Consider the following 72,089-nt stretch of genomic DNA (forward strand, 5'->3'; position numbering starts at 1 on the left):
TAACTCCAACATTTGTGCTTTTGCTTGGGGTGAGGTTTGTGTTTTGTTTTTTATTGCTCTGTTTTTTCCAATTTTCCTTTTCCCACATTTCTTGGATTCCACTGGAAAAACTACAACAGTCAAACCATGACTCTGACCCAAGAATCTTTTCTTCCTTGCTTTCCCTCTCACCACCCACCTCGTGGTATTGGTGAAAACAGGGACTATAGGCCCCTATAAATTTCTCTTTGTCACACAAGTAAACCCTTGACTCTTATTTCACCTAAATTGCTGAGACCTAAACAAAATCAAATCCAATCAAAATATTCATGTTTATTTAACCTTGAATGAGAACTACCAAAAAAGGAAAACATTCTCATTATGAGCCATTTCGAACCATAGCCAAACCCATGATAGAACTCAGTTTCATGATCCCTAACTATCCAATTGCCACTCAAATTGGATTGGACAACCCTGAGAAAGATGGAAAACAAACATCAAGGGACACTGGAGCTTTTAGGGTGAAACCACAGGACAGGGTATCAAGGAAATGAAGGGGGAAGAAAGCATGAATTCTCAATGTACACGGATGCATGTGCACACACACATGTACACAGATACATCTTTCCTTCTTCATGTATGTTATAGCTACTGCACCTAAATAATGAATATTGATGCCTTTTTTAAAATTGCAAACAAGCTACCAAGAGAATGCACCAGCAGATCCCCGTTGGCCACATGGAGGTTTTCGGTTTGCCTTTGCTCCTCCTGTTCTGCAGACTCCAGCTGTTTCCTTTGAATTCGAAGCAGTTGTCCCCTCAGGTTGTCCCCTCAGAAAGGTCTTACCTCAGAAGTTGGGTCCATGTACCCACCAGAGCACCCATGTGACTCCCTTTTCTGTGGAGAAGGGTGTCAACTGAACATCCATCTTCAGCGATTATGCTCAAAGCCCTGGGTTCAACTCCCTGCCACTTACAGTTCATGCAGACTGTGATTTGAACAATGTTGGGCATTATAAAGAACAGGTTCAAATATATTTTGTAGTCATTGAACTGTCAGTTAGACTTGCCTTATTTTTACCTATTTATCAGCTTTTCTTTATCTCATTGTAACAGGATTGTTCTGCAATACAGTAATAATGAGCCCTTAAGAATTATAATTAGAGTCAGCCCTGTCAATATATTGCATAAATAAGGTGACTTTACAGAGACAACTTATTGTTATGTGATTCATTGTTTAAGTTAGGAAATATTCCAAGCACAAAGGAACTATAATGGACACCCATGTACTCATTTTATCCAGATTTCATAAATTTTTGAAAATTATCAAAATTTCATAAATTTTGTCCTAGTTGCTTCAGATTTTCTGTGGTTGAAGTCCCATTAATGCTGACTTACCCATCTGCATCTCTTTCCATGGTGTACCAGAATGGAGAAGGGGCTTTTCCTCTTCTTTTTTCTAGCTGGAACAATCTTCAACATAGAACGTTGATTTATTCCACCAAGCTCATCACTTAATATGTTCAGTGAATTTATAAAATCCTTTCTTTCTAGAAAATAGCTAGTACTAAGCCTATTGTCTGGGAGTAAACTTAAAATCAACAGCAGCAGCATCAACATCACCATCATCATTGTCACCACCATCATCACCAATATCTTCGTCATCACCACCACCACCATCATGGCATCTTCATCATCATCAGCTACAGTCTCAGCTGACCCATTGATTCTAGCTGGCCTCTGTCTTTCTCCAACACACTGAAATCCATTGCTCTGAAAGGTGGGAAGCTTCCGGGCAAAAATATTAGCAAGATAGGTCTGAAAATGGTTTTCTTAAACAGTATTTTTATTGCATGCCTATATCAGGCAACAGTTACTATCCCTAACCACCCTCTTTAGCAGCTACTGTAAGTATCTGAGACTCCAGAAGGGCTCCAAGGTATCTTCCTAAATGGAAAATCCAAGAGGAAACATCTAGAAAGCAATAGAGGTTGTCTTTTCCTTATTTAACCCTCAACAAGACAGCATCCCCATCAGGCAGTCTACTGAAGTGGGACATGTAGCTGGGGCATGGTGTCCCTCCATCTCAGTCTATTTGTTCAGCATTCAGTAATCCTTTCAAATATTGACTTTCCAGGGTTTCTTACAGGACTACAGTCCAAGATTCAAGTGGACTCCAAGACTTGACTGGAGCACCATTTTGAATTCCATAATATGGCATTTACATCATTGACCACCATGAGTAAGAGGCCTCTGGAGGGCTTCACAAAAGCTCTGCAGCTTGTGATTTCATTCAGAGGTGGTTGCCTCCCACAACCCACGCTAGCATCTTACTCACAGCTGGTGAATTCTTTCTCTACCTCACTTTTCATTCCAAGGGTGCTGCCAGATGTTGAGATCATAGCTGTCTAGAAAAACTCTAGATTTCATTTTCTGGACTCAGCCTTTAAGAGGCTTCTCTATCTGGAGATTGCCAGGAAATGCTCCATTAATCTCCACTTACTAGTGAGGACCTTCCTTGCTGGTCTCATTCTTGATTTTCTTCCCCAGCACCCCCTGGCTTTTTATCCCTTTCTTCTCCCACCAACTTCCCAAATCTTATTCAAATAAATCTGCAGTTTCCCTCTTCACTGGGAGAAGATGTTTGTAGGGACCAGAGGAGTTCTTTGGAGGCTGAAAATCCATTCAGAGGCATTCAGTAATCCATTCAAATCTTGACTTTCCAAGGTTTCTTATAATGACTATACTCCAAGATTCATGTGGACTCCAAGACTTGACCAGGATACCATTTTGAATTCCATCCCAACTCCAGTGGTGTCTGAAGCTGGTTCAAAAAAGACAATGAGAACTAATTTTTAATTTGTCAGGAATGTCACTTGCTGGTCAACGTTAAGGTGGTAGCTTGAAATCAACCATGGTGGGAGCAGTTATATCACAGAAATCATAGAAACCGGCATGTGTTACCAATCAAAGTTCACTCCTGTGGGAACATTAAACCTGTACCAGAACACCTCTGTCCTTCGGGGGAAAAAAAAAAGGTATGGGAAGAGAGGAAATGGCATACTAATAGCTAAATAAAGGTTTATAAAATAGATATAAAAATTCGGCCATTATCCTAAAGTATTTCCTCCAATTTTTGTCCTTAGGTAAACATATGTTTTCCTTTAACCATTATAGTAGATCTATAATTTTTATAGGAATTTTTCAAGCCACCACACACTTTTTGTAATTATCACTTTAACACCAATTCCTCTTTTTCATTTTTCATCTCCATGGACATATTAATAACTTATACCATTTTTCATTTTTATTATTCATGTTCTGAATATGCATCAGTATTTCCCCACAATTTATTTAGGCTCCTTCTTTACTGAAAACACTAAGAAATGAAATTGATATGCTCTAGGGCAGCACATTTTATAATAAGCTGCTAAAAAGTTTAGAAAAAACAAACAGAAAGTAGCTGCCTCTTTCCGCACATATTCTCAAACGCTTGAATATAACCAAATTTAAAAAAAAAAAGAAACTTTTTCTCACTGGAATGAGCAAATACTGAGTGTACCGTGGCTCTAATTTGCATTTCATGATCAGAAATGAAGTTGAGCAACTTTTCATGTGTTTGTCATTTACCAGTTTTTTCCGGCAAATATCCTTTTTTTTTTTTAATCCTTTGCCTGTTTTTCAAATGAATTGTTTTACCTTTTATTATTGATTTATAGGAACACTTTTTACCAATATTTCATCTATTAACTGTGTTGCAAATACCTTCTATCTCTCTATTATTTGTTTTTTAACTGTGTACAAGCAGGCTAAGTCACTTCAGTTGTGTCCAACTCTTTGCGAGCCTATGGACTGTAGCCCACCGGACTCTGTCCATGGGATTCTCCAGGCAAGAATACTGGAGGGGGTTGCCATACCCTCTTCCAGGGGGTCTTCCGAACCCAGGGATGGAACTTGTGTCTCCTGCGTCTCCTGCATTGCAGGCAGTAATTCACTAAGTCATCAGGAAAACCAGTCTTTTAACTTTGCTTGTCATCTGTTCTGCTGTATATAAGTTCTAAGCTTCTTGTGAGATAATCTGACAATCTTTTCATTGACGATTTCTGTATTAGTCCTGTCTGTAGGTTTATACTTAAACTCCAAAATCCCAAAGACTTTACACACACACAAACACACACACAAATAATTTTATTTTTAATAAGAGGTTCTTAGTCTAATAACCCTTTCTGTCCTCCAGACTCAGGAATCTGAGATCCTTTCACAGCATCCCTGCCCTCTGCAGAGTCCTCACTCCACCCTGTGAGTGGGAGAAGGAAAGGGCAGAAGCGCTGCTCAGAAGCCAGCAAGGGCCGAGCTGGCCAGCACACATCACTGACTCCCACATTCCCTCAGCGGGAACTCACTCACGTGTTCCTATTCTGATACAGGGAGGCCTGGGAAAGGTCATCGTCCTATTTGCCCAGGAGAATCAGGCGACAATTTGGTGAACACATGGCCTACCTCTGCTACAGCTCTGGCTTTGCTTTTTGCTTCAGAAATCCTTCTCCACCTTCAAAGGGCTACAATGTTCTACTATTTTTTCAGGTGGTCTTCCCATATTTAATCCATCTGGAATTTAGTTTTGAGACTGTCCTAGGGGTCTCAATGAATAATCACTTATCTCAAAACCTCTGACTAAATAGTCCTCTTTCTACTATTCTGATATACCTCGGTTTTTGTCCCGGTTTTACTGAGATATAACCAGCATATAGTATCATATTCCTTCAAGGTGCACAATATAATGTTTCAATATTTGTATATACTGCAAAATGACCTCTACCATAAGTTTAGCTATCCACCACCACACACAGTTACAAAAACTTTTTTTCTTTAAGGATCTATTCTCTTAGCAAGGTAGCCATTGTGCTACATATTATTTCCCCAGAACTTATTTATCTTATTTTTGAAAGTTTGTATGGACATACCACTTGACCAAACAGAATTTGCACATATAAATGGTTCTGTTTGTGGACTCTCTTCTGTTTCTTTTATGTATCTATCTTTCCTGACTCAATTCCACCTTGTTTTAATTCCTTTGGCTTTCTAGTATGTTTTCATATAACCAACCCCTCTCCTTTATCTTCTTCCTCAGAATTTTCTTAGCTGTTCATACTTACTTTCTTTTCCATACCAGCATCATCACTTTAAACATTTCATTACACAGATATATGATAATTTATTGACACTGGAATTTTCAAACTTTTTACTGCCATGATCCTCCACGTAGCTAAACCTTTGTTCATATTTACATTAATTTCCCCAGGGTAATTTTTGAAAATGAAACTGCTAGGTCAAAGGTTATAAAAATATTTAAGGGTTTTAGTATGTGCTACCAAATTGCCCTCCAAAATGGTTGTACCAAAGGTACTACCACCAGCAATGTATGACAGGGTTTTTTTTCTTCACATGGTTGTCAGCTCTGAGTATTATAATCTTTTAAAAATATTTAATCCAATGAATATTTTATTTTATTATGAATTCATTTGAATTCAAGTAATGTCGCACATTCCTAGATGTTTTCATTTCCGGCATGAATTGCTTACTTACGTCTTTTACTGCAAAGGATCATTAATTATAAATAATTTGCTGTGAGAAAACCAACCCAATGCTGCTGTAGAGGCTTACTGCCAGGAATATCAGCTTTGCCCTGTGGCTCCAAACTGGCCTGTTGTCTGTCAGTGATGCGGAAATTTGTGGCATGTCTCCTTTGATGCAGCACTCTCTTCTGGATAAATTAATTAGGGCAAGTTTTGCTACAGGAATCCTTGGGGTCACCCAGATGGCGCTCAGGCAGCGTTGAGTCTTTGGGCACGTTCTCTGGTTGGGGCCCCGTGACACCTGGGTGTGGACCGTTCCTAGCCCCGCGCAGTGCCCGCGGACCAGCCCCGTTCTGCCCCCACGCCAGGATCTCTCTTAGCCTCTGCCCCTGTCCCGCCCCGAACCCTCACAAGCGGCCAGGCTGGAGGTGTTGCCACACCGCAGCTGATGCAGAAAGCTGCTGGAAGCTTCCGCTGCCATTGTGCTTGAACTGCTAGCATGAGAGCCCCTAAACGTGAGGCGGCTGGTGTTTGGCGGAGAGTGGGGATTCCTGCAAGGATGGATGGGGCCTGGACCTCTTCATATATGAGAGAATGCCAAAACTGGGGAGGGCGTCAGACGTCAACACGGGAAGTCCCTCCAAGTGTGAGCTCTCTGGACCAAGCTGCCTGCCTGAGGAGAGGGCGATGCCTGCTGCTTTTGTCCATGTGAGTCACCCCTGGGAGTGGCCGGAGGAGGCGGGCAGGACGGACGGGGAACGCAAAGGCTGAATACTGAGATGTGATTTCTCACCCGGAAAGCTCTCCAGGCCAGCTGCTGACCCACTTGGGACTGTCCTTTGTGCATTCACAATGAACATTCTGAAAAGACCTCTTGTCAAATTCTTCTGCTATTTTGCAATGTCAACAGACGTGGTGCTCTGAAGTGGCAAATGAGGCCCGGCCTTGACAAAGCTTCTTTATCCCCCATGAGGCGGAGTGAGTCAGACGCCCTCGGAGAGGTGAAAGGGCCTGGAGCATAGGGGTGTCCGCCTGGTGCCTGGCAGGTGGGAAGCCCAGAGCTGGAATGTTGCCAGGTCCTCACGAATGGACTGAGCTTGTCTGAGGGGTTGGGGGGGAGTGGAAGGGGGGCTGGGAGTGGAGGTTAACCTTCAGAGCTTGTCTTGCTCTGCTAGGAAGCACTTAACAAAACCAGTAAGGATAGAATTCTTCTTTTCCTTAGCTGTCAATTTGCCAGGCTGAACAAAGAAACATGACACTCAACTCAATTTAAATTTCAACTAAGCAAAATCATTTTTTTAGTATATGTATATCCCATGCATACTCTTTTACTATAATGATTTTTTTTTGTGCTAAAAATCTCATGTTGCTAACAGCATACTTGAAGTGGTGGCAGAAGGGCTGGGGAAGGTAGATGCTTGATAATTTTTAGTTTTGATTAACACAGATTAAAATTTCCAGGAGACTCTCCTCCCTAATCAGAGCAAAGCTCATCAAGAGACAATTTGGTGTCTACCGCCATACCACCTTGAATGTACCTTATCTCCTCTGATCTCAAAAGCTAAGCAGGGTCAGGTCTGGTTAGTATTTGGACAGGAGAGACCATCTGATGTCAACTAATCTAGAAGGCTTTGACTCTCATTTAATATTGCTTGTCTTTGAAATAACCATTTTAGGACCCCTAATTCAGTCAGTTGTCGTAGCATCACAGTCACATGTGGATAATAAAAGAACAGATACACAGATCTCAAGCTTATATACATAAATTTGAAAAGAAACACTTGGAGGACTTCCCGGGCAGTTCAGTGTTTAAGACTCTGCACTTCCACTGCAGGAGGCACGGGTTCAGTCCCTGGTCAGGGAAGTAACATCCTGCACAACATGGTGTGGCCAAAAATAATGATTATTTTAAAAATACATTTAAGTAAGTAAAAAGAAATACTTGGAAAGGACTGCAGAGGACATGAAAAGAAACTGAGTGCTTATATGAATCCTTATCATATTAAGGATAAGACTCAAAAATACATTTTTATGATGTATTTTCATTATTTAGGACTATATTTACATAGGCCTATTATATTAGCCCTGGTATGGGCCACTATAAGGATCCAGTTCCATGTATTCTCCATTTACAAGTTTTGTACAAAGTCCTAAACAGTCGCCAGTGTCACTTGAATTTCCAGCTTCAGGACTTACAACCAACAGGAATCCTGTTCAAGACCCAAAGAGAAAGGGTCAGAGTGGTCTTGCTTGTTGTTTTGAGAATTGCCACACCTGTCTCAGGCCCATGACCAGCTCATGAATGGGCCCCAGGGTGACTGAATCCACTGCTTATACAGGTGATGGGGAGGAACAGTTGCTCTGAAAGGACTGACCCCAGTCTTTAGTCCCCCAAACATCTTAGTCCAGTAAATCAACTGCAGAAATATAAAATAAAGAGGAAGAAACTGCAACTTGCCACTTGAAAATTGGTTTGAGAGATTTCATTAATAAAGCCAGGAGGAGCTGAACGAGATATGTCTGATGAAGCCAAGTATGCAGCCAGGTTTGGTGTCTGCAGACTGGGACCCATATGACATTGGGTGGGGCCAGGGTTCTTTGACTTGTTCTGATGGCCGCCATTTTGCAACTGGCTGATTTGGTCATGAAAGGCAGGTACTCTTCTCTGCTTGATAAATGCAAGACCTCTTGTATCTTGTACTCAGTTCTGGGAAATGCTTCACTTAGAAACAGAGGCAAACCCAGCAAGAGTATGTTACAATAAGATTCAATATTACACCACATGGGCACATTGGAGAAAATGGAGATGAGGCCTCCAGGGAGAGAATGGAAGACACAATTGCTGAGTTCAACTGTTTATGACTGTTATTCAGGGTCATCATTCCACTGAAAGAATCCCAAGGGGCAGAGCCCTTTTCAAGGGATGTCAACTACAGGAAGAAAGATTTTATCTTAAGTTATGACTTATTAAAGGTTAAGGGCTTCCTAGGTGATGCTAGTGGGTAAAGAACCCACCTGGCAATGCAGGAGACATAGGAGACCCAGGTTGGATCCCTGGGTTGGGAAGATCCCCTGGAGGAGGAAATGGCAATCCACTCCAGTATTCTTGCCTGGAGACTCTCATGGACAGAGGAGCCTGGTGGGCTACAGTCCATGGGGTCACGAAGAGTAGGAAATGACTGAAGCAACTTAGCACTTATGTGTGCCGCTGTTGTTCAGTCACCCAGTCATGTCCAGCTCTTTGCAACCCCATGGACTGCAGCACACCAGGCCTCCCTGTCCCTCACCATCTTCCTCACCAGAGTTTGTCCAAGTTCATGTTCATTGCATCAGTGATGCTGTCCAGCCTTCTCATCCTCTTACACATTCTTTTCTTCTGCCTTCAATCTTTCCCAACATCAGGGACTTTTCCAATGAGTCAGCTGTTTGCATCAGATGACCAAAATACTGGAGCTTCAGCTTCAGCATCAGTCTTTCCAGTGAATATTCAGAGTTGATCTCCCTTAAGATTGACTGGTTTGATCCCCTTGCTGTTCAAGGGGCTTTCAAGAGTCTTCTCCAACACCATGGTTCAAAGGCATCAATTCTTTGGCATTCTGCCTTCTTTACAGTCCAGCTTTCACAACAGTACGTGACCACTGGGAAGACCATAGCCTTGACTGTATGGACCTTTGTCAGCAGATTAATGTCTCTGCTTTTCAACACACTGTCTAGGTTTGTCATTGCTTTCCTGCCAAAAAGCAATCGTCTTCTGATTTCATGGCTGCAGTCACCATCCGCAAGAATTTTGGAGCCCAAGAAGAGGAAATCTGTCACTACTTCCACCTTTTCCCCTTCTATTTGCCATGCACTAAAGGGAGCTGGATGCCATGATCTTAGTTTTTTGGTTTTTTTTTTTTTTAATATTTAGTCTTAAACCGGCTCTTTCACTCTTCTCCTTCACCCTCATCAAGAGGTTCTTTAGTTCCTCTTTGCTCTCTACCATTAGAGTGGTATCATCTGCGTATCTGAGGTTGTTGATGTTTCTCTCACCTCTCTTGATTCCAGCTTGTAACTCATCCTGCCTGGCATTTCTCATGATATGCTCAGCATATAGGGTTAAACAAACAGGGTGACAGCAGACAGCCCTGTTGCACTCCTTTCTTGACCTTGAACCAATCAGTTGTTCCATACAGGGTTCTAACTGTTGCTTCTTGATCAGGTTTCTCAGAAACCCCATACAGGTTTCTTAGGAGACAGGTAAGATGGTCTGGCATTCCCATCTCTCGAAGATCTTTCCACAGTTTGTCATGATCCACATGACTGAAGCAACTTAGCATGTACATAGAACTCATTAAAAGTTGACTAGGGAATTCCCTGATGGTCCAGGGGCTAAGACTCCACACTCCCAATGCAGGGGGCCCAAGTTTGATCCCTGGTCAGGGTACTAGATCCCACATGTTGCAACTAAGAGTTCACATGCAGCAACTAAACATCCTGCATTCCATAACTGTATGCCACAACTAAGACCTAGGGCAGCCAAATAAATAAATAAAAACATTAAAAATAAATAAATAAAAATATTAAAAATAAATAAAAATATTAAAAATAAATAAATAAAAATATTTAAAATAAGTAAAAATATTTAAATTAAATAAATAAAAATATTTAAAATAAAAATTTTATAACATAAAAGTAAACTGAGCATTCACCAGCTGGGACCCAGAACAAATAATCTTTTCAAAGCCTTCTACCCAGAGATTCTGAGTCTTTAATTCCCATCTTTTCTTCTGATGCAATCTTTTTAAATACCAACCAGTCATAACCACTCCCTTCTCTAAACTAATATTATATTTAACAACCAGTCATCGTGGCATTTTTCATATTCTCTCCTGCATATTTGGCCACTTTCAACATGTCTGGGTGCAATGGTTGGGCAGAGAAACCACAGATGACCCTGACACTGTCCCTTGTTCTTAGGGGCTTGAGCCCCAGTCAGGCACAAACCATTTCTTCACTTCTTTCCAGGCCTCTTGTAATCAGTGTCAATCACTGTCCCTATGTCTTTATTTCTGAAGAATTAACTAGTCTTCTAGAGTGAATCCAAGTTTGAAAAGAATTTCCGAGACTTAGAATCAAATATTTTTTGCTTGAAGCTTTGCTCTGTAAGCCAAAGCTCTTACTCTATTACAGCTGCTAGAATATTCCTGGGTCATTCTAGTATGGTGTTAGAGTGGTGACATTCTGAGCTGGCTGGACCTGGGGTCTGTGGTGTCTCGCCTCCTGTGGTTCAGTGGACTCCAATTGATGCTCACTTCCTCCAGCTTCAGCCTCCCACTGAGCAATCAAGACTTGAGCATTTCCATTCCTTACTCAGGGTCTGGGCTACATTTGTAGCTCAATGATGCTCCCTGTAACATCCATCCCTGAGCTGTGACTTGCCTACATTCTGGTTTGCAGGAATACAGCTCAACTTGGAGCTAGCTAATCTCTATTACTTACTTACCAGCTGCAGAAATGAAATTTACTATGAGTTGCTATTTCCCTGAGCTGCCCACTCAACTCACCAGAACCTCCTGTGGTTCTTCTTTTTATTATAAACAATGCCAGTTGTAAAATACTACTCCTTATAAAACACTTTTGGGTCTAACATAGTCACTATCTGGGTCCTTCCCAGGCACTAGTGGTAAAGAACCCACCTGCCAATGTAGGCGATGTAAAGTGATTCGGGTTTGATCCCAGGGTAGGGAGAATCCCCTGAAGGGGAGGACATAGCAACCCACTCCAGTATTCTTGTCTGGAGAATCCCCATTGACAGAGGAGCCAGGTGGGCTACAGTCCATAGGGTTGCAAAGTGTCAATCATGACTGAAGTGACATAGCACACATGCATGTATTCACGATCTGGCTCTTTAGAGAAAATGTTTATCAATCCCTGACCTGATCTGTATTTGTGTGTGTGACTTACTACTTTTTGAGCACTAATGCAAATAACTCACAAGTCAGGTTTTCTTCTTTATGTCCCTCAAATCTCTCCCTTTTATGCTCCTGCTGTGGTTAAGCCCTGGTGTGTGGTCCCCAAGGAGTAGATGCTTTTTTAGAATGTATGTGACACCTTCCTGTTTTGTATGTAAATAGCATGCTGAGGGCTCTCCTTCAAAATATATATTACCATCTCCTTTCATCATTCATCCTTATCAACATTACAATATCTTTCCATTAAGAGGACATTGGGGACCTTTATGGAAATCTATTTCCTCAACTCCAAACCAAGGATGCTGCTATCCTTTCATTACTTGACAAATTCCCCATTGCTCAGTATATAAAGTGGTATTTACTCTTCAGATAAGGCCCTGAAGATGTAGATTCAAACAGATGCCAGCTTAACCCAAGCACATTATGAAGATTATCAGGTATTCATAAAATCAAGAGAAATCTAGAGGGCCAGCTCAGAACACACAGGAGCAGTCAGGTTAGGAGCCAAGAGTAGAGCCAGAGTCACATGGCGGGATGAATATCCCATTCTGAGGGACATTGCAGCCACCACCTTGCTCCCTCCACTGCTTCTAGCACCAGGCCTCCTGGCCCCATCAACTCTACCAAGAGTGATCTCCCCATTGGGATACAACATCTGTGCATTGTTGATTCAGAGCCCTAAATAGGAGCTTATAGTGGGCCTGGGCTACACTGTGCCCAGGCTAGCTGCCAGGGAGCAGAAGAGAGAGTGTTGGTCTCCCTTGAGCTTGCGGAGGAAGTGCACCTGCCTTCCAAAAAACTCATGCAGTATCAAATCTCCCCAGATGAGTAGAAGATTTAGGAACCGACCACAAACAGAATACCCAACAGTGGTCAATTGCAGCCCATCTTGTTTGACCCCTGATCATCTTCATGGACTTATCTTGTGGCTCAGATGGTAAAGAATCTACCTGCAATGCAGGAGACCCAGGTTTGACCCTTGGGTTGGGAAGATCCCCTGGAGAAGGGAATGGCTATCCACGCCAGTATCTTGCCTGGAGAATTCCATGGAAAGTGGAGCCTGATGGTTACAGTCCATGGGGTCACAAAGAGTCGGACAGGATTGAGTGACTAAGCACAGAACAAAACATATACTCTATTATGTATTAAGCAGATGACAAGTGAGACTCTACTGTGTTCAAGGAACTCTACTCAATGCTCTGTGTAAATGGGAAGGAAATCCAGAGGCGATAAATGTATATATACATATCTGATTCACTTTGTTGTACAAACAGAAACTAACAACATTCTAAAGCAACTATACTCCAATAAAAAGTTTAAAAGTAAATAAAGAAATAAATCAGAGCGGTGTTTTCTTAACGTCAGTCCCCCAAGGCAATAGAAATAAAAACAAAAAATAAACAAACGCAACCTAAGCAAATTTACAAGCTTTTGAACAGTAAAGGAAACCATTAGCAAAATGAAAAAAACAACCTACCATCTAGAAGAAAATATTTGCCCATCTTAAAACCAGCAAGGACTTAATTTCCAAAACACACAGTTCATACAACTAAATAACAACAACAACAATAAAATAGCCCTATCAAAAAAAGGGCAGAAGATCTAAATAGACATTTCTCCAAAAAAGATATACAAATGACCAATAAGAACATGAAGACATGCTCAACATTGCTAATTATTAGAGAAATGTAAATCAGAACTACAATGAGGTATCACTTCACATCAGTCAGAATGACCATCATTTAAAAAGTCTACAAACAATAAATGCTGGAGATGCTACAGATAAAACAGAATCTTTTGCACTATGCGTGGGAATATAAATCGATATAGCCACTTTGGAGAACAGTATGGAGATTCCTTTAAAAGCTAGGAATAAAACTACCATATGATGCAACAACAGGCTGGGAGTTTGAAGGTCTAAGGCTTGGGTTTACCCAAAAGGAACAGCAAAGACCCAAGAATGACTGAAGTCAGTGTTTTTGAGGAACAGAAAGTAGGCTTGTGGCCAGAGCACAGGAGATAATGAGAAACATGGACAACACTCAGATGGAGGGTGCGGGAGGTGAGAGATTACATCCACCAAACCAAGAAATGTGAGTTTTATTCTAAAAGAGGTGTAAGCAAGGTAGTAGATGCTGAGGGTATCAAACAGTGCAGATCCATTTTCTTAGATCTGTGCCGGACCAAGTGCAGGACCACAACTCGATCACCTGAAATCCTTCTTGATCCCATCTCCTGCAGTTTTTGACTGGACATCTTGCCTGGGGTAAGAGGACTCTGGAAAACACTACAGAAGTCTCAGCTGTGAGAGAGCTCCCAGGTGTCACTCGCTCCCTTCTAGGTGTAACTTTCATGAACTTGCTTAACCTCTCCTGTGAGTTCTAAATATGTCCAGAGGGCAACAGGCCTATCGCCCCTTGTGACCATCTCTGGGGAAACCTCAGTCTCAGCACTGTGACTGGTTGAACAGGAGTGTTGCACGCCAAGCTCTGCCAAGCTCCCTCCTTCAGTTTGGAAGGATTTCGGTGAAATCTGCTTTGCTGAATTACCAGCGTGTCCTGGATGACAGACGCAGCTGAAGGAAACATCAATTTGAAATATTTTAAAGTCTCAGTGCTTATTTGGAACTATTCTCTCCAAATCATCTCCCTCCTCCACCAAATTATCTGAAAGAAAATCCAGCTTCATTCTTGCTCCCTTGTAAGGGTAGAATAGCATTTGTATCCAGAGGCAGCTGAACCTGGGTTTCAAGGCAGGGGGTCCGTGAAGTGGCACCAGCCACATTGAGAGAAGGACCTGGGGCTGTGGGCGTGACATTTCATGCTTGTAAGATGGTTTCCTGAGGCTGATGCTGGGGTTTGGGAGTTCTCCAACCAGCTTCAGTGATTAACTGTTCCTGAAATGCCTGCAAAGTAAACTAACTAGTTCAGTAAACTAACTCATATTTCTGCATTTATTTCCATGATAAAATCAGAAATTCTTTCCCATGGAAAACAGTTTTAGCAATAAAATATTATACTTTAAAATGTGCTACTTTAGAATGAAAATTACAATTTTCCCAGGAAACCAGCTAAAAATAAATCACAAAGTACACACTGTTGAAAGTTTGAGTATCCTGTCAGAAGTTACATTCACTTGAGCAAAACCCATAAAAGGGTAGGTATTCTTTACTTTAAAAACTACACTTTAGCAGTTTATCTTAAGAGTTTATCTTTTGAATGTGATCTATTGTTTCTCAAATATCGTTTTCCTTTGCTATCCTTTAAGCTTTGTCATGCTAGTGGCCTCTATTTTTTTTAAAGTTAATGGTCTTAATGGTTCATTTTTTTTGGAGAGTGTTATTTGCACAAAATCAAGTTTAAAAACTTAAGTCCAAAGAAATGTTAAGGTAATATATTTCTGTCTTTCATATTAAAAAAAATCTCCTTAGCAGCACCCCGGGCAGACAATGACCAGCTCCACCTGAACAGCCGTGTGAGATCACCCACTGTCCCAGGATGTCCACAGACTTGAGGGGAGAACTGTCACCCCAGGGAGCTTTTCCTCACCTGGACTAAATAAAATCTGCAGTACTCTCATGACATGAGACAACCACAGACCCCTAGAGCCAGCTCCTCCGTGCTCTGCAGGCTTCCTGATTGAGTGAGCTGTCGAGGATCAAGTGAAGGACATGACTTGAAATGAAATCCCTCATCTCTGTTTGGCACCCATTCCGTTATTTATCTGATCTTTGTGGCTCCCCAAGCTGTCCTTTTCCTCATTCAGCATTCCAGGAGAACTCATTCCCACCGGGCTATGTGGAATCAAGAATACTCAAAGTCCTCCAAGGATGGTGGGGCAGGGCAGAGCTCAGGGGGACTTGGCACATCCCACTGGGGGGAGAGGAGGCTGCTGTTGATAAGAGAGATGGAAGGCCAGTCCAGAGGCTGCCCCAGATATATCAATGGCAGTGCTTCCTAGCTCTGGTAAGTTCTAAGAATAAAGCAAGACAGTGGTTTTCTCATTAGACTCTCTTGGCTGTGCTGAGAAATGAATTCTGCACATTACTCAAACCAAGAGGAATACTTGGAACATTCTGTAGGCAGAGACAGATGGTACACATGCACACTCGCCAGCTGGGCATGGCTCCTGTATTTTTCTGTTCCTAGACATTTCTTCCTCTACTGTGATGTTGTTCCTCATTCTGAGAGTGTGCATTGCTTCTTGTCACCACTGCTTTCCATGGAAAATGTCTATCAATTGATGACAAGTCTTCTCTCTAGAAATAGACCTCTAGACCAGGGTTCAGTCTGTTTCAACATTCTTATAGTTGAAGTCATTTCTTTGCAAACCTTATGCTCTTTATAAATAACAGCTTTGGGGCTGGGTTATGCTGTGTGCTGAGGGGTTCTGTTTGGAGGGCAACAAGAACTGTCCCCTGATGGTCCCACCATCTGCCAATGTCAGGAGGCTGGACGTGCACACAAGGAGAATGTTGTGTCTGTGCTGCCCAAGAGAACACCTGACCAGAGGTTCTAAAGTGGACTCCCCAGAGCAGCAGCATCACCTGTCTGGAAACTTGTTATAAATGCAGGTGACCCAGCTGCCTCTCTCCTGCTGAGTGAGAACTTCTAGGTGGACCCCAAGGGTCTGTGATGTGACAAGCCCTCCAGGGGCTTTCCTGCATCCCAGGTGTGAGAATTCTGCTCCAGGGGGATGTTTTCTATCACATGGTTCCACCTGTCATATATATATATGAATGAATACACCATCAAAAGTCAAGTTAGAGGTGATAATCTCAATCACTTATGTCAGATGACCCAGGAGGACTTGACAAGCTTCTCACATTGAGCAGTCTAGAACCTCTCCTCTTCCCAGGGAACTCCACCAACCTCACCACCTGCAGCCTCCTAGGTGTGTAAGCTTTGATGGTGAGACCAGGGTTTTCTCTTTCTCACTGATCTACATACTCCATGTACTTGTATCCATATATTTTCACTTTCTGGACTTTACAAAACCTGTTTCTAATTCTTTACATATATCACAATTGAATTGTCGGTGAATGTGTGAAAAATACACTAAGTGACCTAAGAAAAATCTGTTTCTTTAAAACAGGAGAACAAGATGGCAGGGGAGTAGGTGGACGAGGAGTACATCTCTCTCCATGGATACATCAGGAATACACCTTCAGACACAGAAGTGCATGCAGAACACCAGCTGAGAGCAGACAGGAGTATCTGATCAGCAGAAAACAATATATAGAACCATGCAAAACTCAGTAGGATGAAGAAACTAGGGGAAACTAACACAGGAGTGTTAGTAGGACTGGACCAGCCCTTGGTGGGTGGGGGAACTGAAGCAGGGGTCTGATCCCCATATCAGAGCAACTGTCTGAGTCAGAGGAGAAACATTTAAGGTTGAGAGTGAAACAGCTGATCTGTGGCAGCCTAAATGGAATGAGAATCCAACAGTCCTTGCCACAGTCATACTTACCCTGGACAGGAATGCAGGTCCCCTAGAAAGTGCAGAGGCTGGGAGCTGGAGTTTAGGGATTGTGGACCAATCCCAGGGCAGGGCTGCTGTTGACTGCAGAGAGACAGATCGAGGGGATGTGAGCGGGGAGACTGTGGTGGGAAATGCCTGTAGAGGATAGCCAGGCAGCCATGGAAGCAAGGCAATACTGCTGAGTCCCGCGTAGTGGGTGAAGCCATCACCATAGCCTCTCTCTCCCCAAACGCCAGCATGGCAACTGAACAGAGAGGCTGGCCCATCAAACACCTGAGGTAATGAACTACAGAGTAGGACCCCACCCAGAGTGCCCCTTTAAGTGCCTGATGGCCTGATCTACAGAGTAGGACCCCAGCCAGTGAAGACCCTCTATGTGCCTGATGCACGGAACAACAGAGAAGAACTCCAGGACAGGGAGCCCTCTAAGTGCCTAAACAGGTAGAGTTATGTTGAAAGACCAGCCAAATAGGCCTTCTGATCACCAGCTACAAGAGGCTAGAAAAAGGACTCTGATAGGGCCATAACTCCTGCATGGAGGCAGTCCGTGTCCCTGCACCTTTGGCACCACCAGGGCCACCGCAAGCCAAAAACTGGGCCACCTTCACTCTCAACCCTCACTGGGGCAGAGCTGCCATAGGCAAAAAATGTCTTGTGTCTATGCACGGAGGGTCACTTTGGTCGTGTCCAGCTCTTTGCGACCCTATAGACTGTGGCCTGCCAGTCTTCTCTGTCAGGGGGTTCTCCAGGCAAGAATACTGGAGCATATTGGCCAATACTGATTGCCATACCCTTCTAGAGCACTATATTTCCTGCTGCCCTAGCTGCCAACTCCCCTGAGTACCTGGTGCTGCCAGAATCCCCGTGACCCAAGCAGCTGCACCGCCTCCACACCTGGCCCTCACTGGGGCAAACCCAAGTCCTCCAGGGCAGCCTGAGGAGCAAACCCCAGGGGGAAACCCACATGCAGAGGTGGAAATAAGACCATAATTGAAACCCAGGGGCAGTGTGGCTAGGAAGGAGATCCAGAACCTTCCCACCAGCTGCACAAGCTGCAGATTAAATCCACATAATCGACTAGGTAGATTCTGTGTCTGTGGAATATATAAAAGGACAGTGAGATCTTCCACAAAAGAAAATGCACTAGTTTTGAGAGCTGTGGACATTGGAGGCAAGAACACACAGGAGTAGGACCGGATTCGAATCTGAGCTGCCTCCACAGCAGGTCCAGAGGCCAGCACAGTGTTGGAGGACATCCTAGGGAGGTGAGGTGGACTGTGACTCCCAGTGAAGGAAAGGACTCTGAGAGCAGTGACTCAAGAAAAAATATTCATTGTTCTTATGTTTTGACTTGTTTTGTAGATTTTCTTGGATTTCTTTTACTTTTCTCTTTTTCTTTTTTTATTCTTCCCCCCCACCCCCACTGTAGTTGTTGATTTTATTGGCATTATGAAATCTAATTAAGCTTTTGAGCTTTTTTTTCCCTCAGTCAACTTTTTTCTTGTTGTTATAAACCTCTGCCTCTATGTTGGGCTTTAGCAGTCCTGTGGAGTTTTCTTTTCATTATTTTTTTCTCTTCTTCCTTTTTGTGTTTTTTTCTTTTCTCTTTTTTTAAATTTTAATTGTTTTAAACTATCATCTTTTCTACATTTATTCTTTTGTTTGCTTTTCATATTGTTCTTTTCCCCTTGCATCTAAACTTTAATGTATATAAATCTTTATCCACCTCTATTTCACTTTGCAGATACATTCTTTCTTTCTTTCCTTTCCTCACAGCATATTTGTTAGTTTTGTTTTCATTGCTTTATTCCCCACTTGGCACCTTGCTTTAGTTCTGTTTATCCTTTAGTTATCCCACCATTCTCTCCTGGCCCATTTTCCTGCCAGCAGAGCTCAACCTGGCAATGGATTGCCAGCCCTCCTTCTTTGGGACCTCTGAGTGTAATAAATCCTTAATTTCTATGCCTCTCCAAGTGTGACTTTCATGGCTGTGTAGAAGGGAGCCCCAAAGGACTTCAACTGAGGGGATCTGCCTCATTTACATAACTGGTGATAAGGACAAGGTCACTCTAAACATGGGCAGATGATCCCTTGTTCCCCTGGAGATGCTCACTGATTGCATATGGCTTCCTGATGGACTGTACTGGCTGAGCTGTACCATCTGGGAAAGCCGTCCACCCTACCAGCCCTCTTTTGTCCTACTTTGCCCTACCTTATGTGGCATCATCCAAACTCATTGAAACACCACCTCCTCCACTGACGCCCACCAAAAACACCCAGACAGGGCCCACACTTACTCAGACAGTCCATGTTTTGGAGACAATATATTCCACAACTTTCTATCTTGCTTTAATTCACTGATCAGATTACTAGGAAGGCTGCCTCTTCCCACTGAGGCACCACAGGCTTTGGAGCTAACACAGCAGACTACATAACAAGCCTTGCCACTGGCTGCCCAGGAACTGATCACTGATTAGAAACACTGGCCACCTTTGATCACTCTCTCAGGTGCCCATGGGAACTTCCACAAGAGACTGGGAGAGATGCCTGGGGCCTCAAAATGCCCCACCTGGTTGCCAAACAACTTCCTTAGACAACAAATTTTTGGGACCCCAAGTTAATTGCTGCCAGTGCTCAATTGGCTTATGGTTATCGGACTTATTACATATGGCTGGGTTCCTAGGATTGCTGGCAGACCCAAAAGAGCTCTCTACAACCAAATCCTGTAGCAACCAAATGGCCCAAAATGTTCAAAATTGCACTCCAGAATGGGCCAGCTGGGGATGCCAGACTGCAAGGACCATTTCTCAGGTCCACACATCATCAAGCCTGGGAGGCTTGAAATCTATTGTAAATGGCACCAACGGCAGAGATGTTTGAGCCCTACCAGGCAGAATATTGATCCAGAATACCAATTTTAACTGGTCAGAGAGTCTTTGGCCAGCTTGAACAACAATCCTGAATCCATCCTCCACCAACCACTCAGTCTCTATTATACTGGCTGTAATGTTTATGTAACTATGTCTATGGACTGTGTCACAACTATATCTAGGCCCACTAAGTCAGCTGTCTATGGACCAGAAGATTTACTCCCTGTGGATGAAATATCAAGTTCAGACACTAAGAGAAGCTGCCCAGGGCTTGGCCCAAGATGCCCCAATGATCCCCAAGAGTTACTGAAAATTTGCATTTGCCACAGTTCACATGTTTATGGCAAGACTCTAGTAGAGGTTTCCAAGCTTCACTAGGTCACATTTCCACATGGGACCCCAGGTTTCCATCAGTGGATAGCACCTGCAACCTCTCACCCACACGGGTCCATGCTGGTTTCCAACAACTCCACACTGGTTCCCCAATTCCTGGGTCATTGTCTTGATCTGTAAGATCTCCTGGGTCCTATTACTTCTTCCCTGAGAATACAAAATGCTTGACAGTGACACCTCCATGGCCTCCATGGGCTCCACAGAACTGTGAGTTATAAACCCATGATGATAAGGCCACCCTGGGGTATATCAAGCCCCTATAGGACACAAAGTTATGCCTGTTAAATACCACCAACGTTCCTTGCCTGCTTTCCAACCCCAATGGCTCCCATTCTTCTCTTTTTATGGGGTTGTTAGAGATGCCTCATGACTCTTGCTTCCTTATGATACTGACCCGGAACCCTCCCACTGTCAACCCTGTTATGCACCACACTTCCTCAGGCTCCCTGGCCTCCACAGCCACTTCCCCAAACACCACATCACCTACCTCCCCGCCAGCCACAACTCCCCTTGGCATCTACCCAGAGCCTCCAGGATGTCAACCCCAAATGCAGATGTGGCAGTACACAAATCAACCTGATCTGATCGTTGGGTCTGCCACACAGTAATGCGTACCTGTGCCTAGAACATCGATGATCTTCTGAGTTTGGCCAAATGGTCTCAAGTCCTGGGACCACATGGCATTCCTGGAGATGTGAACATTTGGGAAAAGTCAAGAGCCTCCGATAAAGCAAATCCAATGTCCAGGCGCCTTTTATGTTTGTCCAGATTTCCACACAGTCTGGTCAAATGCTTCTGTTCTTGCAGACTCCACACTTACCTCTACATGGGTAAAATCTGGAAATTATGATCCGCTGTTGATGTTTCCATGAGACCAGATTGCAACACCAAGAAAATGTACAGCATCTTTTGTACTTTACTTTCCGAAAAACAGGCGCCTGCATTTCATGCTCCATGGCATTGGGAATGTCCTTGACTGCCTACCCCATTGCAACATCTATATTTTCTTCAAAAAATCAGAGGGTCAGGCATCTGGCCTCCATATGTCTATTAATAGTTCTGGCTGTAAATGGTGGAGGCAACTGCCCTGGGCACAAGCAAACGAAATCACATGATCTCAGCTGAACAACAGCTGTCTGATGCCCTCACGGAACATGTTCAAAAAGTATCCAGAACTTGTCTCGAATGCAGGAAACCCAGGAACCTCTGGCCTAAGTGGTCACTGACAGTCCTTCAGCTCTTGATTAACTGCTGGTGAAGGATGGCAGGGTCCATGCCACTCAGAGAGAGACACTCTTGCATAAATGGCAACAATTCTAGGGAGGGCAAATACAATGCCAACAACTTACAGAAGATAGGAAATCTCTCAACAAAACTAAGGTTTTGGACTTCCCTGGTGGTACAGAGGATAAGAATCTGCCTGCCAATGCAGGGGACATGGGTTCAATCCCTGGTATGGGAAGATTCCACATGCCATGGGCAATTAAGCCCATGTGCCACAGCTACTGAGCCCACACTCTAACGTCCAAGAGCTGCAGCTGAGTCCACATGCTGAAACTACTGAAGCCCATGCACCCCTAGAGCCTGTGCTCTATAACAAGAGAAGCCGCCTCCAGCCACCACATGGAGGAGCCTGTGCACCTCAAAGACGGGTAGCCCCCACTCACCACAACTAGAGAAAGCCTACACATAGCAACAAAGACCCAGTGCAAGCAAAGATAAATAATTTTTTTTTTTAATCCTAAGGTTTTTCAGCAAAATCTTTAAACTCAGAGGTATCAGGTCTTTACTCCTGTCTCTTGCCTTGTGAAATCAGGGAGATCCACTTCTCCTAACCCCGTCTTAACAGTGATTGTCTGATGCCTTGGCAATAACTCCAATCTACAGCCAATATCTTCTCAATGAGGTGGTAAGAGGAATTCATCCTGTTGGAGGGCCACTGAGACACATGTGGTCAGTTCTAACACAACTGTTCCCTTGTGGCCTCAGGACTCCCCATCCTCCAGCCACCCACCTGTGTGAACCTCACCAGCACCAGCCTCCCCACTACCGTGCCCAGTGAAGTTCAAAGTAGCAAACAAAACACTTCCCATACACCATGGCTGCCCTGCCCAGGACCCAATGAAGTTTTTAACCCACTATCCTCTCCCGGCCTATTCTCCTCTCTGACTTCCTTGGGGATTAGCCCCATTACAACAATTGGTGAACTGATCTGCTCTGGATTTTTCTCTGATTTTGCCTTTCCTGGCCATGGCCTTTGAAGAGCAAAGGTATCAGGTAAGCAGTTAAAAGCATCCACATGCTATTTTTAATACTTCAAAAGGCTCAGAAGGAATCAGATTTTTACCATCAACATTGCTGACCAAGATATCGATTCTTCCTTTTGAAATTCTATCAACTTTGGGTGACAAAGTCAATTTTGCTGCGCAGCTGTTCAAAGGCTCTGAATATTTGTTTAAAAAAAAAAAAACCAATTAACAAATCTGTCAAAGCATAATAATATAGAACAGAATAATTAAAAAAAAAAAAAAAAAAAAAGGACTCATCTGACAGCCTGGTGAGATCTGGGTGTCCTGAAATCCAGTTTCCTCCTTCCCAGGAAAAGCAGAGCTGGCTCGAGGGAAGGCCTTTACACAACCATGTATTAGTTTGGAAAGCGTATCAGGCTTCTCTCGTTACATAACAAAGCACTCTGGGGTCTTAAACAACCTATGTTTATTCTCTATCAGAATATGAAACACAGATTCCTGTTATCAGGAAAGTGAAGTACAACAGATGCTGCGCATGTTCACTGGTGTCACAATACGGCCTCATGGAAACATCGACGAGGGGATTATAATTTCTGGAGGCTGAAAGTTCAAGACAAGGGTGTGAGCAGTATTGTTTCTCCTGAGTGCTCGCTCCTGTCTCAGAGACGGCCATCCGCTCCCTGTGTCCTCATGCGGACTTCCGTGTGTATGTGTCCTAAATCTCTTCTTCCTAGAAGACATCATCATACTGGATTAGAACCCACTTTAATAACCTCATTTTATATTAATTACTTCTTTAAAGTCTCTGTCTCCATATACAGTCACTTTGTGGGGTTCTGGAGGGTCAAGACTTCAGCACATGAATTTTGAGGGAGTACAATCAAGCCCATAACAAACGGCTTCTGTCACTCTGGTGAAGTGGGCCCTTAGAGCAAAGAGTGATAGTTTACAGTGTGATGTATTTGAATCTTCAAAAGAGAGAATACAATAAACACTACCCACGAGTTCTGAGGATCCAGAAGCTGTGCAGGGGACATGCCCCAGGCCTTTCCTCTGGGTCCGGGGGCCAACATCTTCTGTGATGGACTTGGAATAGTCAAGAGTGCACAGACTGTGCAGAAAAAGACTCGAGGGTCTGCAGGGACCCTAAGCTGAGTGCGAAGCTTCTCAAGGCTCATCTGTGGAGTGATTTTGAGTCCTTAGAAGGTAAAGTGTTTATTTCTTTGTGTCATACATGAGCCCATCGTTAGTTCATTTTCCTGTAGACTAAGCTGTGTTTTTGTCTCCAAAGAGCTAATCTCCTTTGAAACAGTTTTGAATGAAAATTGATGTAACAGAACATCTTTTTTATTTAAATTCACCTCTGCTGTTTGCTTCACCACCTTGTTCCAAGCACTTGTTTGGCCTGGGTCCAACACTCCTTCAGGACCACACCTGCTGGGGGAATGGGATGCACCCAGAATCAGACAGCAGAAGTGGAGGAAACTTGCTGTGAAGGCCAGCTCTGCCCGTGGGGGCAGCCCCCAGGCACTCGGCTCCTTGTACTCCCACAGGGGGCCTCGGGCACAGCTGGCCCCTGCAACCTTTGGCACTGGGGCAGCTTCCCAGATCCCCAGCCAGCCTGTGGCAAGGCCTGCTTTGCCTTCATCACTAACCCATACTTTGATTTCCTTCCCACGCTGCACTGGGATCATGCGAAGTACTGCAAGCGGGGACTCATAAATCAGGCGAGGACGCGAGCACACACAGCCCCCATTCAGCTGTCTCCACCTCCTGTAGCATCTCTGGGAAGAACCCCAACCCCTATTGTGAAAGCTCCAACACGCCCAGCATGGAATTTCCCAAATGTTCGCTGAGGGTCAAAGTCACCCATTGCACAAGGGCCTCTATTGACAATCGTCAGCCCCTCCACTGAGGCAGCATGGCCCCAACAGCATAAGCAATGGGATGAACAGCAGAGCTTCCCAGAGCACATTTCAAAGGCTGGTAAAAGTATGCCTGGCCTCCCAGCTCTGTAACCATATCCACGCCCATTCACAGGGCCCTGGCATCCAGCCCACTTTCAGTGACTCTCAGAGATTAAGCCACTCACTTATCACGGGCTCCCTGCATGCAAGCCCCATGGCCCGTAGGTCCCAGCATCACACATGTTGAATCCACTGTGCTGTCTTCCAACATCAGGAAAACAAGGCTGGTGGGAGTCTTGTCCATCCCATCAATTTCCATTCATCCAAATATCAGGAGGCCTTTAGTGCACACATTTCTCTCTCACCACCAAGGCTGAAGGCAAGAGAAAAGCTGTAGACAGGATGTGAAGAACCAATCTTCCTCTGGAAATCAGCTGCTTGATTCTGTTGAAGAGAGATTCATGGTGTTCAATCTCACTCCAGGAGCCTGAGAGCACAGAGGTGTGCCCAATGTTGAGGGCTGTGACCATATTACATCACCATCACCAAGCAGATGATGGAAAGCATTTGACCTTTACAAAATGATGCCCTCAAAAGCAACTATTGGTCCCAACTTAACCTCTTTCTCTTGGTTTTATAGGGCAAGCTGCTTGCCCCACAACAGGCACAGCTTGAGCTTGCTTGCTAACAGTGATTCTCCCCCTGTTCCTTACCTTTGTCTAATGAAAGATCCTTCCTTTTAAAGGGAATCTCCTTCACCACAATTTATCACACCCACCCACAATTTGAAGCCTTGGGATAATGCATTAAAAGATAAACAGCGATAAGCGGGTTGATACGTTCCCAGTTTGTGTCCAGACGGCAGGCGTGGGTATCCCAGCCTGCAGTGGAAAGGGGTGGCTTGGGAGAGGAACACGGTTGTGCTATGTGTGTGGAAGTGACATCAAGGAGGCCTTTCCATTCCTCCCTTGAAGCAGAGCCATAAATCTTTAGTGTCATCACATGATGTCTGGGATCTGTTCTAAGATACTCCAGGGAAAGGGGATGAGACGAAGCAAGTGTGGCAACATCTTGACACTTTCTGATTGTTTCACTCTTTCTAGGTGTTTGTTTTGGGCCCCCCAAAGCTGACTCTCATACAAGAGTTGGGAGGTGACCAGAGGCACCTGACCGAGGCTGGGAGGCAGGCAGGGAAGGGAAGGAAGCCAAATGTGGAGGATGGGGTTCATGAGGTCACTTGAGGCTGTTCTGAGAAACTGTGGAGCATCCAAGGACCACTCTCCAAAGGAAAGGGAGCCAGGTCTTTGTCCACCAATTCTTGATCTGGACAGCTGGCCTGCCTTGAGCTCAGGCTGTCTCTCACCAGGGACAGGACCTGATAGAACTCTCTACTTGGAACTCCAGGGACCGAGGGCTGTGGATGGGGCACCATGGCCTCTGCTATAGCAGGGATACATCAACCCTTATATTACCCTCTTCATTTCTTTTATTTTCTTATTATATTTCTTTTTATTTTTTTCTATGTATATGCTTTTTATTTATTTTTAACTGGAAAATAATTGCTCCCACAATATCGTTGGCCTCTACATACATCAATATGATGTATGGCATAGGACCCAACAATACCATTACTTGGCATATATCCTGAGGAAACCAGGGTGCCCCAATATTTGATTACACCAGATTCTGGATGTATCTGTAAGGGTGTTTCTGGATGAGATTAGCATTTGAATCAGTAGACTGAGTGAAGAAGACTGCCTTTCCCAATGTCGATGGGCCCATCCTATCCATTGAAGGCCTGAATAGACAAAAGGGAGAAAGGGAGAATTTGCTCTCTCTGTGTGACTGTCTTTTAGATGGGACATCAGTCTTCTCCTGTCTTCTAGCTGGAACTTGGACTGGAACTTGCACACCATTGGTCCCCCTACTTCTCAGGCTTTGGGGCTGAGACTGAAACCATACCATTGGCTTTCCTGGGTCTTCTTATGTCTGCAGCTTGCAGACTGCAGAGCTTGGACTTCTCAGCCTCCATGACCATATAAGCCAATTCTTTAAAACAAATCTCATCATAAATCACCCTAGTGGGTCCAGAAGGCAGAGCATAGAACCAGAGAGGAGTACTCTCAAACTTTAAGGTCTTCTGGAATCTTCCTCATTATGTTTTGTACTTGCTTGGGACCTTCCCCCTCTTTTTTTTCTAATTCTCCATTTGAGAATAGGTATAGCTATCATAGGCCTGTTCTGCCATTGTATTTGGAAGCATATAACTTGTTTGACTTCACAGATTCACAGCTGGAGAGGAATTTTGCTTCAGGATAAATTATAGCTCAAGTTTCATCCATACCTGGTTTTGATGAGACTTTGGACTTTAAAGTTTAGCATTGATGCTGAATTAATTAAGACTTCATCAGTTGTTGGTATAGAATGAATGTATTTTGAACAGAGAAAGATATGAACTTTGGGGGTGCAGAGGCAGAATACTATAGAATGAAGTGTTCCCTTTTGAAACCCATATTAAAACCCTAACCCCTAGTTCACTGGTATTTGGAAATGGGACCTTTGGGAGGTAATTGGGTTTAGATTAAGTTATGAGGGTGGGGCTCTCATGATGAGATTAGTGTCCTTTCAAGAAGGGACTGGAGGGTTTGCTCTGTCTTTCTGCCAGCATCTATAGCAGATAAAGAAGAGCAAAAAAACAATTCTCTGTAATAATCTAAGTGGGAAAAGAATTTGAAAAAGAATAGATATATCTGCTTGTATAACTAAATCACTCAGCTATACACCTGAAACTAACACAGCACTGTTAACTGATTACACTTCAAGATAAAATAATTTAAAAAAAAAAAAAGTAAAAAGGGATCAAAATTTAAAACTAAAGCTTCTATAGCCACCTTCATCTACCTGGCAGAAGTAAAAAATGCAAGGATATATATGATTACAGCTTCTTGACATTCTAGAAAAGGCACAGCTAGAGAGAGAATAGAAAGATCAGTGCCAGAGGTTAGGAGAGGAAGATGAAAGGCAGAGAAATGAGGATTTTTAGGGCAGTGAAACTCTTCCGTAGGTATAATAATGAACACATGTCATTATACATTTGTCCAAACCAATAAGATAGGCGACACCAGGACCGAACCCTAATGTAAACTATGGCCTCTGTGTGACTATGATATGTCAGTGTAGGTTCATCAGTTATAACAAATGCACCACTCTGGTGGGGGTATTGATAACAAAGGAGACTATGTATGTGTGAGGGCAGAGGGCATATGAGAAATCCCTATTCCTTCGTCTTATTTTTGCTGTGAACCTAAACTGCTCTTTAAAAAAATATATTTTTAAATTGCGAGGACATAAGCATTTATTGCAGCGTTGTTCATACTGGCAAAAGGGAGGAATGGAAATAAATGCTTATTCACAAAGGCATGTTCAAATAAATTCTGGTTCATTCACACCACAACCATCGAAAAGGATGAATTAGAGCTATATTTAATGACTTTGCAAGTATATGAGCAATTATGGAGTCAGAGAGACCAAATTCAGAATATTGCATATTTTATTATCCCATTCTTAAAACAATGAAGAAAAGCTCTCTGCATCAATGTACATACAGGCAGACAAGTATGTGTGCAATGAACAATACCTATGGGCAATTCCACATGTGCGATGAAAATCATTGCACACGTGGAATCCTGCTATCACATCTGTGCAGGAGGAAAGGCAGGAGCTTGGGGGGACAAGGAGGTGAGACAAGCAAAACACAAAAAGAAAATTTCTGAAAAGCAACATTGCATGATCCATTATATATTTACTTAAAATATATGTGTTTTATATGTATGAAAGGGGAACTTCAGCTTTACATATTGTGTCTTCCCCCTATCTCTCACATCAGTCTAACAAGAAAATGCAATTTGCCACTTGTTTTGATTCCTCAGAAAATGTTCTTTCTCTACAAAGTAAACAGAAATTAGACAGATATCATTTCACAAATGGACTTCCAGTGACTGTTCTGGATAAGGAGATGTTTCTATAGTCATCTGGCCAAAGCCATTTGAATCTCATCAAATGACATTTTTGTTTCTCTTTCTAGTTTGTGCTTTTCCTTGGAGAAACAACTCTATAAATGTTTAAAATTGGCACTAATTTTCATGCTGAATAAAATATGGTTGCATAAGAAATTGACTCCAGTAAATTTAAAAAATCAATATACTCTAAGAATTAAGATAGGATGTAAATTCTTGTGCTGTCCATATTGAGATGTCCAGGCAATGCAAAACAAAAAGAATCACTATTAGAAAAGAAAATTACAAGAGAGAACATTTGTCATCCTCACATGAGAAATGAAATTGAGGGAAAGAAAAAGTAACTTTGCTTGCGTCTTACGGAAACAGCCATGGACACAACTCAGTGCTAATTTGCCTCTTTTGAACTTACCATTCTTATTGGCAAAGTGTTCAGGATCCACCCAGCCTGAGGACATACTTTTATAATTAAGGATCCTCACTGAATATTCTGACTTTGACCTCATTTCAAAGTTACTTAAGTTTTAAAGCTTGATTCAAGATCTCCAATCAGGATTTTAATAAAGGCCTCAAGCCATGATGAGTTAGTAAAGGCAAGTAGGAATATGAGGAAGACAGCCCAATTCAGTCAGCTCAAGGAACATATAGAGAGTCCACATTCTATGTGGGAACTCTGGACATAATCTACAAAGTGCTGCAAACTTCACGTTATCCCGTCACTCTTTCTCTCTAATGCAGCACTTCTTGACATGCATCCCATAGAGCAGCACTTTGGAACTTGAACACATGTAGGAATTTAATGGGACAACTCACAGTCCAGGGAGGGGACTGCCATTCTGCATTTCTAACAAGCTCCCAGATGATGCTGTTGCTCCTGGTCCACAGGTCACACTTCAAATAGAAAGGCTGTAGAACACCGGGTTAAGCAAGATGTTAACAGATCTTTGAGGAAACTAAAAGATTCCAAAGATGAACCTTTCGGGGAAATATTATATTAAGTTGAGGGCTTCCCTGGTGTCTCAGACAGTAAAGAAACTGCTTGCAATGTGGAAGACCCAGGTTCAATCCCTGGGTCAAGAAGATCCCCGGGAGAAGGGAATGGCTACCCACTCCAGTATTCTTGCCTGGAGAATTCCATGGACAGAGGAACCTGGCAGGCTACAGTCCATGGTGTCACAAGAGTCATACATAATTGAGCAACTAACACTTCCACTTTTTTCACTATATTAAGTTGAACAAATGTCTGAAACTCCAAGGAAAAGGGTGAGGTATCAGTTCAGTTCAGTGCAGTTCAGTCACTCAGTCATGTCCAACTCTTTGCAACCCCATGGACTGCAACACGCCAGGCCTCCCTGTCCATCACCAACTCCCAGAGTTTACTCAAACTCATGCCCACTGAGTCAGTGATGCCATCAAACCATCTCATCCTCTGTCGTCCCCTTCCCCTCCCACCCTCAATCTTTCCCAGCATCAGGGTCTTTTCAAATGAGTCAGCTCTTCGCATCAGGTTGGCCAAAATATTGGAGTTTCAGCTTCAACATCAGTCCTTCCAATGAACACCCAGGACTGATCTCCTTTACAATGGACTGGTTGGATCTCCTTGCTGTCCAAGGGACTCTCAAGAGTCTTCTCCAACACCACAGTTCAAAAGCTTTCTTTACAGTTCAACTCTCACACCCATACATGACTACTGGAAAAATCATAGCTTTGACTAGATTGACCTTTGTTGGCAAAGTAATGTCTCTGGTGAGGTATAATACATATTAAAAGGTTTTACTGGAAATAACAAACAATAAACAAAAAAAAGTCTCCAAGCATATCCTAAAGAGTTTAAATATATTTTATGTTTCCATTATTAATTCTTCAAACTTAGAGATGTTTAAAATAGTAGTTAAGAACATGATTTTTATAATAGAATGTTTGCTTATCTCTGACTCCCACTTTCCAAAGAGGACATGCAAACCTTTGAAAGATAGTTTGCCTACCCCAAGTAGGGCCGCTCCTAGACTCAGATTCCAGGCTTAGGGAGTTAGTTGTTGAAGAACCTACTGCCTGCCCACCCCACTACACACACACCATCAGACCTGGCTTGGAATCCCCTCCCTGTAAAAGGACAGACTGGGGCAGAAAGAGAAGCAATAACCTGCCCTTCCTAATTCCTAAATACAGCCTTCCTTTCTAGACCCCTCTGACATTCCCCTGTTTCAGGACAGAGACCCAACTGTGCCCCTCCTTCTTGGTAAAATCCCCCAGGGCCTGCCTTAAATACACGGTAGAAGACAGGCAGCCTTAGCAGCCAGGCTAAGCCCATGGGGTAGGCTGCCCCCTGGTGGTCAGTCTAAACAGTCCTAGCAGTCTTGCATCTTGGCAAACGGAGAATAATGACATGTGATGATATGTGTCCTTCCGTTAATCATAAATAACTATGTCCCTGCTAGACAGCAGGTGTCTTTATCTGCTCTGCTCACTGAGATGTTCCAAGCTCCTAAACAAGTTCAGCTCATAGTGAGTGGGTGCTCAGTAAAGGTGTGCTGGCTGAATGTCCCATTGGAGCATACAGATGAGCTCTAGTCAGAGATGACCAGCCAAGGAACTCTGACTGGCCCCAGAGAAGGGCGTAGATATTCAGGATGCCCTGTAACTACTTTGCCGTTTCATTCGTGGTTTTCTATTGCCATTTGCTTCCAGAAAAATGGTGGTCAGTCCAACCCCAAAAGGCCCAGTCTAACAGTGACCATGAACTGTCATTTACCCATGCATGCAAGACACACAACATATCCCCACTGTGGTGGGGGATCACCCAGGGAGAATGATTAAAGGGAAAAATGAATGAACAATAACATGAATTCCAAAGGGCTTTTCTCCTTTGGAATAATGATCTGTTACTAAATGGGCATTATCTTAGATATTAGATAATAGGTTTAATACTCCAAAATCTTTGTTTTGATTGAAACTATCAGATGCTTTGATTATACTTTGGCCATAACAGGAAAACACGATGTTTTTCCGACCATTTAGAGAACTGACATCTCGCCAAATGTACATTTTGTTAGCCCAGGCCACATCAACATGGGGATAAAAAGAGATCAGACAGAGACAGCAAAGTGTAGGAACTCTCTGACTTATGCTTCCTAGCTCTCCAGACCCTCACGCTTACATCCATTTCCCCACAGAGATGCAAGGACCCAAGGACTCAAAGTTCAGAGTCCCCACATCCCCAGATACAAAACCCACACCCTCTCCAGGCCAGAGTCATGCCAAACTGTAAAGATGTTCCCATCACAGGACGTCAATAAATGCTGAACATTAACTGCATGGTGAAAGGTCACGCTGGAGATGATTCACAATGTTTGCAGATCACCCAAAATGTGCACAGTGCGTGAAGGCCCAGGTAAAGGGTACATTTGCCTTATCCCAGGTTTAACTTTTGGGTTAAGGAAACCTCTTTATAAAACTCAGCTTTCTCCTGTGGCCCACATTTTGGATTTCACACGTTCTTCAGAAGCTCAAAAAAAGCCTGCACTGACTGCCTTACCTCCCCAGCTATACCTGCAGGGTGACTGACGGGTGGTTTCAGCAAAGTTAACTAGTCTTCTGGTTCTGGTTTCATTCAACTAGTCCCTTTGGTTACTCTGGAAAACTACTAGATTCTCATGTACAAGCTCCAGGTAGAGACCTTTGTCCATGGAAATTTAAGAGATGGAATGTGTAGGTGAGCCATTTATCGCTTATTGCTGACGAATCTGGGCAGACCTAACATTCAAATAAGAGGGTCTCCCATGGGTCGTCTCCTCCCCACACCTCCTCTTGGCACACCATGACTATCTCCATGAGGTCAGCTAATAGCTGGCAGAGGTTGTCTTTCTGTTTCGGAAACCGATGGCTTATGCAACCTGGGAAAAATTGCCCACAGCTGTCTCCCAAGAGCATGGATGAGTCAGCTCTCTGCCCCCTCATCAACTGGCTATTCCCAGATGGGACACCCTGTCTAGGGACAGGCTCATTGTCAAGGTCATGGGGATCAGAGGGAGGGCAGAGGCAGACAAACATCTAACACACACCCTGGTAGGAATTTACCGGAACTGAGGACATGGAGATGAAGAAGAGCAGAACTCGGAGGTTTCCCTTCAAGGCTGTTGACTAAAGACTTCCACTATGTCATAACGTGGAACTTTGATGAGCGTTTTCCAAGAATGAGCTAAAAGAGTTATCTGTCCTGCTTTACACTGAAAATTGTAGCATGTTCTAGGCACATAAAAGTCATTTTCTTTTCAGAAGAATGTATCTACATTCATTGTGTACTTAGCCTAACTTTATAAACAGTCTTCATTCTAGAGGGAGCCCTCCTACACTGTTGGTGGGAATGTAAGCTGATGCAGCCACTGTGGAAAACAGTACGGCGGTTCCTCAGAAAACTAAAAATAGAATTACCACAGGATCCAGCAATCCCACTCCTTCCCAGGGGAAAACCGTAATTCAAACAAATACCTGCACCTCTATGTTCATAACAGCACTGTCCACAATAGCCAAGACATGAAAACAACCTAAATGTCCATCAACAGGTGAACAGATAAGGAAGATGTGGTACATATATACAGTGGAATACTATGCAGCTGTAAACAATGAAATCATGACATCTGAAGGAACGTGGATACAACTAGAGATTATCATGAAGTAAGAAGGGAAAAATACCATATAATATCACTTACATGTGGAACCTAAAATATGGCACAAACGAACCCATCTACAAAACAGAAACAGACTCAAACATCAAGAACAGATTCGTGGTTGCCAAGGGGGACAGGGGAGGAAGGAAGATGGACTGGGAGTTTGGGGTTGGCAGATGCCAACTATTACATTTAGAATGGATAAGTAAGATCCTGATGTACAGCATAGGGAACTGCATTCAGGATCCTGCAATAAACCATAATGGAAAAGAATACTTTAAAAGAATGTATATATGAGTATAACTGAGTTGCTTTGCTCTATAGCAGAGATTGGCGCAACATTGTAAATCAACTGTACTTTAATTAAAAAATAAAAGGCATTTCACACCTTTAAAATGAAAAAAAAAACGAACATCCCTCATTCTTAATGAACAACCTTCATTAAGGCTCAGATAAGGAAACAAAAGCACCCACAGGTGATTTTGCCCAAGTCATATCAAGTCATATCACTAGAAAGGGACAGAGTTTTGTGTCTAATCCCAGAAGTTCACCTCTTGACTACCTCACCTCTAATTGTCTAGTGGTTCTCACACTAGTTCCCAGACCAGGAACACTGGCATTGTCTGGGAACTTGATACAGGTGAAAAATCTCAGGCCCCAACTTGTACTTACTGAATTAGAAACTCTGGGGGTTTGACGGAGAAATTTGTGTTTGAACAAGCTCATCAGGTGATTTCTGATGCATCTAATGTTTGAAAGCTACTGAACCAGACCTTTGGAATGAGGTTTTTCATTACTGAGTGTTCCAGGGGGAATTCTTGAGCAAACATCAGAAGAGAGTTGCTAGAATTCTTTCCAGAAACAAGTTAATAGTTTCCCTTTGTGGGGTACTGTGCAAAATGTTCAAAATTTTTAAAAACATATATTTATGAGCATTTTAATAAGAAATGTACTCACTCTGTAAGAATATTCTCCTTAGAAGAGGTTTACATGAACTTGGTGACTGATTTGATGAAATGCAGACAAGAGGGATTCAAGAATCACACTACATTTGTCATCTCAGGTCAACCCACTTCTTTCCATCTCACTTCCACCCTGGTACAAACCAAATTTGTCTCTCACTTGGAAATGTACCCTAGTTTCCTAACATATCCAACCTCTTCTGCCCAGAAACCCCACTCAAGGTATTCTCCATCCTGAAGTTGGAGTGATTTTTATAAAAATTCTGAACTTGATTAAAACCCTTACAAGATTACAACCCCTCATAAGATGAGGACCAAAATGCTTAAAAATTGTATGGAACCACAAAATACCCTGAATAGCCAAAACAATCTTGAGAAAGAAGGACAAAACTGGAAACATCATGCTTCCTAATTTTCTTTATAAGCATCCATTACACAGCTATAGTAATCAAAACAGTGTGGTACTGGCATAAAAACAGACACATAGATCAATGTAACAGATTAGAAACCCTAGAAATAAACCCATGCATAAATGGTGAATTAATTGCTGACAAGGAGCCAAGAATAAACCATAGGGAAAGGAAAAGGAAAGTCTCTTCAATAAACTGGACAACCTCATACAAAAGAATGAGATTACTATCTTAAACCATGCACAAAAACCAACTCAAAATGGATTAAGGACTGAAATAAAGTCTGAAACCATAAAGCTCCAAGGAGAAAACATAAGAGATAAACTCCTTGACATTGGCTTGACTGTTTTTTTTGGATTTGACACCAAAAGCAAAGGTGATAATAGCAAAAATAAACAAGTGGGGATCCATCAAACTAAAAAGCTTCCACACAACAAAGGAAAACCATTAACAAATAAAAAGGCAACCTAAAGAATGGGCAAAGGGGTGTACCTGGTGGTGCAGGGGTTAAGGATCTGCCTTCCAGTGCAGGGGTTGCAGGTTCAACACCTGGCTGGGGAACTAAGTGAGGGGCATAGTGAGCGGCAACTCAGCCCGCATGCCACAGTGAAAGACCCCGCACGTTGCAAAGAAGATCCCACAAGCCACAACTGAGACCCGATGCAGCCAAATAAATAAATATTACAAAAGGAAAACAGGACAAAATATTTACAAATCATATATCTGATGAAGGGTTAATATGCAAAATATATATTAATAAAACACTCACATGATTCGATAGCAAAAAAAAAAAAACCTGGATTTTTTTCAAAGAAGACATATAAATGGCCAATAGGTACATGAAATCATGTATCATCAGGGAAATGCAAATCAAAATCACAAATAATATATTACCTCATACCTGTTAGAACGGCTGTCATCAAAAAGACAGGAGATACCACGTATTGGCAAGGATGTGGAGAAAAGGGAACATTTGTGGACTGTTGATAGGAAAGTTAATTAGTACAGCCACTGTGGAAAACAGTATGAAGGTTCCTAAAAAAAATTGAAAGTGGGACTACCATATGATCTAAGCAACCCTAATTCTGGGTACACATCCAAAGGAAATGAAGTCAGTATCTCAAAGAGGTATCTACCTGCCCATGTTCACAGCAGCCCTATTTACAATGGCCAAGATACAGAAATAAGCTAAATGTCCATCAACAGATGAATGGATAAAAGATATGGGGGCAGGGGTGTATATGTGTGTGTGTGTGTGTGTGTGTATTATTCAACCATAAGAAAGAAAAATGCAGCTATTTGCAACAATATGGGTGGAACTTAAGGGTTTTATGCTAAGTGAAATAACCCAGACAAAAACAAAGACTGCATGGTATCACATATATGAAGAATCTTAAGGAAAACAAAGTCAAACTTCTAGACATCAAGAGTAGAAAAGTGGTTGTCAGGGGCTGGGGCCTGGGAGAGCTTAGCAGCAGAGAGCTTAAAGAAAGGGTAAAAACTTTCCATTCTAGCATGTCTACATTCTGAATAGCTAATGTAGACCATGATGAGTACAGTTAACAATACTGTATTGTGTAACTGAAATTTGCTGAGAGTAGAACTTAAATGTTCTTTCTCTATCACACACACACACACATACACACACACATGCACATGCATACATACACAAATAAATATGAGAGATGATAGATGTGTTAATTAAGTAGATGGAGGACATTCTTTCACAGTGTTTATGAATATCAACATCACCACAATGTACAGTTTAAATATTACCATTTTATATTCAATTTTACCTCCATGAAGCTTAAAAAATTTCAAATGCCTAAGACCCCTGAAGAAAGCAAGGCATGATCTGCCCGTGCCTTCATCTCCAAAGACTTTTAATTATTCTTTTTATTTATTTGCTTCCAATAACAGTATCATTCTTTCATTTTCTCAAAAATGCAAAGACATATACTCAGGTCCTTTGCACATACTGATCCCTCTTCTTTAAATGCTTTCACTCTCATTTATTTTTTTAATCTATTCATATCCTTCAATATTCAGCTTAAATATTGCTTCAAGAAACCTTCCTGGAGTCACCAGGAAATTTATAATTTCTGACTTGGTATCAAAGATACCAGACATGTATGGAAGCAAGAAAATAGGCCCTGTAATTAAGGTAAAAAATCAACTAAGTGAAATTAACATGGATGTCAGAATTAGCAGACAAGAATATTAAGCAATTGTTGTAATGTATTCCAGATGTTCAAGAAGTTAACTAAAGATGCAAAAATATTTTTAAAGACCCAAATCGAACTTTCTAAATGAAAGCTAGGAGTCTGTGATGAAAAATATACTGGAATAGATTAGTGGCAACTAGGTCTTGGAAAAGAAACTTGAATATGTAGCAATGGAAACTATTCAAAATGAAACAAAAAAAAGAAATAATTTAAAAGAAAAGAGCATCCATGGGTAGTTGGGTACATTCAATTAACCTTCATGTTTCTTGTATGAAGGAATCATTAAGCCTTTTTTGTGTGGGTTTACAGTTTCAAGTTTGGAAATTTTTCAGTCATTATTTCTTCAAACATTTTCTTTACTTTCCCCCAACTCTTTCTTTTCAGAGACTATATATATACATACATATAAATGTATGTATATTTAATATATATATTATACATTATATATTATATATTCATATATGTATACATTATTGTTGCTATTTTTCAGTTGCTCAGTCATGTCCAACTCTTTGCAAGCCTATGGACTGCAGCACTCCAGGTTTCCCTGTCCTTCACCATCTCCTGGAAACGGCTCCAACTCCTGTCCATTGAGTCCGTGATGTCATCCAACCATCTCGTCCTCTGTTGTCCCCTTCTCCTCTTGCTTTCAGTCTTTCCCAGCATCAGGGACTTTTCAAATGAGTCGGCTCTTCACATCAGGTGGCCAAAGCATTGGAGCTTCAGCTTCAGCATCAGTCCTTCTAACGAATATTCAGAATTGGTTTCCCTTAGGGTTGACTGGTTTGATCTCCTTACAGTCCAAGGGACTCTCAAGAGTCTTCTCCACTACCACAGCTCAAAAGAATCAATAATCTTATAATTTTCAAGGATACAGAAAGCAAGATGTAAAATGTCTAATGAAATTATAAAATATTTTCTAATAACGCCTTAATTCAAAATATTCAATTTTTGTAATTCTTATTTTGCTCAATACACAAAGCCAGTAACTGAGTCAACACAGGAAATAGAGGAAAGCATGTCGCACAGGCCAGTTCTGTTCCTGAGCAGACAGGACGGTTACATTTCTCAGTCTCCACTGCAATTAGGTTGAGACAGGTCACTGAGATCTGGCCAATGGAAGTTGGGTGAAAATTGGGTACTTACCGGGGTGATTGTTTAAAATATCTCTCATGGGCTTTGCTTACTTTATGTAGCTGCAAGGTATAGGAGGATCGTCCAATCCATATTGTATGTGTGGCAAGAATATGTAATTTTTATTGTAAGTTACTGAGGTTTCAGGGTTTGTTACTGCAAAACAGTCTAAACTATCCTAACTTGGACAATGGAAAGCTACAATTTGAGCATCTAATGAAGATAATAAAACTCTTAGAAGAACACATAAGTTTAAATATTCATGACCTTGGATTTGACACTGAATTCTTAGATATGATACCAAAAACATGAACAACATAATCAGGAAAATATAAACATTTGAATTATCATATTAAGGAAACATAATCACCTAGTGTAATAAATATATTAAGTAAATGGTTTATTTTTAAAAAGGTTTCTTATTTTTAAAAAAAACTCACTGAAATATTTACAAAAGCTATTATGTGACATCCGAAATTTGCTTCAAAAATAGTTCACAATTTGGGACAGGCATGGGGAGAGAGGTAGGCAGTAGGTAAAATAAGACTGGTCATGAGTTGATAACTGTTGAAGCTGAGTGATAACTACATGGAAGCCTACTAAACAGTTCCCTCTACTTTTGTATAAGTCTAAAACATTTCGCAATAAAAAGTTAAAAAAAAAAAAAAAAAAAGAAAGCCAGTGCTTCTGCCCAGGGCTCCCTCCCTAGAAAGGAACGCCCCCAGTGCAGACCCCCAGGGCTCTTGCTGGAGCAGATTTTTTCTGTGCCTCCTTACACAGCCTTATCTGAATGCCAGCAAGCCAGCATTTCCCTCATTTCCCTCTCCTGGTTTTGTGCATTTTTAATACTCCCCAAGGCAGCCTCCAATCACACTGATTTGTCTGCCTGGAGAGTCTAAGTTACCTCCAGTACTCCTGCCTGGTAAATCCCATGGATGGAGGAGCCTGGTAGACTGCAGTCCATGGGGTCGCTAAGAGTCGGACACGACTGAGCGACTTCACTTTCACTTTTCACTTTCATGCATTGGAGAAGGAAATGGCAACCCACTCCAGTGTTCTTGCCTGGAGAATCCCAGGGAGGGAGGAGCCTGGTGGGCTGCCGTCTATGGGGTCGCACAGTTGGACACGACTGAAGTGACTTAGCAGCAGCAGATGCATAAAGTATTGATTTTTTTAGTGCTTATTTACATAGTTATATAGGTTTGGAGTTGTCTGCTCTCAACCAAGTTTTCCTATAATCCCTGTGTGATTTTGAAAAAAAAGCAAGTTTTTAGGAGAATACAAATAGGGTGTTATAGCAGAGCCAGCAGCATGTGCCTAGAATTTTTTCACAGAAATTAGGGGCAAACTTCAGTGTCAACTATCACCTCACCCTCTCTCTCAGGCTGTGTCCCAGGAAAAGTCTGCTGTTTCAGAAGAAGTTGCAAAGGCTCAACTGATGTGGTTAGAAGTACCCAGTTCTTTTTCCTTGCTTCAGTCTTCAACTTGGATTACATTTATTATGTGGTTGGTGCCAAAATGAAACAATGAATTCAAACAAAATTCTGTTTCAGTTTTTCAGTGGCAGGGCTTTGGTGGTCTCTCCTTCCCAGAGAATTGATGCTTTTGAACTGTGGTTTTGGAGAAGACTCTTGAGTGTCCCTTGGACTGCAAGGAGATCAAACCAGTCCATCCTAAGGGAAATCAGTCCTGATATTCATTGGAAGGACTGATGTTGAAGCTGAAATTCCAATAATTTGGCCACCTGATGTGAAGAATATACTCATTGGAAAAGATCCTGATGCTGGGAAAGATTGAAGGCAGGAGGAAAAGGGCACGACAGAGGATGAGGTGGTTGGATGACATCACCGACTCAACAAACATGAGTTTGAGCAAGCTCCCGGAGTTGGTGATGGACAGGGAAGCCTGGAAAGCTGCAGTCCATGGGGTGCAAAGAGTCGTACACGACTGAGCAACTGAACTGAACTGAACTCCTTCCTGGAATAGTATTCAAAAGCCCAACTATTCCTAACTGGACAGAAAAATGAAACAATAGTAGAAATCTCTGGAGCCTGATGCTCTTGACCTGGTGAACCAAAATACCAGAAGTTTCTTGAGCGAGCATTGTTTTTAACCTCCACCACATGCACCTCTGAAAATAAAAAGAGATGGGCAATTGGTTCATCTGATGACATTTGATGGCCAGGACTGATGATATATTTCCCCAGTTTCTGATTGTCCACAGTCCTGCTGGATCAGCCAGGGGAGCTTCTGGTCAAGTGACCATGACTGTGACCTTCCAGAAATGAAGTTTCCGTCTTTGGACAAAGAGCTGGAAAGTTTACAAAGGTGAAGTGGAAGATAATCTTCATTATCCTCTTTCTGTGGACAGCTTAGACCAGTAGAAGTTACAAGTTGGTTATATAACTAATAAAGGGTTTGGAGAATCATATAGTTCTCAAATGAAACACCTTCATATCATATGGCCCAACTTTATCATTTTGCAGATAAAGAAGCTGGACGCACACTGGAGCAAAAGGACTCGTCCAAAGTCACATTGCAAAAGCAAGAAAGTTCCAGAAAAACATCTACTTCTGCTTTATTGACTACTCCAAAGCCTTTGACTGTGTGGATCACATCAAACTGTGGAAAATTCTGAAAGAGATGGGAATACCAGACCACCTCACCTGCCTCCTGAGAAATTTCAATGCAGGTCAGGAAGCAACAGTTAGAACTGGACATGGAACAACAGACTGGTTCCAAAAAGGAAAGGGAGTACGTCAAGGCTGTATATTGTCACCCTGCTTATTTAACTTATATGCAGAGACATCATGAGAAACACTTGCCTGGAAGAAGCACAAGCTGGAATCAAGATTGCTGGGAGAAATATCGATAACCTCAGATATGCAGATGACACCACCCTTATGGCAGAAAGTGAAGAGGAACTAAAAAGCATCTTGATGAAAGTGAAAGAAGAGAGTAAAAAAAGTTGACTTAAAGCTCAACATTCAGAAAACTAAGATCATGGCATCTGGTCCCATTGCTTCATGGTAAATAGATGGGGAAACAGTGGCTGACTTTATTTTTGGGGGCTCCAAAATCACTGCAGATGGTGACTGCAGCCATGAAATTAAAAGATGCTTAGTCCTTGGGAAAAAAAGTTATGACCTACCTAGACAGGATATTAAAAAGCAGAGACATTACTTTGCCAACAAAGGTCCATCTAGTCAAAGCTATGGTTTTTCCAGTAGTCATGTATGGATGTGAGAGTTAGACTATAAAGAAAGCTGAGCACCGAAGAATTGATGCTATTGAAGTGTGGTGTTGGAGAAGACTCTTGAGAGTTCCTTGGACTGCAAGGAGATCCAACCAGTCCATCCTAAAGGAAATCAGTCTTGAGTGTTCATTGGAAGGACTGATATTGAAGCTGAAACTCCAATACTTTGACCACCTCATGTGAAGAGATGATTCATTTTAAAAGACTCTGATGCTGGGAAAGATTGAAGGCGGGAGAAGGGGACGACAGAGGATGAGATGGTTGGATGGCATCACCGACTCAATGGACATGAGTTTGTGTAAACTCTGGGAGTCGGTGATGAACAGGGAGGCCTGGCATGCTGCGGTCCATGGGGTCACAAAGAGTTGGACACGAATGAGTGCCTGAACTGAACTGAATTGAAAGTCACAGAGCTGACTGGGGCAGGACTAAGACAAGAGACCCTGTCAGGATGCCACACAGCACGCCTGAGGGACACCTGCCCCAGGTTTGGAGCTGTTAGAGAAAAGTTCCCAGGGAAAGAGCACAGTGAAGCATAACCCTGGGGGATGCAAGGGAGTTCGCTTATGAAAAGGGAGAAGAAGCAGTTCCAAGGAGACAGGTCTGCAACAGACCAGAGCTGAAAGAGAACATGGTGTCCAGCAGGCAGATGGATTTGCCAAGGAGCTGGGGACTCAGGTAACTCCTGAAAGAATCTGGATTTGATCCTGAGGGTACAGAGAACCTCTGAGGACATTCCCAGGACTCTCCACTCCAGGCTACATTTCACATAGAGTTCCTCCCTCCCTCCCTCCACCTGCAGCTCAGCCTCCTGTGACCCCAGTCCTAGAACAGGATAAGAGGTCTGCAGGAGCAGCAGACTGGGACAAGCTCTGGGTCCTTGGCCTTGTGGTCTGTCTCACTGCTGGAGTGTGATGGCTAAGCTATGTGTCAACTTGACTGGACCACAGGTGCCCAGGTATTTGGCTAAATGTCATTTCTGGAGGTGTCTATGAGGATATTTCCAGATGATATGAGCATTTAAATCTGTAGAGTACGAAAGCAGATTGACCTCCTCAATATGGATCAGCATCTTCAAATCCACTGAGGGCATGGGGAGAGTAAAAAGGCAGAGAAAGGGAGGAATCTCTGTCTCTTTCTCTCTCTCTCTTTTTCTCTCTCTCTCTGCCTGACTGCTTGATCTGGGACATGGTCTTCCACCCTCAGGCTAGGACTTAATATCATCGGCTCTCCCGCTCTCAGGCCTTTGGACTTGGACTACAATTTACATCACTGGCTCTCCTGGGTCTCTAGCTTAAAAGCAAGAGACCATGGAGCTTCTCATAGGGAACTTCTCCATAGCCACGTGGGCCAAGTCCCTAGGATACACACACATACACACACACACACCCCCACACACCCTATAGATTCTATTTCTTTGGATAAGCTCCATGGGGGAGGTTCGCTTCCGTATCTGGTTGTTTTGCTAGTAACTGTGTCACCCAGCTTTAAGATCTTTGAAGCAGACACTCCTGCAGTCAAAAGCTTAATGTCAGGACCTACACTACAATGTATGTGCTATATACATATAGCTTATATGTAGGTTTAGAAAGACGACTGGAAGGACATCTATTACAATGGTATATTTGGGTGGTTGTAGGTTTACAGGTGATTTTTAAATATCCTGTCATCAAATTTTGATAAATCTGCAGCAGTTTTAGAATCAGAAAAGACTTAATATAGAAAGTGTTTAGAACTTCAATTCTAAAGAAAATCATGTTGCAGTTTAAGTTTATTTTAAGGAGAAAGTTGACCATGACATTATCTTCATTCCATAAAGATTCAATGAGAGGGTAATGACCATAAAAATGTAGCTATGTCTAAATACTAGCTGGATGGTTGGTATCACAAGCTGGTGCTTTTCCAAAATATTTCTGAAAACTGGGCTGGGAACCAGGGCTTGGTGAAAAGAAAATGTTGATCTTTTAGAGGATTCTTATTCCAAATAAAGGCTTTAATTTATAAAAATGATATTATAAAAATTTACGTTATCATTTTAAGCCATAATTAGTGTCTTGATAAATATGTTCATATTTTCTAGAAGAGTTTTATTTTATAATCAACTTTTTTAAAGTAGCACTTGATAAAGACTGAAAAAAAAAAAGATTTTGAGGCACATGAAAATATCACTGATAGACAACAGTGCAGCAATTTGGTTTTTCAGTCTCCTAGGCAGGAATGGGCCAGGAGCATTTAAAAATGGCTAAATATCCACAATGAGGTCACTACTACTCCAGACTTCTTTGACCACTCTGCAACAGCTTCAGGGAATAACGCTGAAACTGGTCCCCGAACCCAGTGAGACTACATGGAAGGCTGGCCTCTTCTGGGAACACACAAGGAACTCTGGATGTGCTTCTTTCTCAGCAAATTGATGGTGAAGGTCTATGAGGCAAACTCCAGGTGTGCGCCCTTCCTTCCTCTTTCTTCCTGTCTTTGTTCTTTCTCTAGCTCTTTCTGTCTTTCCAGTTCTATTACCTCTTACTACCAGAATCTGCAGGGGCAAAATGATGTAGAATATTGTGTCATGAGTTTTTGGAACTGTAAGGATAAATATCTAAATTGCCCAAATAATTGAGCCATGAGCAGGTTACTTGGGTTCCAATGATTAGATAATTGCCCCAGTGCTTCCCTTGTGGATAAGTGTGGTCTAGCCACCCTTGGGGAGAACTAGGATCCTATTAAAGTGTTCATGAAGTCAAAGCTATTTTCATTGATAACACGAAGAAGCTATTTGTCTTTCACTCTCATTCCCTTCTGGGTGGTGGAATTTGCCAGGGGTTACATGATGAGTGGAATCTCAGCAGACTAAATTCAGAATGATATAACTGCTTGATATGATATGAGAATCTAACTGTTTTCTATTCAGGTAGAGGTTAAAGACGCCCTTCATGGATGACAGCTTTGTTGTGGCAAAGGGGCTTGCATAATTCAATGAGCCATGAGCCATGCCGTGCAGGGCCACCCAAGATGGACAGGTCATAGTGGAGAGTTCAGACAAAACACAGTCTGCCAAAGGAGGAAAATGGCAACCCACTCCAGAATTCATGCCTGGAGAATCTCGACAGTATGAAAAGGCAAAAAGATATGACAGAAGAAGATGAGCCCATCAGGTTGGAAGGCTTCCAAAACTTTCCTGGGGAAGAGCAGAGGGCAATTACTAATAGCTTCACTGGTGGCTCAGATGGTAAAGAATCCGCCTGCAATGCGGTAAACCTGGACTCTGTCCTTGGGTTGGGAAGATCCCCCGGAGGAGGGATGGCAACCCACTCCAGTATTCTTACCTGGAATATCCCACGGACAGAGAAGCCTGGTGGGCTACAGTCCATGGGGTCGCAAAGAGTCGGACACGACTGAGCGACTAAGCACACACAGCAAGAAAGAATGGAGTGGCTGGGCCAAAGCAGAAATGATGCTCGGTTGTGGATGTGTCTGGTGGTGAAAGTAAAGTCCGATGATGTAAAGAACAATATTGCATAGGAACCTGGAATGTTAGTCCATGAATCAAGGTAAATTAGACATGGTCAGGCAGGAGATAGCAAGAGTAAACATCGACATCTTAGGAATTAATGAACTAAAATGGACGGGAGTGGGTGAATTTAATTCAGATGAACATTATATTTACCACTGTGGGCAACAATCTCCTAGAAAAAATGAAGCAGCCCTCATAGTAAGCAAAAGAGTCTGAAATGCAGTACTTGAGTGCAATCTCAAAAATGACAGAATGATCTCAGTTCATTTCTAAGGCAGACCATTCAACATTACAGTTATTCAACTTTATATTCCAACCACTGATACTGAAGAAACTTAAGTTGAATGGTTCTGTGAAGACCTACAACACCTTCTATAACTAACACCAAAAAAAGACATCATTTTCACCATGGTAGACTGGAATGCAAAAGTAGCAAGTCAAGAGATATCAGGAATAACAGCCAAGTTTGGCCTTGGAGTACAAAATGAAGCAGGGCAAAGGCTATCAGAGTTTTGTCAAGAGAGCATGCTGGTCATAGCAAACACATTTTTCCAATAACCAAAGAGATGACTCTACAAAAATGGACATCATCAGGTGGTCAATACTGAAACCAGACTGATTATATTCTTTGCTGCCAAAGATGGAGAAGCTCTATACAGTCAGTAAAAACAAGACCTGGAGCTGACTGTAGCTCAGATCATGAGTTCCTTATTGAAAAATTCAGTCTTAAATTGAAGAAAGTAGGGGAAACCACTAGGCCTTTCTGGTATGACCTAAATCAAATCCCTTAGAATTACACAGTGGAAGTAATGAATAGATTCAAGGGACTAGATCAGGTAGACAGAGTGCCTGAAGAACTATGGATAGAGGTTTGTAACACTGTACAAGAGGCAGCGACCAAAACCATCCTAAAGAAAAAGAAATACAAGAAGGCACAGTGGGTGTCTGAGGAGGCTTTTCAAATAGTTGGGGAAAGAAAAGAAGCAAAGGCAAAGGAGAAAGGGAAGGATACAAGGATGGACACTACAAAGGACAGAAGCAGTAAGGACCTGACAGAAGCGGAAGAGATTAAGAAGAGGTGGGAAGAATACACAGAATGATACAAAAAAGGTTTAATAACTGGCATAACCACGATAGTGTGGTCACTCACCTAGAGCCAGACTTTCTGGAGTGTGAAGTGAAGTGGGCTGCAGGAAGCATTACTACTAACAAAGCTAGTGGAGGTGATAAAATTCCAACTGAGCTATTTAAAATCCTAAAAGATGATGCTGTTCAAGAGTTTCACTCAATACGTCAACAAATTTGGAAAACTCAGCAGTGGCCACAGGACTGTGGCCATTTTTATTCCAATCAGGAGTAGGTCCATAGGTAAATCTATTGCTGATTCATGTCAATGTATGACAAAACACACTGAAAAAATAAATTAATTAATTAATTAATTAATTTAAAAAAAACAAAAAACTAAGATCATGGCATTCGGTCCCATCACTTCATGGCAAATAGAAGGGGAAAAATTGGAAAGAGTGACATTTTATTTTCTTGGGCTCCAAAATCACTGCAAATGGTGACTGCAGCCATGAAATTAAAAGGTACTTGCTCCTTGGAAGAAAAGCTATGACCAACCTAGACAGCATATTAAAAAGCAGAGACATTACTTTGCCCGCAAAGGTCTGTCTAGTCAAAGCTATGACTTTTCCAGTAGTCATGTATGAATGTGAGGGTTAGACCATAAAGAAGGCTGAGTGCCAAATAATTAACACTTTGAACTGTGATGTTGGAGAAGACTCTTGAGAGTCCTTTGGATTGCAAGTAGATCGAATCAGTCCATCCCAAAGGAACTCAATCCTGGATATTCATTGGAAGGACTGATTCTGAAGGTGAAGCTCCAATATTTTGGCCACCTGATGCAAAGAGCTGACTCATTGGGAAAGACCCTGATGCTGGGAAAGTTTGAAAGTAAAAAATTGAAATTAAATTAAAAAAAAAAAAAAAAGTAAAAGGGGGCAGAAGAGGATGAGATGGTTAGATTGCATCACTGACTCCACGAACATCATTTTAGCAAACTCCAGAAGATGGCGGAGGACAGAGGAGCCTGGGGTGCTGCTTTCCATGAAGTTACAGAGTCAGACACAACTTAACAACTAAACGGTAACAACAAAGTCATTAAAGATATTTGAAAAATATAAAGTATCTCTCCTCTCACTCATTTTTTTACATTTTGGGAAATATAGTTAATTCCATAAAAAGATGTTACTCATATTAACATGTAATAGTTTATTATTCTTATTTATAAATAAATTAATATTTTTCCATTTCTTTGTTTTAATTTCTAAAATAACAAGTATCAGTAGATACAATCTATATAAACAAAAGATCTGTGGGATCCTCAATAATTTTTAAGAATGCAAAAGAATCCTAAGATTAAAAATTCTTTAGTACTGCTGGTGGTGGTGTAGTCTCTAAGTTGTGTCCAACTCTTGTGATCCCATGGACTGTAGCCTGCCAGGCTCTTCTGTCCGTGAGATTCTCCATGCGAGAATACTGGAGTGGGTTGCCATTTCCTTCTCCAGAGGATCTTCCTGATCCAGGAAATAAATCCGGGTCTCCTGCATTGCAGTCAGATTCTTTACTGACGGAGCTATGACTACTGCTATTCTAGTACAATTAGCAACACAGTTATTTTGATGGGCTTATTTTATTTAGATCTGTATGATACAATCTGCTTGGGGGCTCGGTATGGGGGCTATGTCACTGTCTAGGCTGGACTACATTTCCCAGGGCTCCCTATTCTAGTCAGGGGAGGTCACAGAGAGGTTCTTCTGCAGTATCTGGGGGACAGAAGTGGAAAGCCAACCATCTGTAGCTCTCTTACATCCCCCACCTATTGACTCACCTCACTGGCCTGAGATGGACTCACCTTTCCCTAAATCCCCCTTCAGTTTCTCTGACTTCTGGGACAGCAGTCTGTGGTTAGTTCATTGATAAAAGGTCCTGGTTTCTATGTAATATGTGTACCACCAACGTCAGAGGCAGCAAGAACAGACTTGGGTTTTAGTCTGCTCTTGCGGGCTCCAGCTTCTGTTTGTCTTCTCTCACGTTCTATCTACATTTCCTCCTGGCTGCATTCCCTGTGGACTCCAAGATCTAGCAACAGACATAAAGACTAGGGCCATACCCAGCTCTTATGACTGCATGAGGTCAAGTCTCTACTAAAGTAAATACATTTTTTTTCTCCTTATATCATACCAAAGCAATTACTGGGATCTAATGAAAGGTAGGCACACTGGTCATAGCAAACACCCTCTTCCAACAACAAAAGAGAAGACTCTACACATAGACATCACCAGATGGTCAATACTGAAATCAGATGGATTATATCCTTTGCAGCCAAAGATGGAGACGCTCTATACAGTCAGCAAAAACAAGACCAGGAGTTGACTGTGGCTCAGATCATAAACTCCTTATTGCCAAATTCAGACTTAAATTGAAGAAAGTAGGGAAAACCACTAAACCATTCAGACCTAAATCAAATCCCTTATACAATGGAAGTGAGAAATAGATTTAAGGGACTAGATCTGACAGAGTGCCTGAAGAACTATGAACAGAGGTTCGTGACATTGTATAGGAGGCAGTGATCAAGACCATCCCCAAGAAAAAGAAAGGCAAAAAGGTTGTCCGAAGAGGCCTTAAAAATAGCTGTGAAAAGAAGAGAAGCAAAAGGCAAAGGAGAAAAGGAAAGATATACCCATTTGAATGCAAAGTTCCAAAGAATAGCAAGGAGAGATAAGAAAGCCTTCCTCGGGGATCAGTGCAAAGAAATAGAGGAAAGCAATAGAATAGGAAAGACTAGAGATCTCTTCATGAAAATTAGAGATATCAAGAGAATATTTCATGCAAAGATGGGCTCAATAAAGGGCAGAAATGGTATGAACCTAACAGAAAAAGAAGATATTAAGAAAAGGTGGCAAGAATACACAGAAGAACTATACAAAAAAAATCTTCATGACCCAGATAATCATGATGGTGTGATCACTCACCTGGAGCCAGTCATCCTGGAATGTGAAGTCAAGTGGGCCTTAGGAAGCATCACTATGAACAAAGCCAGAGGAGGTGACGGAATTGCAGTTGAGCTATTTCAAATCCTGAAAGATGATGCTGTGAAAATGCTGCACTCAATATGCCAGCAAATTTGGAAAACTCAGCAGTGGCCACAGGACTGGAAAAGGTCAGTTTTCATTCCAATCCCTACGAAAGGCAATGCCAAAGAATGCTCAAACTACCACACAGTTGCACTCATCTCACATGCTAGTAAAGTAATGCTCAAAATTCTCCAAGTCAGACTTCAACAGTACATGAACCATGAACTTCCAGATATTCAAGCTGGATTTAGAGAAGGCAGAGGAACCAGAGGTCAAATTGCCAACATCTGTTGGATCATGGAAAAAGCAAGAGAGTTCCAGAAAAACATCTATTTCTACTTTATTGACTACACCAAAGCCTTTGACTGTGTGGATCACAATAAACTCTGGAAAATTCTTCAAGAGATGGAAACACCAGATGACCTGACCTGCCTCTTGAGAAATCTATATGCAGGTCAAGAGGCAACAGTCAGAACTAGACATGGAACAACAGACTGGTTCCAAATTGGGAAAGGTGTACATCAAGGCTTTGTATTGTCACCCTGCTTATTTAACTTATATGCAGAGCACATCATGAGAAACCCTGGACTGGATGAAGCACAAACTGGAATCAAGATTGCCAGGAGAAATATCAATAACCTCAGATATGCAGATGACACCACACTTTATGGTAGGAAGCAAAGAAGAACTAAAGAGCCTCTTTATGAAAGTGAAAGAGGAGAGTGAAAAAGTTGGCTTAAACTCAATCAGAAAACTGAGATCATGGCATCTGGTCCTATCACTTCATGGCAAATAGATGAGGAAGCAATGGAAATAGTGGCTGACTTTATTTTTGGGGGCTCCAAAATCACTGCAGATGGTAACTGCAGCCATGAAATTAAAAGGTGCTTACTCCTTGGGAGGAAAGTTATGACCAACTTAGATAGCATATTTAAAACCAGAGACATTACTTTGCCAACAAAGGTCCATCTAGTCAAAGCTATGGTTTCTCCAGTGGTCATGTATGGATGTGAGAATTGGACTATAAAGAAAGCTGAGCACCGAAGAATTTATGCTTTTAAACTGTGGTGTTGGAAAACTCTTGTGAGTCTCTTGGACTGCAAGGAGATCCAACCAACCCATCCTAAAGGAAATCTATCCTGAACATTCATTGGAAGGACTGATGCTGAAGGTGAAACTCCAATATTTTGGCCACCTGATGCGAAGAGTTGACTCATTTGGAAAGACCCAGATGCTTGGAAAGACTGAAGGCGGGAGGAGAAGGGGATGACAGAGGATGAGATGGTTGGATGGCATCACCAACTCAATGGACATGAATTTGAGTAAACTCCAGGAGTTGGTGATGAACAGGGAGGACTGGTGTGCTGCAGTCCATGAGGTCGCAAAGAGTCAGACACAACTGAGCGACTGAACTGAACTGAACTAAACTGGTGAAAGGTGGGGGGAAAAAAACATGTTCGGGGACCGGAAGTCAAGGATGATAGTTATAGTAAAAGATACAGTGACCATCTCCCCCCACCCCCAGTGAGATTTGTCCTTTCACATTTTAGCTTCTGAGGTCATCTATCACCATGAGAGGATCCAATAACCAAAAAGTCACATGCAGAAGTGCATCCATGAAGAGAAATGAAGGCAGAGCTCGAGTGAAACGATGCCTCAGGTTGTCACACTTGGAAGCACATTTGCTGGCAGGTCATGAAAGTTGGTGAAAAGATATGTATGTTTAGTTTCTCAGTCATGTCCGACTCTCTGTAGCCCTTTGGACTGTAGCCCATTCAGGCTCCTCCATTCATGGGATTTTTCAGGCAAGAATGCTGGAGTGGGTTGCCACTTCCTTCTCCAGGGGATCTTCCCAACCCAGGGATTGAATCTGCATCTCTTGCGTCTCCTACATCGCAGGCGGATTCTTTACCTGCTGAGCCATCAGGGAAGCTCTGAAAGTGAAAAGATACACGTGGTGTCATTCAGGTCATTGGTGCAGGACAGACAGCCTAGGCTGGGAGTAAGCTGTTAGTGTACATGTGTATATTCTGCTTTCTGGCCACTCTTCCTTTCCCTTTTTTTTTTCAGTACTTGTTGAATTGAGCACCCACCATGTCAGTAGCCCTGAAGGGAGTGATTGTGAGAGAGGTTGTGGGGCCTTGTCCACCAAACAACCTGATTACTAGGACGAATTTTTAACCATCCTGGAGATTTTACATTGTGTTCTTTCCAAAGATGGTAGTGAGGCTGATAGGGAAGTTTAAGCCAGATTACCCAAATCTCTCTGATATTTTGATAAACATTATAGTTCTAAGAAGGTCTTTCTTTCCAGACAGATTACACAAACCCTTCTGGGCATGTAGAGAAATATCAGCAAAATGAGTCATCATTAATGCTTCTCATCATCAGAATAATCATGGCTAATAATCCTATAAGGGATGGAATGTTACAGGGTATGGTGGAGCAGAGGGACATTTTGCAAAAAGATAGTAAATTTTGCCCTAAAATTCTATAAATCTAAATACAACTGTGAATATATTTTCATAGCAGTTTGTGTTTCCCTCCAGGAATCAGCAAGGGATGATCCTCCTGCTTTATCTTAAAAGAAACTGAATGCTGAGATGAATTCACTGCTTTCTGAAAAAGACATGAAAAACCCAGGTGGCAGCTTGTGGTTCTATCGATGTTCTGCCATGACTCCTCTCCAGGTCTATATTTAGCATGATCTGATTGAGTGAGATCACACGCTCAGAATAAACTAAGCCCAGAATATCAGCTATGATTTACTTCCAGAGGCAGTAATAAATCTCCCTCTTGAAATTGTGTTTGTTTGCTGCTGGCTAGGTTCCTGTTCCACTTGTATCATGCCTCAAAGCTATAAATATATAAAATTTTAAATGGACAGGAGATCTATCTGATAGATATTTGCCCCACTGATTGCATCCTGTAGGCACAGATTAATTTCTTTAAAATATTATTATTTATGATCATTTCTTCAGGGATCCATCTATACAGTTAAAAAAAAATATCAACTTCTGGTAATCACCTACCTCACAGTGGATTTCCTACTAACAGAAATAAAGTCTGAATTTCTCTCAGCTGTTGAAAATAGCAATTTCACCACAACAGCAGGAAAATAACCCTAGTAGGCAAAGATATTTGAGCCAAGTGAGACTTGGAAAAATGGTGCCTTGGTCTTGGGATTAGGTCACAGAAAGTTAGCTCCCTATCCATTTATGGTGACTGAATTTGAGCTGGGTGGAGTTTGTGGGCACATCTTAGAAGAGACAAGGTGGATATTTGCATTCCAGTGATCATAGCCTGACATATCCCAGGTGAGGCTGTGTGGTGCCCTTCTGAAGACAATACAGGGTCCTTTGCTGCCTGGGTGAGCATCTTCACCTCATAATTCAGGAAGGCAAAATAGGAGATGGCCATGTGGAGCCTGGACTGGATGCAGCCAAGTCATTTCACTGGGCTCCTGGGGTTGAAGTTTTATGCCTGCTCAAAATCAGGCAGCTGTTTCTTCCCAGGAAGACCTGCAGACTCCACATTCACCTTGGGTACTCTCACTCCCACTCCGGGATGAGGAGAAAAGTCAATCAAACAAAACCAGTCCAGAACTGACACACGTAAAAGAATTAACAGAAAAGAACATTAAAATATCTAATACATATATTTTCCTTCTGTTTTCAAAGTTGAGACTTGAAAAATACATTTTAAAAGCACTCAATTCAAGTTTTTTGACAGGAAAACTATAATTTCTGAGAGGAAAAAATAAGCTAGATGAAACTAACAAAAGATTAGACTTTGCAGAGGAAAAGATTAGTGATTTTAAAGACATGGCAATAGAAACTATCCAAACTCAAACTGTGAAAAAAATAATAATTTTTTTTAAAAAATGAAATCCGAAAGTATCAGTAAGTTGTGGGACAACTTCCAAAGACCCAACATACATTTAATTGGAGGCCCTGAAGAAGACATGACTGGGGGAACAGAAAAAAATGTTTGAAGAAATGGTGGACATTTTTTTTCGAACTTGATGAAAATCCACAGATGCTTAGCGACACAATGAAATCCAAGCACAAGAAACATGAAGAAAATCAAACCAAGATACATCATAATTAAATTATTTGAAACTAGTGTCAAGAATAAAACCTTCAGTCAGAAGGGGAAAAACAATATGCACAGAGGGAAAAGGTAAGTATAAAAGCAAATTTATCACCAAAAACTATGCAGATAAGAACACGGTAAAATAACATCATGAAAGTATTGAAGGGGGGAAATATCTGTTAATCTAGAACTCAACATCTATCAAAAATGTCTTTAATTTGATTTTGGGGAAGACCTTTGTTATGGCTGTGTGCTGTCCACCTCTGCTGGATCAGGAAGCTGGGGATGCACCCTCAGATGCCACGACTGGTCCCTAACTGTAGCCCCTCCACTGCCCTGTGGCCTTTTAAATGATTGAATTATGATGAAAGTGGATCCAAAGCGACTTCTCTGCTGAAGCAGAAGATTCTTATTACCTTCCATTAAGTCAATTTAGTCTTCCAGAACAGGCAGAACGAGCGAAACACAGAAAACTGAAGAGAAGAAAACCTTACTTTGGAACTTTCTCCATGACTGTTCTTAAGCCCTGCCTTTCTACTTGTTTTAATTTTGCTGTGAATTTATAAATAGTGAAGAAACATTTGGGAGCTTTATACCAAGAAATTTGCCTTGAAAGCTGCTATTCTTGGAGGAAATCATATCAAGTTCCTATTTTTTTTTAACAAGGTTTCTTGTGTCCTTAGATTTTGAAGGATATAAACTCATACCTGCAGACTATTTTTAGCAGCCATGTAAGAATAACGAGATTTGTAAATTAAGAGCTTTGTAATGTGGATGGATGTTTTGCTACTAGAGTTGACTACTCAGAAGGTCTTTTATAGCTCTTCAATGTTTTATTTTTGATCTATCACTTCAATGACATTATTTGACCAAAAAGAAGTCATTCTGTCTTTTTAAGGTATGACCTTGCTATGAACAATATTTGCATTCACTGTGCAAATGTCTATGTATTATCTATCTAAGCAACATCATACTGCCATCCCTCAAGGAAGTTGAAAGAGCTGAACATTGATATAGCTCTTTCCCCTTCTCCCCATTTTTTAAATGTAACAAATACTTTTTATGTTCCCCTCTCTCTCCCCTTTTCCTTTCCCCTTTGGGAAACATGTCAGGAACTAGACAGTTTAAAATGAGCAGTTGAGGGGACAGATAGATTGATCCACACAGAGCCTGGCTTCTTTGTGCTTCATCGTAAGGCGTTCTGCTGGCCAGCCTAGTTAAGTACCCTCTTAACAAGAGAACCTCATGGAAATCCAGCTGGCAACTCAAAGAAGTTCAGGAAGCAGGACCACAGAGGTTATACTCTGGGATCCTGGCCATGAGGCTGGAGGCCTCACCTTGTTGAAAAGAGACACTGGATTTAAATAGTGTAGCATGACTTTGTTCCTGCTTGGCTAAATTTCTCAACACCACAGTCAGCTAAGTCCCTTACAGCCAGCGACTTTCGAAAAACATGGAGAGCACCTACCCCGAGGAGATGGTAGATTTGGAGTAAGCTGTCGTAGACATAATTCCTCTGATGGCTTTTCAACAACGGACCTCTTTGAATGACAGGCGATTCTTGGCACCAGCCCTCCCTGTTCCACCATGATTCTGTGGACTCTGGTGTCTCTAAGGGAGCATATGCTGGAATCACAGGGAGCCGATCTGGTTGGCATGGCTCTTCACAAGGTCATGATGGTATGAGCCAGCATAATGGGCATGGCACAGGAAACCATCACCACTGGAATGGCAGCTTCCACTCCCAGAAAGGCTGTGCCTTTCAGGAAAAGCCACCTACAGATACTAGAGAAGAGAAGAAAGAGGATAAGGTGGAAAAGTTGCAATTTGAAGAGGAAGACTTTCCTTCTTTGAATCCAGAAGCTGGCAAACAGAATCAGCCATGCAGACCTATTGGGACCGCTTCTGGAGTGTGGGAAAAACTCACCTAGTGCCAAGCAACCTCCAAAATGCTAGTCAACAAAAAAGTTTCCAAAAAAGATCCTGCTGCTGCCTTCTCTGCTGCATTCACCAGGATCTCATCATGCAAATGGAAACAAATTGTCAACCATGGTTCCAAGTGTCTATAAGAACCTGGTTTCTACGCCTGTACCACCTCCATCCAAGGCCAGTGCTTGGAAAGCTAACAGAATGGGACACAAGTCAGGATCCCTTTCCTCTAGCCAAGAGTCTGCTTTTACCAGTCCAATCTGTTATCAAACCATTAGTACTGGCTGGTGGTGTAGTTTTAAGCTCTCCCAAAGAGGGCCCCACCAGCACCACTCCTCCAATTGAGATCAGCTCCTCTCGTCTGACCAAGTTGACCGGCCAAACTACTGACAGGAAGAGTGAGCTCCTGAAGACTCTGAAGGATGACCGGAATGGGGACTTCTCAGAGGGCAGAGAGTGTGCAAAGTTGGAAGATTCAGAGGACAATAGCACATCTGAACCAAAGGAAAACAGAGAGGAAGGCTGTCATCAGAATTGGCTTGCTCTCCCTGTAGAAGAGGAAGGTGGTGGGGGGGGGGGGCGGTCCTCTCTCACTCTTTGGAAGCAGAGCACAGGTTACTGAAAGCAATAGGATGGCAGGAGTATCCTGAAAATGATGAGAATTTCCTTCCCCTCACAGAGGATGAGCTCAGAGAGTTCCACATGAAGACAGAGCAGCTGATAAGAAACGGCTTTGGGAAGAATGACTTCTTGCAGAGTCGAAGTTCCAACCTATTCTCCTCTTGGAGGAGCACTTGCAGAGCAGAGTTGGAGGACTCAGACGCAGAGACAAGTAGCAGTGAGACATCTGATGACAATGCCTGGGAGCAGGTGTATAAATGCTCACAGTTAAATCTGACCCAGTAAACTCAGCTTGCGTGTTTAGGGATTATACAGAGGAAATCATTCTTTTCCTTTTCCTTCTCTTATGTTATTGTTGAATACTTCATGCACAGGAGAAACAATCATATCCCAAAGAGAGAGTGAGCAATTGGCTTGTTTAGCTTTTGTTGTTCTTCTTCCCTGTTTTCTGCTTAATAGAGAGAACTTTGTGTGGTGGGAAAGATTTTTAAAACACACACACATACACACAGTATATATGGGGCAATGCACAGGTGGGAGCTGGCAGTGCAGAGAGGAGACACTGATCTGCAGGGACAGCTTCTACTACCAGCCCTTGGGGCACACACCTCTGTGCTCAAGCAATCACTGTCAATGACAAAGTGACTGCTGAATTTATAATTGTATTAAATTAATGCTAATAATTTGGATATTTTATTTTATTTCTGGATGCTCAGGTAAGGTTAGCCCTTAACCAAGCATATGTGGTTTTTTCCCTTTTTTTTTTTTTCTTTCTAGGTACAGCTGTAAAATATTTGGATATAGGAAGTGTTGTGTTATTCTTGCAGCCTTGATATTCAGGGTAGATTGTAGAATGTAAATTTTTGTGAGGTTTCAAAGATTAAGATTACCTTGATAACATTATTTACAGATTTTAAAGATGTAGTTATCACAGATCTGTTGAGGGGGAAAACTACTGCATAAAATACCTAACTTGGAATAAATATTTTGCATCAGTTTGGGGGAAAGAAAAGCTTTAATTTTAAAAAGCAAAATTCAGTGTATTTCAAACTTCCAAAGGCTCAAAGAATTTCTTATAAGTAGACCTTGAACCCAGGTCCCCCACACTGCAGGTGGATTCTTTACCATCTGAGCCAATAGGGAAGCCCACCAGTAGACTCATACATCAAGAAATGTTAAGGGGTGTCTCTGCAAGGAGATAGGTGATCAAATCAGATGCAAATAGGATAAAGAAATAAAGCACCAGAAATTGTGTCTGCATGAGTGAAAATATATGGTTTCTTCTTATTGTTTAAACCCTTTTAAAAGATATTTGCTTCTATAAAAATGAAAACTACAGATTTTGAGATTTGTAGCAAGCATTAGAAACTGTACGGTGACAAATCTATAAAGCATAGGAGGGGAGGAATAAAAGCATACTCCTGTGGCTTTCTTATATTATATATGCGGTGGTCTAACATCACTTGGAAGTAGACCATGACAAGTATACCAGAAACCCAAAGTAACCACTAAAATAACAAAATAAGGTATTTTTCTTTAATTATCCAACTAAAAGAAAAGACATAAATTGCCGGTATCAAAGATGAGAGAAGTGACATCATCACATTCCACGTATATCAAAAAGAATTAGAAGGGAAACTGTGAACAACTTTCTGTTAATAAATTTGATAACTGAAATGGATAAATTCCTTAAAATTCACAAGCTGCCAAAGTTCATTTAAAAAGAAAGAGATAACCTGATAGAAATAAAAGAAATAAAAGCAATATAGTCAATATAAAACTCAGTATTCTGAGTAGATTCTCTACAGTTTGCTCAGAATTACACAATGTGATGACTGGTTTCTGCATTAGCTTACTGTTTAATTTAAATTTTGAAAGCAATCCCACTGTCATGAAAGTTGGTCAAGGCACTTCCATGCGAAGAAATTCAATTTGTGGTTAAAACCATTCCCATAAAGGAAACTCCAGAAAATTAAACACAAAGGAGTATATCCTAACCTATTCTATCAGGCCAGCTACCCTAATTCCAAAACCAGATAAGAATATTACAAGAAAGTAAAACTAAACCAACATTCTGCATTAATATGAATGCAAAAATTCTAAATAAAATTTTAGCAAATCAGGGACTTACATGGTGGTCCAATGGCTAAGAATCTGCCTTGTAATGCAGGGGATAAGAATTTGATTGCTGGTTGAGAAACTATGAGCCCACATGTCACAGAGCAACTAAGCTCGGGAACTGCAACTACTGAGTCCAGGATGCTCCGGAACCTATGCACCACAATTGGAGAATCCGTGTGTCTCAACAAAAGATCCCACATGACACAACAAAGATTTCATGTGCAGCAACTAAGATCCAGTGTAGCCAAATAAACAAATTTTTTTTAATGTAGCAAATCAAAGTCAATCATGTATGAAAAGGAAAATACATTATATCAATTTGGGTTCACAAGGAAAGCAAGGTTGGTTTAACATTTTAAAAATCAATGCAAATGAACATAGTTATAAACTTTCAAATGTAAAAAATTAATATAAAAAACTAAATAATTACTTTCATAGATACAGAAAAAGCACTCAACAAAATTTCACATCTACTTCTCTTTTTTGCCACGGAAATAACTTATTGGAAAATCCATCAAGAAATTATTTTTCCTCTATGAAAATGCTCAATACAATAAATGGGATCCAGGAAGCAAGATGACCAATAAAATAGAGTCTGAGGTCTTATAGACTTTAATACTATTTTGATAACAGATGATATTCACCTGCCCAAATGAACCAAATTGTTACTCAGCCAAATAGCCATAAAAATTTATTTATTTTCTTTCCATTAAGGTAAAAAGTAGGCTTTCCATATCTATGCCATCAGGTCTACCTCAATCTGTGATAAAATACTGAGCAAGTGCATGCCAAATAGATAGCTTCTGTGTTATTACCAGGCACTGAGTAAGTCGAACATCATTTAGCAGCAGCTTGGGACACAGGGCTCACAGGCGGGCTGAGTGAAGGTTGTGAGGTTGACGGTTTCCAGGTCCGGAGTGGGCTGGGTAGAGTTGAGCAGGAAGCAGGTGGGCACAGAGGGCTGAGGAATGGGGCAGGGTTTGGGCAGCTGTCACAGCAGGTTGTGTCCAGTAACCAAACCACATGTGAGCAGGTGCTGGGCAGGCAGACTCACGCCCAGAATTTGTCAGAAGAGCAGACGGTAGTGGCGGGGCTGGTGGGAACACTGCAGCAGAGGGGAGCACAGCAAGCCATGGCATTGGGAACCTGGTTTGCTTTTGGTTTCTTGGAGTGAAAGATGAAATATCTAGGATGAAATGACTCCTCTCACTTTGGGGCTCTTTATACATCCCCTTCATCAGGTGTTGGTCCACCAAAAGGCTTCCTCTCGTTTTTATTTATGCCACCATTTTCCACTAAAATTCTCTAATCAATTTGGCATTTACTTGTCCATTAAGAGTACCTGCCCTTATCAAAATAATTGTGCTTTTGACTCATTGATTTATCACTTTTTGTCATAAGATGAACACATTTTATATTCACATGGTCCTGGAATGCCAAATCTTACAAGAATTATGGATAATTTGTCCAAAAGACAATTCAGCTATAGTTTCAGAGGCTAAATTCTTCTCATTTTTTTCTTCTTAGTTTTAAATAATGTGCATAACATGATATGATTTTTAATGACCAGTTTTAGAATATGCAACTCAAATGATTAATTGGATCAACAAAGGCATGGCTAGCTACAGATGAATGTTGCATATGACTATATGCATCTCAGATGTATTTGCCTTATTTACTGATGATATAATTCAATTTCTTTTGAGCAAGCAAGGTGACAGCCAGAATGGAATAAGATGAAACACTTTTCACTATTTTTTAAGCTCACATCTATTTCTAATTTAAAAAGAACTCAGAAAATTACAGCCATAAAGGTACTTATTCAATCTGATAAATAACACCTACAGAAAAACTATAGCTAATGTAATACTTAGTGGTAATGACTGAATGCATTTCCCCTATGATTCAAGAACAAGACAAGGATGTCTGCTCTCATGATGTCTAGTAAGCACTATACTGGAGGTTCTGGCAGTGCAAGCAGGCGAGCAAAAGAGATAAAAGACATTTAGATTGAAAAGGAAGAAATAAAATTGCTTTATTGATTTATGATCATCCCTGCATATTATACAGAGTGAAGTAAGTCAGAAAGAGAAAGACAAATACTGTATATTAACGCATATATATGGAATTTAGAAAGACGGTGCCAAAAATCCTACCTGCAGGGCAGTAAGGAGACACAGACGTAAAGAACAGACTTTTGGACTCAGTGGGAGAAAGTGAGGGTGGGATGATTTGAGAGAATAACATTGAAACATGCACATTGCCATAAGTAAAATAGATGCATGAAGCAGGCACCCAAAGCTGGTGCTCTGGGACAACCCAGAGGGATAGAATGGAAGGGAAGAGGTTCAGGATGGGGGGATACATGTATACCTGTGACTGATTCATGTCAATATATGGCAAAAAAAATCACAATATTGTGAATTAACTATCCTCCAATTAAGATAACTTAATGAATAAAAAATCTTGATAGAATCTATTTTTTAAAAATTGCTGGAACTAATAAGTGAGTTTAGTAAGCTGTAGGATTTGAGGTCAACATACAGCTGTTAATTCTATTCTAATATACTAGCAATGAACAATAAGAAGTTGGAATTATTAAGATAATGTGTATGGGTGTGGGTGTGTGTGTACGCATGCGCGCACACACTTTGTCATTCAGTCATGTCTGACTCTTTGAGACCCCATGGCTATGGCCAACCAGGATCCTATCCACGGAATTTTCCAGGCAAAAATACTGGAGCAGGTTGCCATTCCCCACTACAGGAAATCTTCCTGACCCAGGGATCTAACCTAGATCTCTTTCAACTCCTGCGTTGGCAGGTGGATTCTTTACCACCATACCACCTGGGAAGCCCATTAAGATAATACCATTTATAACAGCATCAAAAAATACAAAATACTTCGGGATAGATTTGACAAAAATGTGTCAGACTTACAACTTACAACTGTGAAACTTAACTCACACTTACAACTATGAAATACTGATGAAAGAAAGTAAAGAATACCTAAATAAGTTGAGATATATACCTTATTCATGGGTCAGAAGGCTCAATATTACTAAGATGTCAATTCTCTCCCAATTGTTCTGTAGATTCAAAGAAATCCCAACAAAATTCCCAACAGCTTTGGTTGGATAGAAATTGACAGACTAATTCTAAAATTTATATGGAAATGCAAAGTACCTGAAATGGTCAAATAAAACTGTGAAAAAAGAACAAAAGCGGGAGGTCCGACACTATCTGATCTCAAGGTTTCTTTTCTATTAAGCTGTAGTAATCAAGATTGTATGGAACTGATATCAAGATAGAAATATAGACTAATGAGCACAGTAAAGAACCCCAAAATAGACCCACACATTTATGAACAACTGATTTTTTTTGCAAAGTTGTAAATGCAGTTCTGTGGGAAAGAATCGCCCTTTTCAACAAATAGTGCTTAAATAATTAGACATCTTATGTAACAAGATTTAAACTTTCATCCATACTCCATACAATATACAAAAATCAACTCAATGGCTCATGGACCTAAGTGTAAAATGAGTTTTCTAGAGCAGCATCTGGGATGCAGGAATTTGAGAGAGGAATGATTGCACAGCCTGGTGGAAATTCACAAACAGATTTTCCAAGGCCTTTCAAAAGGTCATCATCATGGACTGAAAGGCATTAGACCATTTTTATAGCTGCCAAGGGGTGGTAGATTGTGGATCCAGTAAAGAAGATTTATAGGATTTCTGTTTCCCCAAACCCCTAAAAAAAGAAAAGCGAAAAACAGGAAACTAATCCACTATTAAAAGAAACCACAAAAAATAATAAATTGACTGACATTTTACTACACTACATTTTTTCCTATAAAACATAGGACATTCTGATGTATCTTCAGAAGTTTAAACAGAAGTTTTCCAGGTTGCAGATTCAAGAAATTCAAGCACTATAGTCAAAGCAAAGCAAACTCATTATTTAATCTGTCTGACTCTTTGAAGCTCTGGAGTTTGCCTGGGAAGTCAGAACACAATGACAGGATTCTGCATTAACTTTCCATTCTATTCAAATCTTGAAAGCAAGCCCCCTTAGGTGGAGAGGAGCCAGAGCAGACTCAGGTTGTGTGTGTGTGTATGTGTGTGTGTGTGTGTAAGTTGTTTCAGTCGTGTCTGAGTGACCCCATGGACTGTAGCCCACCAGGCTCCTCTGTCCACGGATTCTCCAGGCAAGAACACTGGAGTGGGTTGCCATGCCCTCCTCCAGGGGATCTTCCTGACCCAGGGATTGAACCCAGGTCTCCTGCATCACATTCTTTACTATCTGAGCTACCAGGGAAGCCCAAGAATACTGGAGTGAGTAGCCTATCCCTTCTCCAGGGGATCTTCCCGACCCAGGAATGGACCTGGGGTCTCCTGCATTTCAAGCAGATTTTTTACCAGCTGAGCTATTACTGAGCAACTATTAGCCTCCTCAAGGAGCAGCAGGGAGGGACAGTTTCCAGTTTCCCACCAGGAGCCTGAGCACGGGACACAGCTCTGCACCTCCCAGCAGTCACTCTCAGAAACTAAAGGCTGCACCCCCTAGCCCCACCAGCACCTTGCCTTCCTACAGGCCATCTGAGCCCACTTCCTTGCTCTGTTGATGATGAAACTGTAATTAAAACGTGTTTAGGGACTTTCCCGGTGGCCCAGTTGTTTAGAATCCACCTGCCAATGCAGGGGACTATGGTTTCATCCCTGATCTTTGAAGATTCCACATGCCATGGGCAACTAAAGCTGTGTGCCACAACAACTGAAGCTTGCACGCCACAACTACTGAGCTCAAGTGCCTAGAGCTGTGCTCCACAACAAGAGAAGTCATCACAATGAGAGGCCTGTGCATCACAACTAGAGAGTAGCTCCCGCTCACCGCAACTAGAGAAAGTCCTAGCAGCAACCAAGACCCAGCACAGCCAAAATAAAATAAATGATGAAAACATTTAAATTTAAAAATAAATAAAATAAAACAACATGTCTGAGCATCAGAATTTAACAAGGTGTATCAAGGTGGTGCTGGAGAAGACCCTTGAGAGTCCCTTGGACAGCAAGATCAAACCAGTCAATCCTAAAGGAAATCAACCCTGAATATTCATTGGAAGGAGTGATACTGAAGCTGAAGCTCCAATACTTTGGCCACCTGATTCGAAGAGCCAACTCATTGGAAAAGACCCAGATGCTAGAAAAGATTGAAGGCAAAAGGAGATGGGAGCAGCAGAGGATAAGATGGTACGATAGCATCACTGACTCAATGGACATGAATCTGAGCAAACTCCGAGAGACAGTGATAGGGAAGCCTGGCGTGCTGCAGGCCTTGGAGCTGCAGAGTTGGACATGACTTAGCAGGTGCACACACAACACACACATCAAGGACATGAAAATTTCTTTAAATCTTCTGACCTAATCATCCCACCTCTAGGAATATACTCAAAAGAAATTAAGTGAAAAAGAGACAAAATTGTATGTCTACAGATGTTACAATAGTGTTATGCCTAATGATCAAGAAGTGGAAACAGTCTAAAAATCCAACAGCAAACTATGTCTGAGCCTTGTGGCTCAGCTGGTAAACAATCTGCCTGCAATGTTGGGGACCTGGGTTCGATCCCTGGGTTGGGAAGATCCCTGGAGAAGGGAAAGGCTACCCACTACAGTATTCTGGCCTGGAGAATTCCTTGGACTGTATAGTCTATGGGGTAGCAAAGAGTTGGACACAACTGAGCGACTTTTACTTCAAACTATGCCTCAGCAGTAGAGTATTACACAGCTGTTAAAAACAGTTGTAAAGAAGGGGCAGGGTTTTGACAGTGCAAATTGATGGGGAAGGGCTTTGACAGCGCAAATGCTAGAGGAAACTAAAGGAAAAGCAGACTGTTTATGGTAGTGGACGTGGGAAAGCGGTTTTGATTTTATTTCCTGCACTTTGTAAAATTTTTCTCCTGGGGTGTTCTTAACCTGGAGTTATGGGCCCCCTGCTGGTAGAAGATCTCTAGGAATCCCCAAACCTGTATCCCAGTATTGTGTGTACGTGGTGTTTTTCCACTTACGAAGCAAACTCCTGAAATGATGAAGTGTTTGGTTCTGACCACCAGGAAAGTTGAGTCATTTTTTGATAAGAAAACAAGGAGCATGAGGCTGTAACTATTCTCCTCCCCTACACAGAGTCCACTTCCTGGGGCAAAGGAAAACCATGTGCTGCCTGCCAATCCCACCTCCCGGAGCCTCTGGGGATCCCAGTGCTCGAGGGATCTGACAGCAGGGGCCGAAGAAGCTGGTGGTGGGGCTGGAGGGTGGGAAGGAAGACCCACTTTCCCTTTTATATTTACACTCTTCACTCAAAAGCCTTATCTTTTTGGGGTGTTTTGGCAGGGGCGTTGGGGGGGAGTTGTCCTTTTTTTGGTATTTTTTTCAAAAGGCAGGAAATTTTCTGGCTCACTCCCCCATCTGCCTGGACAGACATGTCAAAAGATGCAGAAACATGTACATTCACCCCTGATGCAGATTCTTCCAGCCTGGGCCTGCAAAATTCTCTGCACTTCTTCCTGCTTTGCAGAATCACAGAATAAACGTTGTCACCAATCTCGTCCTCTTGGACTTTTCATCACTTACTCTCAGAATGCCCCAGGCAGAGGGTACTTTGTGTCTCACTGTGTTCTACAAATAATCACAGGAAGGCCCCCCACCACTTCTGCACAGCTGAGGGCTCTTGGCCTAGGGAGCTGAATGGCCAGCCAGATCAAAGTCATGGGAGTCGCCCAGGGGACACACAGCCCCAAGCATCAGTCGACAGACTCAGCAGGATGCCCGATGGGTCTTTCTTTCTTTCTTTTTTTTTTTTCTGTTCTAGGTCTTTGTTGATTTCTCTACTTGAGGAGAGGGGGGCTACTCTTTGTTGCAGTACACAGCTCTAGATGCGGAGATTTCAGCAGCTCTGGCTTGCGGACCCTAGAGCACAGGGTCAGTAGCTGTGGCGCACAGGCAGCTGCCCTGCCGCATGTGGGATCTTCCCCGACCAGGGATCGAACCCATGTCCCCTACAGTGGCAGGCGGATTCTCCTCCACTGTGCCACCAGGGAAGTCCTCAGTGGGTCATTATTACTATGGCTTTCAACTGTTTGACCCCAGAATGCCTACACACCTGAGTTTCCCTGGGTGCACCTCCCTTCCTGGAGAGAAGTTATACAGGCATATGGAGAGAGGTCCCACACGCACCATATTGTCCGGGGCCACTGTCACTCCACACACTGCTGCCCAGAGGGGTCACAGGCTCCAAACGCAGCATCTCAGTTCCTCTCCAAACACCCAAGTGCTGTGTTACATCCACCATTAAACACATCAGCTGGGCGTGGGGGGACTCCAGGCCTCCTGACGGCCCAGCTCCTTGCTCTCCGGAAGCCAGGTTTTTGGAGGGTTGATGGGACAGCTTTACTTTATAAGAGCACACACCTCTATCTGTTTGACCTGTTTATTAACCAACACTGGCATTCCCTGCTCTACAAAACTGCTCACACTTCCCCCTCAGGCCAGCAGTTGAGTCCTGGGAGGGAATATCTTGGGAAACACTGAACTGCTGACCTTTCCCATGGTTTCAGGGCCTCACTTGTATTTTTACCAACTCCAGATCATGGTCCTGACCCCCTTGGGGTTAAACTCCCTCCTAAATCAACAAAATCACTTTGAAATATACCCCCAAATGCCAGTACCATCATCGCCATTTCCCGCTTAGTTGAGTCACAGTCAATTTTTAAATTGTATTTCGAGGCTCTGGGCAGTAACGTTCTCTTCAAGCATCAGCCACGTTACGGTGGAGAGTTGCTCCCGCTGGCAGGGGACGCTGGCCCCAAGGTGCCTGAACGAGGTACAGAGGGCAGCCAGTGTGAGGAAGCAGCTTCCTCCGGAAAGCCTAAACTTTGTTTTACATAAAAGTATATGAATTTTGTATGCAATATATAATTTTGAAATCACTAAGAGTATAGCTGCATCATTTTATAGGTGATTCTTGTGAAGACATAGTAAGTAAAAAGGAAGAAGCCAGAAGCTAAAATCCCATGGGCACAGAACAGGCTTGGTCCACAGACGCTGGTTCACACACAACAGGGACATCGTGGCCTCATCCTCTGCCTGCAATCAAGGAAGCTATTTTGCTGTTAATGCTAAGACATATCCTAAGTTCAGAATCATGAAAGAATCAACAAAATCCCCTTGCAGGAACCCATGAAGTTGACATGGAGCCCTCCCTTGGCCCACTGCGTGTACTAGCCCTTGGAGATCTCTGAGAGTTGGCAGTCAGAACTGCCCATGGGGCCCAAAGGTTTAGTAGAGAATTACTTTCTTTGTTGAAACCCTTCACATAGCTGGTAATCAGCGTGCCCAGACCTATTGTTCATGGTATATTTGTTCTATGTGTGTCCTGACTGGGACAGCCTGGGTGAGACTCTAGGGGCACAAACCTGCCAGAAGTGAAATGGACGTGTACTGAATCCATAGTGTGTGTGTGTGTGTGTGTGTGTGTTCTGGGGCAACACGACCTAAGTCCGCAGCAAGAGACCCATGTTCCTAGGGTTGTTACCAAACCAAACTAGCATCTGCCACTGACAAAAGGTTGCGGTTAAAGAAAGTACAGTGTTTATTTCAAGGCACCAAGCAAGGAGAACAGGTAGCAAATGCTCAAAGGACCCAACAGAGACAGAACAGGGAGCCCTTGGAGCCAATGTATGGCTTAAGTTATGGTTGTGACTTAAGCAGACTTATGACTTCTCTTTTTTTCTGCATTCCTTTGCTTCTCTAATCATCAACTGCCATGGCTTGTTTTCTGTCTCCACTCATAGATGGCCTAAGAGGCCACAGTATATTCCCATGGTCTTTTTCCTAATCATAAGGAAGCAAAGGGCTTGGGGTTGGGGCGGTGGGTGGGTGGGTGGTTCTGTCACCAGGAACCTCACTGGATGGTTTAAATAAGACTCTTCCTAGGTTTGGTTGGTTTCAGAGTGACATCCCCTTACCTATAGGCTGGCCACCCTCCCACCAGTCCCCAGAGCAATAGAAAAGTCCCTTCAGTGTCCCTTCACAAATACCTTATAACATGAGGGAAATTTCTGGAGTGATGGAGATGTTCTGTAACTCAATGATGTTTGAGTTATACACGTATAGGTCTTTGTCAAAACTCATAGGAAGGTGTAGATAAGACTTGTGAAGGAGAAAAAGAGACAGCTGTAAAGTACATGTATGTTTGATGAAGTGCTGGGGTAGAATGACTGGATGTCTACAACTTTCTTTGAAATGCTTCAAAATATGTGGTAGATCACCACAATCCCACTCCTAGGTATATAACTCAAACAAAGAAAAGCAGGGACTTGAATAGATATTTGCCCACCCATGTTCATATCAGCATTATTTATAATAGTCAGAAGGTGGAAGAAACCCAAATGATCGTTAGCAGAGGAATGGATAACAAAATGTGGCATATACTTGCAATGGAATATTCAGTTCAGTTCAGTCGCTCAGTCATGTCCGACTCTTTGCGACCCCATGAATCGCAGCACGCCAGGCCTCCCTAACCATCACCAACTCCCAGAGTCTACCCAAACCCATGCCCATCGAGTCGGTGATGCCATCCAGCCATCTCATTCTCTGTCATCCCCTTCTCCTCCTGCCCCCAATCCCTCCCAGCATCAGGGTCTTTTCCAATGAATCAACTCTTTGCATCAGGTGGCCAAAGGAGTGGAGTTTCAGCTTCAGCATCAGTCCCTCCAATGAACACCCAGGACTGATCTCCTTTAGGATGGACTGGTTGGATCTCCTTGCAGTCCAAGGGACTCACAAGAGTCTTCTCCAACACCATAGTTCAAAAGCATCAATTTTTCGGCACTCAGCTTTCTTCACAGTCCAACTCTCACATCCATACATGACTGCTGAAAAAACCATAGCCTGGACTAGACGGACCTTTGTTGGCAAAATAATGTCTCTGCTTTTTAATATGCTATCTAGGTTGGTCATAACTTTCCTTCCAAGGAGTAAGCGTCTTTTAATTTCATGGCTGCAGTCACCATCTGCAATGATTTTGGAGCCCAAAAAAATAAAGTCAGCCACTGTTTCCACTGTCTCCCCATCTACTTCCCATGAGGTGATGGGACCAGATGCCATGATCTTAATTTTCTGAATGTTAAGCTTTAAGCCAACTTTTTCACTCTCCTCTTTCACTTTCTTCAAGAGGCTTTTTAGTTCCTCCTCACTTTCTGCCATAAGGGTGGTGTCATCTGCATATCTGAGGTTATTGATATTTCTCCCGGCAATCTTGATTCCAGCTTGTGCTTCCTCCAGCCCAGCATTTCTCATGATGTACTCTGCATATAAGTGAAAAAAGCAGGGTGGCAATATACAGCCTTGACATACTCCTTTTCCTCTTTGGAACCAGTCTGTTGTTCCATGTCCACTTCTAACTGTTGCTTCCTGACCTGCATACAGGTTTCTTAAGAGCCAGGTCAGATGGTCTGGTATTCCCATCTCTTTCAGAATTTTCCACAGTTTATTGTGATCCACACAGTCAAAGGCTTTGGAGTAGTCAATAAAGCAGAAATAGATGTTTTTCTGGAACTCTCTTGCTTTTTCGATGATCCAGTGGATATTGGCAATTTGATCTCTGGTTCCTCTGCTTTTTCTAAAACCAGCTTGAACATCTGGAAGTTCACAGTTCAACTATTGCTGAAGCCTGGCTTGGAGAATTTTGAGCATTACTTTACTAGTGTGTGAGATATTACATCACCTTAAAAAGGAAGGAAACCATGTCACATGCTAGCAACATGGATGAACTCTGAGGACATCATTCTGAGTGAAATCAGCCAGTCACAAAAAGACTACAAGGGACTCATATGAAGGACCTTGAGTAGTCAAATCATAGACACAGAAAGCAACACAGTGCTTAGTAGGGGGAGAGGGAATGTGGAGTTAGTGTTTAATGGGAACAGAGTTTCTGACCGGGAAAATGAAAAAGTTCTGGAGATGGAGGGTGGTAATGGTTGCAAGGCAATATGAATGTACTTAATGCCACTAAACTGTACACTTGAAAATGGTTAATGTGGTAAGTTTTGTATTATGTATTGTTGTTTTTGTTGTTGTCTAGTTAAGTCATGTCTGACTCTTTTGTGACCCCATGGACTGTAGCCTGCCAGACTCCTCTGTCCATGGGATTTCCCAGGCAAGAACACTGGAGTGGGTTGTCATTTCCTTCTCCAGGGGGTCTTCCTGACCCAGGAATAGAGCCCACACCTCTTGCATTGGCAGGCAGATTCTTTACCACTGAACCACCAGGAAAGCCCCTATTATTATGTGTATTTTGTCACAATCTAAAATTTTAAGCATCCAAATAAAGTATAGAGCTTATTTAATTAAAAGTATAAAGCAGATCAATATAGAGATGGATGGCTAGATATGCAAAACAAAAACAAAAGAAGTTCAGTGTTTTTGTAGAATCCAGTGGTAGGTGTCTGTCCTTCACTGTCTCCTAGAGCTTGCTCAAACGCTTGCCCATTGAGTCACTGATACCGTTCAACCATCTTGTCCTCTGTCAACTCCTTCTCTTTCCCATCAGGGTCTTTTCTAGTGAGTTGGCTCTTCACATCAGTTGGCCAGCGTATTGGAGCTTCAGCTTCAGAACCAGTCCTTCCAATGAATATTCAGGATTGATTTCTTTTAGGATTGACTGATTTGATCTTGCAGTCCAAGGGATTCTCAAGAGTCTCCTCCAACACCACAGTCAAAAGCATCAATTCTTTAGCACTCAACCTTCTTTGTGGTGCAACTCTCACAATCCTGCACCACGTCTTATTTCTGGCATGCGGTATCTTTAGCTGCATGGGGGATCTAGTTCCCCAACCAGGGATCGAACCCAGGCCACCTGCATTGGGAGCACAGAGTCTTAGCCAGTGGATCACCAAGGAAGTCCCAAACGGGACAGAGGGGGCTCATTTGACCATCATTCCCAAGGACACTATAGTGTCATTATTCCCAAGGACACTATAGCAGTAACTTGATGAAGGGCCTTCTTTCCTACACTTCACCAAGACCTATCACTTTATAGAAAGGTGACACTTTTCTATAATCAGCACACATTGCACCCCTTCCCATCCTTTGCCCATAACAAACACTCATAACGGAACCCAGAACTGCATCCAACCATGTCGCAGCGTCATTTTAGCACAGAGCTGTAAGCAATCACTAGTGATCAATCCGGGCGGGCTGTCAAAAATAGAAACTATAGCTGTCCTAAGGTCCAGACACTGGGTTACAGAAGAGATAGGAAGCCAGTAAAACATGCTCTAAGAGGTAAAGGGGCCAAGCAAGTTTCCACCAGTGCTGAAGCAAGGGGCCACCGCTGCTCTGGGCAGTGGGGTTAGAGACGCAGAAGGTAGCTTTTGGAGCAAAGGAAGGAGAAAATGAATGTTTAATTTTCACATATACCTAACATTTTGGGAAGCAACCACATCTGGTTGGCAGCTTTTCAGCAAAGAACTTGCCTTCATCCTTAAGCTGTTGCAGAAGTAAAGGAATGAGATCCTAAAGAAAGCATATCTGGGACAGAGCAGACGTGACCTAAACAGTGAAGGGCTCTCACTCTCCACAACTCATCATGTTTGGTCATGAGCTCAGGGAACCCCAACAAACATGAATCAGGTCAGCTACCACCCTGAAATAGCTTGGTGCCCCAAAGCTATCCAAGCAACCGAGGCTGCAGCAGAAGGCTCTGAAGTCAGATGCCTCTGCTGTGTGACCCACAGAAGTCACTAAACCTCTCTGAGCTTCAGTGTCCTGTCTGTGAAATGATGAGTATGTGTCACATGGCTGTTATGAAGGTTGCATGAGTGATGCTTGGAAATGCTAATTAAGTACCTGGTATACAGTGGTGCTTAATAATGTTGGGTGGTATATTGGTTGGTTAGTGGCAATGGAAGTAGATTTATATTAGTAACCACAAGAAGCCTGTCACTATACTTCTCCTCCCCTGTAACCTAAGTGGCAAGTGAGGTACGGAACAGGTCTTTCTTCCTGCATCTCTTTGTGTGAAGCCACTGAGATCTCCCCCACTACTGGCTTCAGGACCATGCTGGGCCCAGGAGGCTCCTCTTCACTCCCAGAATCTGTCCCTCCTCAGAATGCAATGTCCCTTTTTGGAGGGGCATGTGACTCAAGTGCTCCAAAGCTATCCAAGCTCCTCTAAAGAAGTCAGCATGGCTGGATAAGGCATGAGGTCTTGTCCAACCAGGTCACACACTTATTTCACCCTCAGGTGAGTGTGTAAAGACACCTGAGAATTTCTACTTTAAAAGCATCCTACAAGTTGATAGTTGCTGGGAAATTGCTATATAACACAGGGAGCCAAGCCTAGTGCTCTCTGATGACCTGGGGTGGGGAGGGGAAGTAGGCTCAAGAGGTAGGGGATATGTGTATAATTATGGCTGATTTGTGTTGTTGTATGGCAGAAACCAACATAGCATTGTAAAGCAATTATCCTCCAATAAAAATAAATTTTAAAAAATTTTTAAATAAATAAAAGCATCCTGTATTTTCCACTAAAGCCAGAACTGTTTCTCATCTTTGAAAGTGGAGGTCACCCTCACTGGCTTGGCCCAGGCTGCAGGTCTTCACAATACAGACAGTGTCTCCACCTATCCCCCATTACCACCTTTCTCCTTTCTCCATTGTCCCCCATCCCCACACACCCCCTTCTATTCCCTGGAGGTGCCATTAAGGAGGGAACAGCCCAGAAATCTGGGATCCACACAGGAAAATTATCGCAGACAATTTACTCCCGTTGACATGGAGAACTGACCTCTCAGGGAGCAGCTCCCACTGTTGGCGACCCACAAGGAGGCACTTAGTGAGACATCTAGTCTCCTTGTGGCTACAGACACTCAATGCGCCCACCTCCTTGGATCACCTGCAATCCCTGCTTGGCAAGAACCAAAACAAACATGACCCAGGAACACTGGAGACCTGTGTCCCTACATTCACCCAGGACGTGCAGACCAGAGCTGGTTGCCTTCATCTGTGAGCTTGGAGACCCTGTTTCCTCCCAAGAAGCTTCAGGGGGAGGTCTGTCTATCTGGGATACATGCAGAAGACACAAGAAATAATATTTGGGGAAAGTCATCTTACAGTTTCTTCTAGTGACAGAAGAGACTGGTCTCTGCCTGGGTTTTAAATGCATTTGTGAAGTGTCCTTCTGAAGGTGGCTTGTGTTTCACGGGTCAGAGCATGGATTTTTTAAACTCAAAATTAGAACTAATTTGATGCCATTATACAAACCAAGTGTTACTCTCCCTCTGTCTCTCCCTCCAACACTGGACTGGGACCTGACACCTGCCTGGCAGCCAGGTTTAGTCACTGGGCAGGAAGGACCTGCTCAGGAGAGCCTCCTCACACCCCACCCTCCTGGGCCGCTCTGTTCTCCTTGCCTGGCTCCGGGCTCCCCTCTCCACTGCAGATCCACAGAGGGTGCACACACCCCTCACCCAGATGCACCCCCATGCCCCGGTCCCTCCTTGCACCAGGTCACTGTGTGCTGTGACCCAGCAGGGCTGCGC

The 72,089-nt window shown here is 42.4% G+C and overlaps 2 pseudogenes; one reads left to right on the forward strand and one right to left on the reverse strand.

Annotated features, from left to right (window-relative positions):
- The first annotated feature begins 24,451 nt into the window (after positions 1-24,451).
- LOC122431783 lies at positions 24,452-55,661 on the forward strand (annotated as a pseudogene).
- A 2,677-nt stretch (positions 55,662-58,338) lies between these two features.
- Positions 58,339-58,631, reverse strand: LOC122431646 (annotated as a pseudogene).
- Between the last annotated feature and the right edge of the window lie 13,458 nt (positions 58,632-72,089).

The sequence above is a fragment of the Cervus canadensis genome, chromosome 30, assembly GCF_019320065.1.
Source record: "Cervus canadensis isolate Bull #8, Minnesota chromosome 30, ASM1932006v1, whole genome shotgun sequence".
NCBI classification, from domain to species: Eukaryota; Metazoa; Chordata; class Mammalia; order Artiodactyla; family Cervidae; genus Cervus; species Cervus canadensis.